Source organism: Trachypithecus francoisi, unplaced genomic scaffold, assembly GCF_009764315.1.
Source record: "Trachypithecus francoisi isolate TF-2019V2 unplaced genomic scaffold, Tfra_2.0 Contig01579, whole genome shotgun sequence".
In the NCBI taxonomy this organism is placed as follows: domain Eukaryota; kingdom Metazoa; phylum Chordata; class Mammalia; order Primates; family Cercopithecidae; genus Trachypithecus; species Trachypithecus francoisi.
The window spans coordinates 30,453,444-30,523,108 of NW_022681442.1; the positions used below are offsets into that span (position 1 = coordinate 30,453,444).

At 50.7% G+C, this 69,665-nt stretch overlaps 3 protein-coding genes across 12 annotated transcripts; 1 reads left to right on the top strand and 2 right to left on the bottom strand.

The window, feature by feature from the left end:
- Positions 1-1,023: 1,023 nt before the first annotated feature.
- LOC117068065 lies at positions 1,024-10,705 on the bottom strand. Of its 10 annotated transcripts, none has more exons than XR_004430992.1 (5): positions 3,830-4,345; positions 2,745-3,528; positions 2,106-2,297; positions 1,774-1,880; positions 1,024-1,590 (listed from the first exon to the last, which is right to left on the bottom strand). XR_004430992.1 is itself a non-coding variant. In XM_033185300.1 (5 exons), the coding sequence occupies exons 3-5, from the start codon at positions 2,466-2,468 to the stop codon at positions 1,390-1,392; spliced, it is 606 nt and encodes a 201-aa protein (XP_033041191.1). In that variant the 5' UTR covers positions 2,469-3,528; positions 3,830-3,940; positions 4,381-4,598; the 3' UTR covers positions 1,024-1,389. The 10 variants fall into 10 exon arrangements, 6 of the variants coding, with proteins under 6 accessions (XP_033041191.1, XP_033041193.1, XP_033041189.1 ...); XM_033185300.1 differs by adding an exon at positions 4,381-4,598 and having other exon boundaries at positions 2,171-3,528; positions 3,830-3,940; XR_004430988.1 differs by having other exon boundaries at positions 2,106-3,528; positions 3,830-4,346.
- Positions 10,706-10,712: 7 nt separating this feature from the next.
- LBX1 (ladybird homeobox 1) lies at positions 10,713-13,845 on the top strand. Its single transcript, XM_033185297.1, has 2 exons — positions 10,713-11,571; positions 12,273-13,845. The coding sequence occupies exons 1-2, from the start codon at positions 11,247-11,249 to the stop codon at positions 12,791-12,793; spliced, it is 846 nt and encodes a 281-aa protein (XP_033041188.1). The 5' UTR covers positions 10,713-11,246; the 3' UTR covers positions 12,794-13,845.
- A 42,240-nt stretch (positions 13,846-56,085) lies between these two features.
- Positions 56,086-56,804, bottom strand: LOC117068152 (60S ribosomal protein L19-like). The gene has a single exon (XM_033185304.1). It carries the CDS (start codon positions 56,779-56,781, stop codon positions 56,191-56,193), a length of 591 nt encoding a protein of 196 aa, XP_033041195.1. The 5' UTR covers positions 56,782-56,804; the 3' UTR covers positions 56,086-56,190.
- Between the last annotated feature and the right edge of the window lie 12,861 nt (positions 56,805-69,665).

The window sequence follows — 69,665 nt, forward strand, 5'->3', positions numbered from 1 at the left end:
AAGTAAGAATGGTGTGCCCAGATCTGGGCCCTATAAGAAGCCAGGTGGTGGGCTCTGAAACACATTGAGTCGTGGGCCTGGATATAGAAAGTAATGAGGCTGTTTCTCCTTCCCATGGGCATCTCCAGGTAGGGATATGTGTTTGTGTGTGTGTGTGTGTGTGTGTGTGTGTGTGTGTGTAGAAGGCAGAACGTAAGGTTTACAGAAAAACCCTGGAGAATGGGGGCGGGGAGGGGCATGGAGTCTGGAAGACAGTATGACCAGCTACACTACTTCCTAGTTTGGTCACCTCAAACAAGCCACGTTATCTTTGTGAGCCTCAGTTTGCTAGCTGTAAAACCAGACTTTAAAAGACTATTTTCCTACCTAGTCAGAGGATTATGAGAGGGCCAACTGTGACAGGCTGAGATCCTGACTAGGTTCAGCTGTCTTCATGGGCTGGGGTGAGGCCCAGGCATGCTGAAACCTCCTGGGCTCTGCCCAAACTGGAGTTGCACCCTGTCTGCTCACCTGGGGTCCAGCTTGCCCTGTGTTGCCTGAAACCACTCCTGCGGCCTCTCTGTTTCTCTCTGGCCCTCATCGATCCTGACTTTACAAATTCTCGATTTTTTCTTTCCTGTTTAAAAAATCCTGTCCACCTTCAAGGCGTCTTCAGCCTCTCAAGAGCCCTGAGAGGGAGGCAGCCATGGAATTCTTCCCGTTTTCATAGTTGCAAACCAAGGCCCACAGCGCGTTCCAAATGCAAGGTGTGGCAGGGGAGAGGAAGGGTGCTTGAATTCGGCTCTTCCAAGCCCCTCCTCGCAGGCTGGAGGCCTAGAGGTCACAGAGAGACGCGCTGGGATGGGCGTGTGGGCTTCGACACGCAGGCGAGAAGGGCATCCAGGGCGTTGGACCTGCGCGATGAGCGCAGCGGCCAGGGCCTGCGCTTCCCGGGACCCGCCGGCAGCAGGCGCTGTGGCAGCGGCGCCTTCAGTCCAGGAGCCTTAACTTAAGAATAGCTCACACTAATATCCCTGGCTGTGTGGAAACAGCGTTTTATTAAATGCTTCACACAGATTTGGTATAATAAAGATGAATATATTATATCCTTTGCCTCCCCCAGAGTGAGACAGTAATAAGGGAGGAGGATAAAAAACAATAAAGTGAAACATAAATACAACGTAATGGGACTTGTGGAGAGGGACCCGTGGCCTGTCAGGGCCGCCACGAGCGACCCCTCCACTGGGACTGGGGACGGGGTTGCCGGGAGCCGGACTCCAGTCCCTCCTTGCCCAACCAGATGGTCCCAAGCCCTGGCTTCCGCTCTGCTGCCCTGCAGCTAGGAGGACCCGATCTGGGTGCCGGGCTGGGGACGTCCCAGGCGTCCTCTTCCCCCAGCCCCTTCTCCCATTAGGTCCAGGACTGCGGCTGGGGACTAGGCCCCACAGGACAGACGCTTGAGGAAAAACAGATCCAAGAGCGATGGCTGGTCCCTTGGCCTGGTGAAGGCTGCCCTCGCCTCCTCGCTCCAGGGGCTCTCCCATAACATGTGGAAAGTTCCTCTTTGGGTCTTACTTCCATCCTTCTCCGGGCACTGCCAAAATCGTTTATCTGAAAATAAGAATTTCAAAGCTTTCCTAGGGCAGAAAGAAAGGAACGCCTGGAGATTCAGCCCAACTCCTCTCGGCTTAGGTCACTCCAGGCCCTGCGAGGGCTGGATTCACCCGTCTAACGTCTGACTATGTGGCTTAAACACAAGAGCCGCTCCAAACCCCATCTGCGTTTGAATCCCACCTGTGATGCTGGCCAGCGCATCGCGACCTTAACCTGTTTCTTCTTTGGCAAAATGGAGACATGGTGAGGATTGGGGGGAAGATTTCTAACGCCTGGCACCCCATCGGCTGTAAAAAAGAAAAATAAAAAGCAGTTATCAGCTGCTCCCAAAATACTCGTTAAAACAAACGGCCATTTCAAATCTAGAATTCTCGAGAACCTCACTTCCTCCTTAGGTCCCAATACAGGCGACTACCTTTCTCAAACGAATGAAAATATTTAGTCTTCCAACACCTTCTCTAAATCTCCTGCCTTTTACCAACGTCAAGACTCAGAGAGGTCGAAAGAGTTACCCAAGATCACACAGATGGCCGGTGGCAGAGCAATCTGAGGCTAGGGAATCGCCAGCGCACCTCACCTATCTCTGCGAAGACACCCGAGCTGCCTCCCGGAAGCTGCTCGACACTCACAGTCCGGGCTAAGGCCACGAGGTCGGCAAAGTTAGTCCAGGCCTCCCTAGGGGACAGGGCTGTGGCGGGTGGCACCTCACCAAAAGAAAAGAAACGAATTGAAAGAAATACGTAGAAGCAGAGGAAAGAGGAAAGGAGAAGGAAGAGGAGGAAGAAGATAGGGGAGGGCTGGTGGCCTCTCTGGAGGCTTGGGATCTGGCTATGCGGAATACCCGTGAAGATCCCTTTTGAGGCCTGGTGCATCATGCACCAGTGCGGAGGTCTTGACCCGACGAGGCTAGCCGCGTAGGTGTCGGGAGGCTGCGTGGGGACAGGAGGGGGCGGCTAAGGAAGGGAGTCGACCTAATTAATGGAAATGAAGGGGCTGGGGAGGAACTGGAGGGATTGAGCGTTGGTGGGTGTGAGATGGGATGAATACAATCCCTTAGGATCGGGAACCCAGGGACTTGTGAAAAGTCGGAAGAGCCAAAGGGGCCGGGTTTCGCTCAAACGAAATAAGGTTTCGGGTGTTACGAACTGTACCTAGGAGGCGGCGGGGAGACAGCGGAGTTTGGTGCTGCAGGAACTGCATCCGCGGGCCCAAGAAAGGCGAGGAGAGGCCCAAGTACGTGGGAGTTCAGAGAGGGCGGAGGGCCCTGCAGCTTCCCTGGAGCCTCACTTCAGGGCAAGGCAAATCCCGGCCAGGACGAAGCAGCCGGGAGGGATCCCAGCTCTGAGTACAGATTCGAGCCTGGCGTCTTCACTTTGCTTGGAGCCAAGCCGTGCACGTTCCCTTTGCGGCAGGGCACTGCAGATGCTGGGTTTTCCGCAGGTCAGACGGCCGCATCGCTTATTCTGGCTCTGTCTCGCCGCCTGTCTTCCCTTGCCCGGGGTCTTGGGACACCAGAGCGGCTTAGCTGAGGGAGCACTGCCCAGCAGGCGGCCCCCTGACCCATGGGGTCCGAGGGAATTGGCACCCGGGAGGCTCTCTGAACCCGACCTGGGTAGAATCCAGGATACTGTTGGGCGCGGGATCTTCTACCCGACTCCTCTTCAAGTGCCTTAGTTGCCTACTCCCCTCCGCGGGGACTTGGGCGCCACGCGGCGGTGGCGGCGCTAATGCAACGGGCCCCAGCGCGACTGCTGAATTATTCACGTGAAGTTTATTTACTGTGAGAAGCCTGACTCAGGCCTTTCCTGTGTCCATCTAGCCGGTGGGCGGCTCCTAGGTATCCTCTTCTGTCCCAACTGCTCCTTTCACCTTTCCACCTGGCCTAGCCCAGGCCCCATGTGCCGCCTGCGCCCGGCACCCGGGCAGTAGTAAGACCTCTGTGAGGCCGGGCGCGGTGGCTCAAGCCTGTAATCCCAGCACTTTGGGAGGCCGAGACGGGCGGATCACGAGGTCAGGAGTTCGAGACTATCCTGGCTAACACGGTGAAACCCCGTCTCTACTAAAAAATACAAAAAGCTAGCCGGGCGAGGTGGCTGGCGCCTGTAGTCCCAGCTACTCGGGAGGCTGAGGCAGGAGAATGGCGTAAACCCAGACGGCGGAGCTTGCAGTGAGCTGAGATCCGGCCACTGCAGTCCAGCCGGGAGACAGAGCGAGACTCCGTCTCAAAAAAAATGACCTCTGTGAAAGGGAGGGAGCTGACAGCTGACTACCATTAACGGTTTTTGGTCAGACTTTGTTGTTTCTGGACCGTCTGGGTAGTAAGACAGAAGGTCAGCTCTTGGAGTTTCTGGGGATGACAAGGAGAAGGGAACCCCAATTGTAGGCCCAGGAAAGCAGCCTCTCTCATCCCATCCCTACCCCTCACCCCACCCCACTCCATAAATAAATAAATAAATAGCCATCCCAGGAGTCCAGCAGCCCCTGGTTCTAGACTACAGACCTGCTGCGGGTAAACAAGGGACTAAGGGTTTACCCAGCAGCTCACCCCCAGGACAACAGAGGGAGGAGCTATGGGGGACTCTGGAACCTCTCTTAGGGTGGCATCTTTGTCCTTGTGCTTGTCTGTTCCCTTTGCCTCCAAGATGGTCCCTGTTTCTGCACCTATTTACATGCTCCTGGTTTTACAAAGTTCAACTCAAATGTCATCTCCATGGGGAACAGAACCAGACTCTTCCCCACCCCACCCCCACCTCACACACACACACAGACACATACACACACACTCACTTAGGTTCCTTTATCCTCTTCATAGACCCTGGGGCTACTGGGGTGGCATGTGGGTGTCTGTTTCCTGCCACTCCTGCCTGCCCGTCACCTCCCATCTTCTGTCCATTCTTCCTCTCTGCTTCTGGGCCCAACGAATGATGGGGGGTCAATTCTCTTTTCTTCTCTTTTGCTTTCTTTTCTTTATTTCTCTCAGAGTCTTGCTCTGTCATCCAGGCTAGAGTGCAGTGGTGCGATCTCGGCTCACTGCAACCTCCAATTCCCAGGTTCAAGTGATTCTCCTGCCTCAACTTCCGAGTGGCTGGGACTGCAGGAGCACACCATAACACCCAGCTAATTTTTGTATTTTTCATAGAAACAGAGTTTCACCTTGTTCACCAGGCTGGTCTCAAACTGCTGACCTCAAGTGATCTGCCCGCCTCGGCCTCCCAAAGTGCTGGGATTACAGGCCCAGCCACTGCACCCGGCCTCGATCCTATTAAAAAAAAAAAAAAAAATCCAGCCTGGGCGACATGGCGAAGCTCCATCTCTACAAAAAATACAAAAATTAGCCGGGCATGGTGGCATGCTCCTTTGTTCCCAGCTACTTGGGAGGCTGAGGTGGGAGGATCACTTGAGCCTAGCAGGTCCAGGCTGCAGTGAGCCCAGATTGTGCTGCTGCACTCCATCCTGGGTGACAGAGTGAGACTTCATCTCAAAAACGAACAAAAAAAGCAAATGAAGGACGTTCAATACTAAGTCAGACCACACCACCACAGCTGGGTCCACAACCCAGGAAACTCACTCCATAGCCAAAAAGCATTAGAGAATGAGGTCTCTGGGCCCCTCTGAGTATATTGGTGTGGGCAGCAGGAGTGCCAAACACATCTGCAGGCAGCTGGCAAAACCAATACACCTACCCTTCCTTTGTACCACTGGTCCTCTCTCTGAGGTACAGGCTACATTCCCCATCTGGCTCCGTTTTTGTCCCTTGATTATTTATTTAGTTTATTTACTCAACAAATGCTTGGAGCCCTTGGTGTATGCTGGGCTGGCATAGGGACATGGAGAGGTGATTCAGGTCCTTCTTTCCCAAGTTCACAACAGATGGAGAGAGAGAGGCAGGACAGACAGACAAAGCAGCACATTCCTGGCAATATGACAGTGACACCCAAGGGAATGTGCTAAGGAGTACAGAGGAGCTGAACAGGGCAGAGAAGATATCCCCCAGGAAGTGAGTTGGGCACTAGAGACAGAGCAGGAGGTGCCAGGAAAGGAAGGGACACAAACCATCCCAACCCTTGGATGGGGGGAGCAAAAGCTTGGAACCAAAAGAGAAGGCTGTTCTAGAGGCTGCAGAGTATGGGCACCTAGGACTTGAGCATCTCTGGTAACTTGTCTTTTCTCCTCCCTGCCTGTCTCTGTCACTCAGTGGTCTGTCTGTGCCCCCCAACACTTCCAAAGGGCAAGCACTCCCCCTCCTTCCATGCAGGACTGCAGTGCCTGGAGGAGGCCGGCGCATGTGGTATGGCCACCTTGTCAGGGTGCTCTGAAGGTATTCAGCTCACAAAAGAAGTAGGGAAGGGGAGAATCTGGGAGGGGACCAAAGGAGTGTCCTGCTCTCAGACCATGCCCCACCTCTTCCTGCCAGCTGAGGTCCTAAGAGCTGGGCGTGGCCAGAGAAAGCAGGGCAGGTCCAGGAGCAAGCTTGGAGCCCAGCCTGAATTTTGAAGCAGCTGCCTCCCTGCTCCCCAGGCCTGGGAGGAGGCTGCTTCCCTCCCCCTTCCCCAGTGGCTTGCCTCCCTTCCCCCAGGTGGCCCGATTCCAGCCTTTACCTTTTCTGGATCCTCACCCTCTTTGAGGATCCCAGATGTCTTATAATATTGCTCCCAGAAAAATGCGCCCACCTGGGTACACATACACAATTTCTGGGGTTTACAGAGTCCCTGAAGCCTATTCAAAGAGCCCTTGGGGGACCTCTGGTTAAGAATCCCCTGGTTCAGGAATTAAGGGGACAGACTTGAATAAGAAGCAAAACAAAACAAAAGGACAGTGTTCCAATCCTGATCACTCCCAAACAGGCTGTGTGACCCTGGATGGGTTACTTAACTTCTCTGGGCCTCATTTTCCTATTATGTAAAATCGGGTTAAGAGCGGTAGCTACCCAGAAGGATTGTGAGTCATAAATGAAATGAATAAAACTCTTAGCCTGGAGCCTGGTACAAGGTAAAGACTTATGGTATTTATTGTCATGGTTATTGTTGCTGTTACTGCTGATAGTGGCCCAGGGCAAAATGTAAAAAGTGAGTGGGCAGTCCTGGCTCAGCCTGGGTGGCAAGAGGCCGTCTATCATAGTCCACTTCTCTAGCAGAAGAAACACTCTGAATTCCACACAGAGTGTCAGAGTAGCAGGTCTTCACGGGACAACAACAACAGCAGCAGTAAATGATCTGCACTGCTGGTCAAGTTACCTTGTTTCAAGCAGTGGCAGACCCTTTTCTCTAAAGGAACTCTGGCCTGAGAGTCAATGCTGGTGCTTACACAAATAATCTGGAAATGAATGGGGGTACCAAAACAATCCAGATTGAATCCAGTGGAGCCTTTGGGGGTTTAAGTGAATTATTCTCCTGTGTTAAGGATTAACTTGTTTTGTTTGGGTCTGCAGGGTCCACTTAATGTGGCAATTCATGAAATGCTGTTTCCCTCTTCTTTGTCTGGAATATTCCCTAAACTGAGGAAAAGCAGATTTTTGGCAGAATCATCCCTTCCCTATTCACTGAGAAAGAATAAACCTGGACCCTGGCTGTTTAAGCAGCAAACAGGAATTCAGGATCAGGGTAGCATAGAGATTAGGCTCTGGAGACAGGTATTCTCGCTGTGGAGCAGACCCTGGGAATCAGCTGCTTTCAGCTCCAGGTGAGAAGATTCTGGCCCAGCTGACTGGGGGTGGGGAGACCCCCAGAGTGTCTGCCTTGCCCCAGCATGGGGGCTCAGGAGGACTGTCAGGGCAGGCTCTAGCCCCACTGACCCTGTGTTACTCATTTCTGGAATCCTCCTAATCTCTAAACTCCTCTGAGGGTCCCAAACCATCCTCCCTCCACACTGCACAATCATGTATACCCCATTTGCTCTATGGAAAGTCATTCAGCCAATATTCAGCGGGAGCCCAGTGTCTCCTAGGACTTGGAAAGTCCGAGATGGACCGGAATACCCAGAGGAAGGCTCCTGCCCTCAGGTCTGGCGGGGGAGGGAGGTAGGGGTCAGTACACAAACCCAAAATATACCTCATTGCTCTGCAAGAGGGGTACAGCAGGCAAGCAGATGGGGCTCCCAGGAGTCCAGAAGATTCCAGCCCCCCACACAATGGGGTTTTTCAGCAGTGGAGGTAGGGATAGGACCGCAGTGTTGGGAAAAGGTTGGTATGGCAGGTGGGCTGGTTTCCAAAGGTGGCCTGGATAAGGGGATCTGGGTGAATCAAAACAACAAAACACAGGGCGGTACCACAGACTTCCCCACATCCCCGCACCTCACACCACACTCCGTACCCCAGACATATGGTGTGCCCAAGTGTGTTTAACCAAGAGGCCAACCAATTAGGCCAAAAGAGCCAAGCCATAGGCTTGGACAGCAGGTACAGGTCAGTCAGGGAAGAAGAGGTTTGGCGTCGGTGGCGGAGGTAACTCAGCTGATGATTGTGAAGTGTCCTGTTCCTGTTGACACAGTGTGCTGAAGACTAGAGGTCTCAATACTAGCCAGCAGGATAAGATATTAAGAACATGCCAAGCAGAGGGATCCCTTTGCTCCCCAGTTCATATTCCCCTTCCTGTCAACCTCCCAGTAACCCTGAACTCCTCTGGTCTTGAGGGTCTGGGAGATGGGCAACAGTAGGGGCTTGGCTTGTCCTTAAAGTCCTATCCTGTGGGCTAGTACCAGATGCGATGTAGAGACTGAAGCAGACAGGAAGGGTGTGGAAGTATGGGAGGAACTCTTCCTCTCTCTCTTTTTCTCTCGATTGGGATCCGAGGGTCCTGGTTCCTGGATTTAGAGGGGCCTCCCTGCCTCCCTGCTAACCTCACTTGCCTGAAGCTCTGGGTCAGGGGATTGGGGTTATGGCAGGAAAAGGCTGAGGTGGGATCCTGAGGGCAGGAAGTGAGAGGAGAGGACAAGACCCCTCTTGGCCCCAGAGCTTCCAAGCCACCCACGTTCAGCTCCCTGATGCCCTCTCCCACTGGTCCCTCTCCACCGGTCTCTAGGCTCTGACTCTGCTGTTGCTAGGCTCAGCATCACCTGGTGGCTCCCAGGGCAGCACAGAAGCAGTAGAGACAGGTCTGCCCTGGAGTGGGTCTGCAGCTCTGAGGGAACTGTGATTCCCATTCTCACCAATCCTGCCTCTGAGAACTTGTCTTCCCCACTCTCTTACTTCCAACCCGAAAATGCAGGACAAAGACGAGTTAGAGGTTAGGGGTTCTTCCCAACACTCAGAGCACTGGGGCACCAAACAAGAACCCTTTCTACCTACACTGTCCCTTTTACTCCAGAGAGCTACCAGCCATGATTCCAAATAAACAACTGAAGGCGAGATCATGAAACCTGTCTCTGCTGTACAGAGGCCCCCTACACTGAGGCATCCAGAGAAAGAACCTGCTTCCTGCCCCAGAGCCCAGCTTAGCTCATTCCCTCTCTGCGATTAGATATGAGGGGAGAGTGGGCAAGAAATCCTAGTCTTCCCATCCCAACCCTTGGCCTGGGTCACACGTCCTCATTTTGGCCTCTCTGGGCCCTTCTCTGGTCCAAGTGGTGCTGCCCAATGCCCAACTACACAGCCCACCCAGGAGTTTACAAACAAAGCCAGGGCCTGGGCTGTGTGTGTGTGTGGGAGGGGAACAGCTCTTCCTCCCTGGACTCCAACCCCCTCTAGGTCCTCCCTTCCTCTCTCCAAGAGCAGAAATGGAAAATTAGTAAGGAGGCCAGTGGCCCCACTTAAACAGAATGGGGTAGCAAGACAGGAAGGCCTGAGGGCACAGCCCTGCTGGAGTGCCCCAGGGAAATGAAAGAAATAGCTGAGTTCAAACACACCTATATACCCACAGGTTCACACACATTTATACAAATATACACATGGAGAACCACACACAAACACACATTCAAAAACACAAACACCTTCAAGTAATAATGCACACAACATGCTCTCCCGATATTCACAGATCCCAGACCCTAAGGCGTTTAGCCCCAGTCTAACTGGAAGCCTGGCCTCCCTGCGAGTTCCTGAGAGCAAAGCCCCAGCCGCGGCCTGGCTCCCGCCGGGCCCCCGCCCCGCATCCGGAACAGCTGGAGTCGGCCTGGCCATGCACTCAAGCTGGGCGCTGGGCTAGGCGGGGCCGGCAGCGGGGCCCCGGCTGGGGCCCGGGAGGAACGCAGAAGGAGGCACCGAGCCGGCCCCGTTAGCCCCGGCACCTGGCCTGACTACCCGTCAGACGCCCATCATCAGGCGGACGGTGGCCCCAGCCAGCCTGGGGAGCGGCTGCCGGAGGAAAGTGTGCAAGATTGCCGGAGGAGGTAGGGCGGCCGCTTCGGGATCAGGCCGGGAGAGGCGTCCAGAGCCGCCAACAATTCTCCCCTCCGCCTCTCAGCATGGAGAAGGCTGAGCTCCCCGACTAGCCCCCTCCCCCAACCCCTGAGGTCCTCCACCCCCTTCCCGCGTCGCCCACCCAAGGCTGCAGAGCTTACTCTGACCTCCTGCGGGCCAGCCCAGGAGGGCTTCAGATTCCCTCTCCCCAAGTGCGTCGCCCAGGCGGTGGGGTGAGGGGCAAGAGGGTCAGGGGCAGAGGGGCTGAGCTCTTGATCTCAGCCCCGCAAAGTCGACGCTGGGTGGCAGCGGGGCCCACTCAGGCTCCTGGTCTTACCTGGCCCGCGCGGCGGCCTCTTCCCTCCTGGGCTGGGGTTCCCGCCACCCTTTCGGGCTCCACATCCCGGGTCGGAGAGACCGAGACCTCCGGGCCGGTGCTGTCATTGCAGCTAGGCCGGCGGGAGGCGGGTGCGCCAGGAGCGCGGCTCGCAGTTTGGGGTGGGGGTGGTGGCTTTTCAGTCGCCCGAGGTTCGGGTGCAATAAAGGAGCCGCTAATGTAATTTACAAACAGCTCTGGCCGAGCGCTGCGCGCCGCCCGGACTGACAGGCGCATTAGGCAGGCTAATTCCAGCCGGCTCCTCCTACCCCCGGCCCGCTAATTAATGAGCTTCCCAACTTAGAGCCGCCTGCATTGGACAGACAGAGAGTGAAAGAGAGGGCGAGGGAGAGGGAGAGAAGGAGAGAGACGGGGGGGAGCAGAGAAGAGAGAAGAGAGGGAGGGAGGGAGAGAGAGAACAGGAGGAGAGAACAGAGAGAAAGAAGAGAAGAGAAAGGGAGAAAGGAGAGAGAAAGAGAGAGAAGTGCCGCTGCAGATAATTGATTACACCCCGATCAAGGCTAACTTGTTAGCAATAGTCAATTGCCCCGTCTCTCCGCCTCCCTCGCAGTCCGGAATCTGCGCCCTTGCCTCGGCTCTTCCAACTGCGGCCGCCAGGACCCGGGGCCAGGAGCCACTGCCGAGCCACCTGACACCTTTAAATAGCACCGGGGCTGGCGAAACTGGAGCCCGGCGCAACGCGCCCCGGCTCGGGCCCCGGATTGCTGGAAGCCCCAGCAGCAGCGGCGCCCGCGTCAGCGCCCTCCTCCCGGGGCCCCGCGCTGTTCTGCCCGCCTCAGCCGCCGCGCTAATCGGCCCCGCGCCCTGCCCAGTGCGGCCTCCTTCCCACCCGCCGCCGCCTGCCCGCGCCGTCCGGCTTCCGAGTTGCCCGCGGGCTGGGTCCCCGCGGCCCGAGCCTCCCCGGCTGGGCCCCTGAACGAGGCCGAGATGACTTCCAAGGAGGACGGCAAGGCGGCGCCGGGGGAGGAGCGGCGGCGCAGTCCGCTGGACCACCTGCCTCCGCCTGCCAACTCCAACAAGCCGCTGACGCCGTTCAGCATCGAGGACATCCTCAACAAGCCGTCTGTGCGGAGAAGTTACTCGCTGTGCGGGGCGGCGCACCTGCTGGCCGCCGCGGACAAGCACGCGCCGGGCGGCTTGCCCCTGGCGGGCCGGGCGCTGCTCTCGCAGACCTCGCCGCTGTGCGCGCTGGAGGAGCTCGCCAGTAAGACGTTTAAGGGGCTGGAGGTCAGCGTTCTGCAGGCAGCCGAAGGTAGGCGCAGCTGCTGGGTTCCCCTGCACCCAGCGCCTTGCGCCCTGTGCCCTGCGCGCTTCGTCCCCTATGTCTCTGCTCGCCTCTGCCCGCTCCGGCCGCCAGGGCCTTCCAGCCTGAGCAGCTGCTTATGGGAGTGAAGATAGGTGGGACGGAACCCAATCCTTATTTCCTAGGGACCTCTGGGTAGGCCAGAGCTGGGGGGTGGCCGGAGAAGGGTGGCGGGAACCCAAGCTCTTTCCGCAGTCTGCTTGCTTTGCTGGTCTCCCTTGCGTTCCCAGTGTCCTGGGCGCTCTTAGCCCGGCTACTCGGCGTGGGGAATCGAGTCTTTTGCTGGGACCTTCTGGGTAGGGTAGAGTTGAAGTGATTGGGAAGGGATGGAGAACCAACATTCACACCGCAATTAGGGTGTCCCTGTCTGGCTTTCTCATACTCAGAGACTTTGGGTCTTTCAAACCAACTCTTAGACAGGGGGCAGAGACCAAAACAATTTTTCCTAGGGACTTCTGGGAGACCAAAGACAGGTGATGGTTTGCCAGAGCCAAAGCTTGCCCTGGTCCTGGAGGCTGAATTAAATCTGAGAAGGGAACATTGGTAGACTGCAGGCCGGACGGGCCTGGGTGGGGTAGGAGTTATGGGGGCCAGAGCCAGGGTGGGTTTCCTCTCTGGCAGCGCGAGCCTACACTGTCCTTTCCTCCCAGGCCGCGACGGGATGACCATCTTTGGGCAGCGGCAGACCCCTAAGAAGCGGCGAAAGTCGCGCACGGCCTTCACCAACCACCAGATCTATGAATTGGAAAAGCGCTTTCTATACCAGAAGTACCTGTCCCCGGCCGATCGCGACCAAATCGCGCAGCAGCTGGGCCTCACCAATGCGCAAGTCATCACCTGGTTCCAGAATCGGCGGGCTAAGCTCAAGCGGGACCTGGAGGAGATGAAGGCCGACGTAGAGTCCGCCAAGAAACTGGGCCCCAGCGGGCAGATGGACATCGTGGCGCTGGCCGAACTCGAGCAGAACTCGGAGGCCACAGCCGGCGGTGGCGGCGGCTGCGGCAGGGCCAAGTCGAGGCCCGGCTCTCCGGTCCTCTCCCCAGGCGCCCCGCAGGCCCCGGGCGCTGGCCCCCTGCAGCTCTCGCCTGCCTCTCCGCTCACGGACCAGCCGGCCAGCAGCCAGGACTGCTCGGAGGACGAGGAAGACGAAGAGATCGACGTGGACGATTGAGCGGCACCCCGGGTCTTCCGCCACCCTGGGCTCCTAGCTCTCGAAAGCCCAACACCTCCCGGACCGGACGCCGAGGGGAGCTGGGACCTCCTCTGCCAACTCCCGCCTCCTCTCCTGTTCCCGGCCCCGGACTCGGCTCCTGGCAGCCGCCTCTTCCCTCTCGAAGCAATAAACCCAGGCTGGCCGGCCGGGCCGGCCGCCGCCAGCGGTCTCCGCCGCCCCGGAAGCCCTCGCCGTGCAATTCTGTATGGCCTCTATATAAATATTTAAATCTATATAGCGGGTTCTTCCCACCGCAGCCTGATTTTTCCTTTCTTTTATTATTTTTTTTAACTCGGAGATTTCGATGTTTTCAAAACTCTGGGGCTGCCAGGTTTGCTGAGGGCGATGCAGAAACCAGGGCTGAGAACACTAACCCTGCGGTCTAGAGGAGGGGCAGCTCCGGCTGTTTTGATTTTTCTCTGCATGTGGCGAATGCACCGGCCCGCTCCTTCCTCGCCTCCCTCGGCCTTATTGCAGCTGACTTCTATTTCCTCCTGCCTTTCTTCCTCGTGTGGGAAGGGAAGAGGTGGGCAGCCGGGTCCTGACTTGCAAGTTTCAAAATCGATCTTTCCTTCCCACCCTCTGAGAGAAAAGTCTGTTTTCGATGCCATTTCTGCCTCTTAATGCCCACTAATGCTATTTTTAAGATTCCTCCCTCCCTCCCGCATTTCCTCGGACTGACTGTTGGAGTCCGGCTCTTAGGGACAATGCAAGGGGAAATCCAACCAACCAACCATCGAAAACAGAACCCAAAGCCCTATAATTATTTTGTACTCTTTTTAGAATTTTTTTGCATGTGACAGAGACAGAGAGGAGGCCAACCCAAGCCCTCACCTCACCTCCTCCACAGTTCTGGGTCTCTCTTGCCACCTCGAACACCCCACTCCTACTCCACTTGGCCAGAGGAGGGTGGCTGGATGTGCGTGGGCTGCGAGTACCCCTTCCCTGCTCCTCCCTTGCCCTCTCCTCCTCAGACTGTACCCAAGGCCTCTTTCTCCAATAAATAAAGTCTTTGCCATTTTACTAGAACCGGCGGTGACCGTGTCTGAGTGAGTGGGCCCGTTTCGGAGAAGCAGCGGCAGGCTGGGCTTCTTGCCGCTGCTTCTTGCCGGTCGCCTCAGCCTTGGAGATTTGGGGGGGATTTTCAGGACAGGCTTAAGAGTGAAGGGCGAGGAAGAAGCAGCAGGAGGAGGCGCTTCTTGCCCATAAACCTGAGGCAGCTGCTAAATTGGGAGAGAAGCGGATTTCGGGCTTCGCCAGGTCGGGGTAAAAAACAAGCCGTGAAATGCTGGGAGAAAATGCCTGTATATGTGGGGGCACACCACAGTACAACATTAATTTGTATTGAACAAAGAGTAGGTCTTGCCCTGCAATTCCTGCATCCCACCCCAGACCCAAGGGCATTCTCCCTGCACTCCCTGAAAAATGGCTGAGCCCTGGGAGCACTGCAGGTATCACTCAGTCAGATGCCGGGTTCCCAAGTTTCGATTCTAGCCCCGAAGGCCTCATCCTTGGGGACTAGGGGGCCAGAGGTCAAAGGCATCAAGGCCGGACTGAATTTAAATGTGGGTACCTGGAAATGTAAGCCCAAGCTTCTGGGAGCTAGGATGAATTTCTGACAACATTAACAAATTCTGTCCCCACTCCCTGGCACTCCGCTTGGGGCAGAAGTATGGATCTTGCAAGGACTCTCTCGGGTCTGCTGCGCCCCAGGGCCGGCTGGGGCGGGGGCTAAGGCCGCTTTCACTGTCCCGGACAGAGCGGGTTTCTCTCCGGGCTTTTGTTGTCGCTGGGCTGGCGAGTGGCCGCTGTCACCGGAGTGGGGTCCCGCCTCCGGGCCGCTGGGCTCTCTTTCTCCGCAAAATTGATGTGAGAAATGCGCATCTGGTCTCGGGCGGCGATGGGGCCCCCGGGCCCGAGCCAGGAACGTGCGTGTCCAGGAGGAAACGAAGAGACAGAGAGAAACTGGAAAAAAAAAAAATAGGAGCGCAGAAAGACACTCCAAAAGCAGAGAGAGAAAGCAGAGAGCCACAGAGATAGGGAGGAGAAAAAGAGGAAAAGAGAGAGAAACAGAGAAACGGAGAAAGGGAGACAGAGACAGAGGGAGAAAAAAAGAATAGGAGGATAGGAGGAGAGAGAAGGAGCAGAGAAGGAAGGAGACGGCAGGGCAGCGGGGCAGGCGTGCGGCCGGTTCCTCCTGGGCGACAAAAATTGCCCTCTCTTAGGATGGATGGGTCTGTAATTCGGAGCGCGGACCATGAAGGCCGGGACGAATGGGCCCGGGCGGCCGCTGACAGGCGACAATAGCCGGGCCCAGCCCCCCGCTGCTCCCGGTGCGGGCACGGCCGCGGCCCTCCGCAGCCCAGAGCGCGCCGGCGCTGGCGACCATATGGTTTTTGAATTTTCTTCACAATTTGTAGACAATTTGATGGATTAGGTCCCCGCGCGCGCCTCCCCGGCACAAAGGCGGCGCAGGGACCGCGGCGGGGCGGTCACCCGGGCATCTGCGCCCGCCGTGCGCACCCCCCCACCCGGCCCCCGCCCGGAGCCCGAAGCCCCAGGCCGCCCGCCCAACACGCTCATGAATCCCAATGAAGCGGCCCTGGCACCTCCGGCCGCTCCCTGCTTCGCGGCTCTAGGCCCGGCCCCGCTGGGTCTCTTTGGGCTGGGGGCGGCGGCCCCAGGGCTGAGCCCACCCGAGCTGCGGCGCCCGCGGGGCGCGTAGCTAAGCAGGCGCATCGGGGCTGAGGAAAAACGGGGCCATTTATCCGCCCGTCTAGTTAAAGCGGGTTATTTGTTTGCTTCTCCGGCCTCCCCCCTCCCCTCCCTTCCCCCCTCTCCTCCCCGCCCTTCCCCTTCTGCCTTTTATTCTTTTGTCTCTAAATGGATTTAATGAGCCTGAAAAACATGACAATTGAATATAACCAAGAAATAAAAAATAACGAGGGAGGAAGGAAGGAGGAAAAGAAAGAATGAAAGAAGGAAGGGGAAGGATTAATAAAACAAGGAGAAAACGCAATTCAATTCAGCAAATGTTTTTTGAGCGTCTTTTCCGCGCCAGGCCGCGCAGGGGGCTGGGAAAATTGAAACGAATCAGATCCGGTTCCTGCCCTCAAGGAGCTCCTAGTCTAGTGGGCAAGACTCGCAGCACCCCCAGCGCTAGTAGAAGCGGACCGAGGGACAGGGCCGTGCTAGTTGCAAAACACTGAGAGGCGGCTACCAGGGTGTTGGGGGCTTCACAGAGGAGGTGGCTTGGGACCCGGGCCTTGAAAGGCGAGAAATAATTCGTTGTTTCCATAGGCCAGAAAAGAGGGCCAGCAGAAGGAAGGACCAGAACTGCGGCGGAGGGAAGGGGGAACGAAGTGTACATGCGAGCCTCGGCTGAACCCGAGCTATAGAGGCCACACAAGAGCGCCCTGCGCGCTCGGCCCCGCACAATGTGGGAAGTGGATTCGAGGCGCTCCGCAATGTCCTCTGCTCCGAGGGATTCGCTGCCTCCATCAAGTCCTGGGTGGGCTTCCGGAGCCCAGCCGACAGCTCTGTTGAGGCCCTGGACTAGCACTGGACACTGCCTGGACTAGCACCTGGGCTTGGGGCTTATCTCTAGGTCCCATTGCGCAGGGAGGCGGCGAGGAAGCCCTAGGCAAAGGCTGAGGGGCTTGGCTGTAGGCGGAGGCGAGGGTCTGGGATCCAGGGAGGCCTAGGCTGTAAGCCCACTCTCTCCTTAGCTCCCCCAGTTCTGAAGAAGTCTGCTACCTGCGCGCGGCCCCGGGGCCTCGGATGGCCTTGGTCGTGCCTCGGGCGCTGCCGCTGGGACCGGCGATGTGAGAGGACCTCAAACCCCAAGTGCGGGCCGGAGGCCTCTTAGCCCACGCCTGCCGGGCCTGTCTCGGAATACTGCTGTTTGTGGCGTGTTCTCCCATGTGTAGGCTCCAAGGGAGCGGGGCTTGTGTATTGCGTGTCTGTTTCTTCTCCTGGTCTGAGTGTACGAGTGAGCGTGGCCTGGGTTGTGTGAGGGGCTGTGGGCCCTACGCCCATTATTCTGGCGTAGTTCGTTAAGGCTTGGTATCCTCTGGGCTGCCTGTCCTTCGGGCCCGAGTTCCATCACCGCCTAGAGCCCTTTGCCCATCTGTTCCAGGACTCTGGGCTCTCTACGGACCCACTTTCTGTTCCCGGCTGGCCAGGAGAGGCGGCTCGGCTTTGTCTCTCCCTTCCCCGTTGTGTCCTGGGGCTCGGCGGGGCTTGCCAAGTCCCAGGACGCGAGCAGTTTCTGCTCTCCAGTCTGGGAACCCCTCGGCTCGGGGACGGCCGATCCCGCTTCTTCGACTTCCCCTCGCTCTGCCTTTCCCGGCTTGGTGGCCTCGCGGGCGGTGCGGGGTGAGGCCGGGAGGCGCAGTTCCTTATTTTACGAGGTGTCGGGCCGGTGTCAGACGCAGCTCTGATAAGTAATACTCCAGTCTGAGGGACCAGAACGTGGTAATTAATCCCAAAGACTTAAGTGTATTTTAGTTCAGGAGAAAAAAAATCACTAATTCAATCGTCCGGAAAATTGAAGTTTGATGCATGAGTCCCCCCTGAAAGGGACGGGCTGGGGCCGCGCGCCTCCCCTCCGCCCCTACCCGTCGCCGCGGGGACCCCCCCTCCATCCCTCTGAGCCGCCAGGTCCAGGGAAGTCCACTCACCCCGCCTTGTCTTTTCCAGTCACCTGAACCAAGAGGCACCTGGGCTTGGCTCCCACGCGCAACAACTACCCCTCTTGGAGCCCAGAAAGTGATTTGTGGGGACAATACGTATGCTCCCCAAACACATCCATTTGGGAGGGCACCATAGAAAGCCCAGGAATATAGAGAGGGCAGCCAGATAAGGGGGCAGGGTAGGTAAGGTCAGGGGCTACAAAGCATGTGGAAGAAGGGACAGAGAACCTGAATGGGCTGGAGTCATGAAGGCCAGCGAGTAGGAGGCTGCTGTTGTAAAGTGACATACATGTGGCTTTGAAGTGGGTGGGAATGGAGGGGAGTAGAACTGGGTGTGCTGGGTAGTGGTGGTTAGGTTGTAGGTGTGCAAAGGGGTGTATGGGAAATGACTGCATCCCTGGGACTGTACATGTGTGGAGTGGAGGTCCCTGGCAGACACTGACAGGTATTGGGGAGCCTGGAATCTGACCTCTGGGTGTGTCCACAGGCCAAATCTCCTAGAGGATAGGCTCCTGGGACTGGAGCAAAGGAAGGTGGGGGTTCCTGGGGACCAGCATCCTGGAGGGAGGAGAATTCCCACCTTGAGTTTTCCTGGGACCCCACATCTGCACTCCCAAGTCCAGGGTTGCCATCTGCAAATCACCCTGTCTTCTCCTAACAGCTGCCAGTTCTGGGAGAGATTTGGGGCTGCGGGTGTGTGTGTGGCAGGCTGCATGGAGACTAGCAAGGGCACGTTCCTGAGTGTGTCAAGTATGTGCAACTGAGAAACTGAGCATGTGCGGCTGATTGATGGAAACCGAGCGTGGGACTGGGTGTGTGATGCTGCGTTCCTGCAACTGATTGTTGCAAACTAGTATGTGCAGCTAGGTGTGACTAAATTTGCTCAACAGAGAGGAAAAGAGTAAAGCTGTCATTGAGTGGGTGTGACCAGCAGGTGAACGACACCCAGGGTATGTGAGGTGTGCAGAAAGCTGGTGTGAGCAGATAGCTGGGAGAATGAATGTTGATGTGGAATTGAAGCTACAGGCAGACAACCAGAATCCTGGCTCCAAACATTTTGGCCAAGCTGGCTACTGAAATTTACATTTACAATGCTGGGGGCAGGGAGCGCGTAGCCTGACAGGAAGAGGACTCAGGAGAGGACTAAGCAGAAGATGGGATGGAGAACTTTCAGCTTGGGTTGAAGTCTATTCTGAGGGCAGCTGAGGCCATTGAATAGGCACTATATAGGCATGGACTCTGCTTCTTTAAAAACAGGTTGTAGGGGTAGGGCATCCTCTGTTGTGCAGCTGGGTGATGGCCAGGCTGCCCTGCCTGCCTTCTCCCATTCAAGCTGGTCACTGGACTGAACCTTTGTCTTTGGAGTGACCTGTAGACCTGCCCTTGGCTGCTCCAGTTCCAGGTAGTGCTTGAAGGTCTAGCTTCCCCCAGCTCAGTCAAAGGAAATTCTTCCTCCTTGGGGGTGCTTAGCCCTGCCCAAATTAGGGAAGGTACAAATGGCAATATGCACATGGCTGCAAGCAGAGTTGGGAGTGAATGAGTCTTGCCCACTTTGGAATCTGGTTTGTCTGTGTGCAAGTGTGTGCAAGGATTGCTGTGCGTTGGTGTGTGCATGTGGGCATGTGCAGGCTTCCCCATGGAGAGCTGGATATGGCTATTTGTCTGTGAATGGTGGTGGATGCAGTAGGGAAGGGAGCTTGGTTATCTGAGGGTATCCATGTAACCAACAGATCTGAGTGTGGGCGTGACATCTGAGCACATGGGATGGAGGCATCCCTGAGTGTCTACACCCCAACTCTTCCCAAATTCAGGGGCCCAAGGCTCTTCAGAAAGGGAGATCCAAGTTGGAAGGCTCCTCCAGCAAGAAATGAGAGCCTTCTTCTCCCCTTTCTCACACACCTCTGCCAACCCAGAGGCTGGGATAGGGACCAATGTAGGGCAGAGGTGACCCCTTCCATCTATCAGAGGCTGTTCAAGGTGAAGTGTCTGGGTCTCTATAGGGACTGTCTCCTCTCTCCTGATGTCTATAATGGGGCCTATTGATCTATCTGCCTGAGGTCTCCCTGGGACTGCATGTCCACATGCAGATAAAGGGTAAGCCCAGACAGGCCCACAGGCCCACACCCAACACAGACATACCCCAGAAACAATCCATACACACAAGGCAGGCACCCACTTACACAGACCAACACTGTAGAAACCCAATACACACCCACCCACAGTGACCCACAGACACACAGGATGCCTGGAAAACACAGTGCAGTCACATAAGACACAGCAAACCTGCCCAAATACGGGCAGCTAGTAGCACACATAAGAATTAAACAGATAAACCTTTGCCATTAAACATATACATCATCCCCACTTTACACATACAATACAGGCAAGTGACAGAGGCACAGCTCACAGTTGCTACAAGCACACAAGGCACCGGCTTCCTGACAGTTTATGCAAACACGGGAGTAGGGCAGGGACTAGCTGGTTTAGGTGACTTCCGTGGAAATGCTGCTCATATTCTGATGTTCTGAGAAGAGTCCATTTGCGGAGATGGCAGACAGTAGCAGACAAGAGTTGGTGGGGAAGGGAGGCTTCCACTGTCTGGGGAAACCCCAAACCTGTGCCCCAGTGAAAAAACAAGTCCCCAACCACCCTGAAATGCAATCAAAGCTGTGGCCGCCCACCCGCCCTGCACAATGACTCTGGCTGGAGTCGTTATCATTTTTGTTAACTTTTTATCGACTGTTTGCTAGATGGCGTGTCAGTAAAGTGTATGATTTGAGATGAAAAATTAGGCAGATTAACCTGAGGGGAGAGCCTGATTGATTACTAAATAGGATCAATTTGAAAGTTTTAGTCCTGGCGTTTCTGCAGAGCCTCTTAATACTTCAAACTTCAATTTTACGGGCGATTGAACTAAGCATGTTTCTGACAAAATTGATATATGTATTAATTTGCTTTAACTGGTGATTAATTACTCTCCACTGAAAGAATTATATGGAGCTGTTTGCCTGCGATTTGCATATTAATCAAATTCTAGTTGATAATTCCGCCAGTGGGGGGGGGGCAGGGGCAGGGCATGGGGCCCAAGGGTGTGAAGGGGTGTTTGCGCCTGTGCGGGTGTGTGCACCCGTGTATGTTGGGGGGGGCTTCCCACCCCCCCTTTGCTCGCTCCCTGCTTAGCTGCCAGTTTAGTGCATTAAAACCAAAGATGCAGAACGAGTTTGCCCGGCTATTTGGCGGGAGCAGAAATTGCCTGTCCGGTTTTATGATCTGCTCAGCCTGAGCAGCCGGGTCCTTAATGTCCCCTGTCAAAGTGTCCGCGATTTAAAGGGAAAACGGCCCCCGCTTTAGCGCCGCGCGGGGCCTGACAAGGGACGAGGCAGGGACAAGCACACCCTCAAATAACTCCCTCCCCTCCAGGACCATAGTTTCCGGGTGGCGTCCCAGCTCTGGGGAATCTCGGAACCGAGCCATGTCCTTGGAGTAGTCCAGCTCCTGGGATGCCCCAGCCATGGACTCCCACGCCACCCCACAACATTCATCTACATGGGAATATATGCGGAGACCCAGAGATGAGGTCACTGTCACTTGAGCTGATGGGCAGGAAGCCACCGTCTTAGGCACTGCAGACACAGTTACCCAGTCACATTGCTGTTCACTTAGACCCCTGCTTGGGCCTATCTATAGACACACTCAGCTACCCGTATGTACACTCAGACACGGAACTACACACAGGCAGGGAGCACACATAGACACCCAAGTCACGTCTACACGGCCTCTCAGCCACACGTGGTCACACACACTCAGATGCACGGAGGTACATACACACACACTCAGGCATGGAGACACCTCGCAAAGGGATTCTCACCGGATATACCCCAGACGCCTGCCCACACCCTCCCAGGAGCAAGCAGTCCCCATGCAGCCCCTCCCGGTCCCCTAGCCAGGCAGACCCCTTAAGCTAAAGGGGGCGGCGCCACCAAATCAACTTTTCCCATCTCCGGATTCAAAGGGTAGGAGTGTAATTAAAACCAGATAATTAATGAGACAATATTCCTCCAGCTACATCTTTAACGAACAAACCCCTTCAGGGCAGCCTCTTCTTCTAGGCTCATTAAAGAGAAGAAAGTTGGGCAGCTCCTGGACTTCCCAGCGCGTTAATAACGAACCGGTGGCGGGTGCCTCGGCCCCAGGAGAGGGAGCCACAGCGGCCCTCTCTGGCCCTGGCTCGTCCACCGCCACGTTGTCCCTTTGTCCACCCCCACCACCACTCCTCACCCCCAACCCCTTCAGCCGCGTGGCCTCATCGTCTCCGGCCGCCCCCCAGCGGCCCTGAAAGTCTCTGTTCAGTGACCCCTGGCTCTGCGCCTTCTCTGGCTGCCTCTCACCGGTACTAGGCCAGCCGAGGGCTCGGCTGCGGCCGGGCGTTGGGCCTCCCAGTTCCCCCGGTTGGGCGCTGAGTGCTCCAGGCCGTTTGGCTGGATGGAACCGGCTCTGTAGAAGGGAATTCGAGGCAAGGTAGGGGCTCGAGTCTCCCTCTGAAACTCAGTGTCCTAGCTGGGTGGCCTAGGACTGACGTTTGAGCGTCGTCCTGGGAACCGGTGGGCTGCAGGGAAGGGAAGGAATGGTGATTAGCTCGTTTTACACGCGCCCCCTCGCGCTCTCAGGAACGCGCACTAGCAACCATACTCATGTGCACTCGCGAGCACATGAGCGTGCACACACAGAAGCGCCCACTCGGTGGTGCACACACGTGAGTGGTCGCAATGCCTGGGGTCCAGACGGCGCGGCCCCAGCCAGGAGAGCCTGGTCTGGGCCTTCCCCCGCCTCACGAGGTCGCTCTGGCGTCATTCGTCTCCAGGTCTCCAGAATGGAAGCCTTTTCGTTCCATGTTCATCCTCTAGGGTCTGGAGCGGACAACTCCGGCCGGGGAGACTGGGAGCCGACAGTGTAGGAGGGCAGGGGTGCCCGGGCGGGCAGCGGCGGTAGCTGTGGCGGCGGCTCCGGCGGCGGAGCCTGCTTTCGCCTGCTCCGGCTTTTAGGGATGAGTTATGTGGCAATGAGCGAAGTAAATCTGCATGCGCAAAAGATGCTAATTACTCTTAATAGCCTACCCAGACGCCCCGAGACTGGAAACCCAGAAACGTAAATCTGCTCCCGATAAATATTTTTAATTGTGAAATTTCCTGGAAAGAAGGCTTTTGGTTCGCGGGCCCGAGGCATCTGGCTTTGGAAAGAGGAAAACGGCTCCCACCTGGGAAGCAGGGTCCGGAGTCAGGGTCCAGCTGGAGGGCGCCAGGCGCTGGCCGAGCGACCTGAGCCGGCCTCGCCTGCGCTGGGTAAAGTTAGTGATGTATCGCATTAATTACCAGTGTGAGCTGCAAATGGTTCGAGGTCCAAGGAAAATTAATGGGAATCCAAATTCTAATTATGTAGCTGTTGTTAAAGAGTTTAACTAGTCACGGAGGAAATTGGATTATGCATAGAAATATGCAGCCAGCGCACGCGGGCCGGGCGGGCGGTCAGGGGACTCGTAGGCAGGCCGCCCCTTGCCTTAGAGGACGCTCCTCCTCTTCGAGGAAGGAAAAGGCCCACCTCCACCCCAGCGTATAAATAAAGATCCTGCGTATCCCGATGGCAACGGCAGGGCGGGTCTTTGGCTGGCAGGAGAGGCCGAAGGTTTCAGAGGCGTGCGCTTGAATGCGGGGCTGGTGTGGAAGTCCAGGACTTCTGGGTCCCTTGGTCTGGGTAAGCGTTTGTGCCTGCCCATTTCTCAGACTCTAGGTCGTTGCTCGGCTAATCCATCCTGCACTCCTTTTGATAATCATATAATTACATCTGAGCGCTGTGAGTTTACATTTTTTTCCACTGTCATTTTAAGGAAATAGCCACCAAACGGAAGCCCAATTACACCGAAGCCTCGTCATTCACTTTATTAAGGACCCTGGATATGTTTCCATTTTCGCAGGAAATGAGGTCTGATCAAGCAGCACTAATACCTCCGGCCTCAGGGAAGGGGCGGGGACTCTCAGGGGCTGGCTAGATTCCGCGCGAGGCCGCGCCGCCCGCAGAGCCAAAGCTTCGAAGCGGGTGGCCCCACCTTGGGGCGGCAGATAGCCAACCCTTCACGTCTCCCAGTTCCTCCCAGGACCTCAGATTCGTTCTGTCGGGGCCACCCACTGGGCAGACCCACACTTTCCCACATCTCAGTGTGCTAGGCTCTGGGCTACCCCACGCTGGCATGAGTTGGGGGCGGATGGGAGGGCCAGGAGAGTTGAGGGGACTTTGCAGTCCCAAAGAGAGACCCAGAGTCCTTTCACGCTTCACCTACCCCCTTCCCAGGTATTTGGCAACCTTCGATGATGCTGCTAAGACCTCCGGAGCTGGGCAAGCAGGCCTGGAACGTCTGGAAGGCGTCTTCCGGGGTCCCATGCCCCGCCTCCTTCAGTCTCTGATTCCAGTCTTCCATCTCCCCCTCAGTGGGAACGCATCCTTTCCCCGCTGCCACCCTCTGATTTTGAGGGAGAAGACGGTGGGCCCAGGTCTCACCAAGGAGCTCGGGTCCGCCAGGCCTGATCCCGGCACCGGCGGCTTTTGCCCCTCCTCGGATCTGCAGTTCCTAGACGGCGGCCAGGCAGGATTCACGCCTGCGCGGTGGCAGTGCAGCCACTTGGTCTCTCCAGGTCTTCCTTTCCCTCCACACAGGCCCCCGACTGAATTCAGGGGGTGAGGAGGAGTGGCAGGGATGGGGCCTTCAGGCCAAGCCTCAGGAGAGGGGGATGAGCTGGAGGCAGGACCCCACAAGTTTGAGGCATCAGAGTCTCTAATTTGTAGGTGCTGTGGAAGCCAGGCGAGGCCCTACTGATCCGTCCAGGAAAGGCCCCAGGCAGAGAATGGCCTGCGGCGCTGGGGTGTCCGCGAGAAACTAATTGCGATCTGGGGAACGGGTCTGAGTTAGACACGTTTACAGTCCCATTCCCCTTTCCTCCTGGGCGCCGGGGGGGGGGGGGGGGGGGGGCAGTTCCTCGAAACTTGGGGGCAGATTCTTCAGGAGCAGCTGCTGTGGGTGTCCGAAGGAAGAGCGAGGAAAGGAGCCCTGGGACGCGGGGGTCCACACCCTCTGCCCTCCCAGTCGCAAGCCCAGAGCAGCTGCTCATACACAGACCCGCATATCCTGGGAGAAAAACAGATGAGCGTGCCCTTGTATGTTTGACTCCTGAACCAAATGTGACCTCTAAGACCCCGAATTCCTCTCCTAGCAGCCTCAGAACGGAATCCATAAATCCAGAGAGACAGGTGTGCCGACGACAGGCTCCCACCCCTCCAGGTCCTGGGGAAGGCCGGGGGATGCCTCCTCTCTCCCTCGCAGCGACTGCCACGCTTTTGCCCTCCCTCTTCACCTCGCCCCCTTTAAGCCTCCGGAGAACGATGGCTGCCCCATAGGCCCGGTGTACCTAGGCCATCCCGCTGTTTCGGGGAGGATCCTAGGGTCTAGGATCTTTCTTCCCGCAGCCCTCTCAGGTCTCCAAGCCGGCCCCCTCTTCTCTGTGACGCGGGCTTCGAGCGCCACCTAGCGGCACTTACGGGAGACGCTCAGCAGCAGCGCCCACCCTTCAGCCACCCCTTTCCCCACCTACCCAGAGCCCGGATAGCCACACTGACGCGGTCCCACTCCCAAACTACAAGCCCCTGCGTAAGCACGCTTCACCCCCCACTTTCATTGTTATTATTATTATTATTATTACTATTATTATTGAGCCTCTATCGCCCAGACCCCCACTTATTATTATTATTATTGAGACTCTATCGCCCAAACTGGAGTGCAGTCGCGCTATTTTGGCTCACTGCAGCCTCCACCTCCCAGGCTCAAGCGATCCTTCCACCTCAGCCTCCTAAGTAGCTGGGACTACTCAGAAGCGCGCCACTACGCTTGGCTATTTTTTTTTTTTTTTTTTTTAACTTTTAGTATAGACGAGGTCTCACTATATTGCTCAGGCTGGTCTTGAACTCCCGGGCTCAAGCGATCCTCCCACCTCGGCCTCCCAAAATTCTGGGATTACGGGCGTGAGCCACCGTGCCCGGACTTCTTTTTAAAAATAGAGACGTTGGGGTGGGGCGAGGGGTCTCTGTCTGTGCTCTGACTCAGGCTGGAGTCTAGTGACATGATCATAACTTCAGGATTACAGGCGTGAACCGCGCCCGGCCTCTCACCCTCACTTCTTGGCACGGAGCCTTTAGTAGAGGGCGGCAAGGAGTTACAGGGGTGTGGCTAGGGGACTCTCACTTGTACCCGGCAGATGTGCGGGACACTGTTTCAGGGTTTGGGTTTGGGATAGGGTTGAGGAAGGGACCACCCCATGTCTCTGCTAGTGGGGAGCAACAACAACAACAAAAAAAAGGTTCTCTGGCCGGGTGCAGTGGCTCACGCCTGTAATCCTAGGAGGCAGAGGTTGCCGTGACCCGAGATCGCGCCACACTGCATTGAAAAAAAAAAAGGGTTCTCTTGGACCTACTTATGAGAGCCTCTCATCCCTATTCCTACCCGAGCCCGGCCCGCCCCCAGCTCCATGCCCGGTACATTGCCGGCAGACATCAGAACTATCCCGCCTCTCAAACTTCCGGTCCTCGCACCCTCAGCGTCATGGGAAAGGTTAGGCAGGAGCGCCCTCTGCCGTCTGTTGTTTAGCACTGCGACGGGCTGAGGGGCTGGAGGATGCGAAATTCCTCCAATTGGCTCGCGGTCATCTCAGCTATCCGCCTGCCTTCAGAGAGGAAGTCCCTTTCCCAAAGGCGCACAAGGGCTCCTTTGATCTTCATGGGATTGCACAGGGAAGGGATGACTCAGTGTTGCTGAGTTCCCCCCGCACTGCTAGTTCTCCACGAATCTTACCCTCTTTCTCTCCTCCTATGGGGTCAGCTTCCTCCCAGCTGATAGGATACATGGGAGGTTAGAAATGTCTTCCCCTGCACCACAGTATATACATCATATTGAACAGCATAAATATATACAATGTTTACTTGCCAATTAAAAGTAACAATGCAGAAATTGCCGGGCGCTGTGGCTTACACTTGTAATCCCAGCACTTCAGGAGACCGAGGCAGGTAGATCACCTGAGGTCAGGAGTTCGAGACCAGCCTGGCCAACATGGTGAAACCCTGTCTCTACTAAAAATACAAAAATTAGCCGGACGTGGTGGGCGCCTGTAATTCCAGCTCCTCCGGAGGCTCAGGCAGGAGAATCACTTGAACCAGGAAGGCAGAGGTTGCAGTGAGCTGAGATCATGCCATCGTAGTCCAGCCTGGGTGACAAGAGCAAAACTCCGTCTCAAATAAATAAATAAATAGGCTGGGCACGGTGGCCCATGCCTGTAATCCCAGCACTTTGGGAGGCCAAGACGGGCATATCACCTGAGGTCAGGAGTTCGAGACCAGCCTGGCTAACGTGGAGAAACTGCCTCTACTAAAAATATGAAAATTAGCTGGCTGCAGTGGCACATGCCTGTAGTCCCAGCTATTTGGGAGGCTGAGGCAGAGGATCACTCAAATCTGGGAGGCAAAGGTTGCGGTGAGCCGAGATCATGCCACTGCACTCCAGCCTCGGTGACAGAGTGAGATGCTGTCTCTAAATAAATAAATAAATAAATGTAACAATGCATAAACAAAAATAAATTTATTTCTCTACAGCGTGATCACCAGGCCTGATGGACGGACCATGTTCCCCAGCTAGCACACTGCAGATGGAAAGGTCACGGGAAGAGTGAGTGCCAACCCAGGCTCAGTCCATGGGTCTTGGGCAAATTGTTCAGAGTAGATTAAAAGTGGTGAGAGGTGGCGACAGCCCTGCCTGGCACTTCTAGAAGAGTCAGAGATCCCTGAGCTTCTGGTGACATCCTGGCAGAAAACCTAATAAGTAGGGGGGTGCAGTAGGAAGTTCTGTGCCCCACGAGGCCCTCACATGCCTGACACACACACGCACTGACTCTGGTGCACCAAACACTCCCTTACACCGGCTGAGGCTGCCACCATCTCTTGACACCGAACCCCTGACCCTGCAGAGCCACACTCACCCAAGACCCACTCCTGAGACCCGCTCCCACCCAACTGCAGGACCTTCTCCAACACTGAACATTTAGGAGAAGCAAGGATCAGGGTGGGAAGAACCCCTGGGCAGGTGTGGGAGAAGGCAGTCTGTTAAGGTCACTCTAGGTCTTTGTCCTCGATTTTGAGACTATCCTTAGAGAAAGGGGAGCACTGTATCTTAATGTGTGACAGGACAGGTACTGGGCTACAAAAGTCCCTTGTGACCTGAGATCTGGTGACAGCCTTTCATTCGAGGCGATGCTCTGTGATTGTTTATGTCTCCCAGAACTCTGTCCCCGATCCCCTCTTGCCCACCTGCTATGTTCAGAGAGCGGGACTCCCCTGTAGACACAGATCAGATTAGCCACAAGTATTGGGAATTTCCACTTACTCTAAGTAGCTGGAAAATGAGAATCCTGAACCCCAAGCCTTAGGTGGGGAAAGAGGTGAAGGAGATCCTCTGTCCGCCTTCCATCCATTTCCATCCTTTTTCTCTTGGGGTCTTAAGTAGTTTTTCCCTGGCGGAGTGTCCTCCCAGGGTGGACATCTTGGGGTCCCTGGAGTCACTGCACTAGAGCCAGGATACCTCGTGTCCCTCTTCCCTTCACCCAGGAGGCAGGGCATCAGGGGAGAGCTGTTGATGGGCCTGGCTGTGTGCTAGTCTGAGCTTGAAAATATGCAGATTTCAGGTCCCCACTTCATAGCCACTAATATAGAATCAGTGGGGCCTGAAAATCTTCCCTTTGATGAAGCAGACTGCTCCTTCTTTCTCCTTCTTTCTCTTTCCCAGACTCTTCCGGGAGAACTGCAGAATCTTTCCCCTTCCTATCTACTCCTCCCCAGCATGACTTCCAAATGAGGAAATCCACCTGCCATGTAGGATCAGATATCGTGGGCTTAAGTCTGTAACTTCCTAGCTGTGGGACTTTGGCAAGTCACTTCGTCTCTCTAAGCCTCAGTTTCATCATCTGTGAGTTGGGCATAATATTCCCTGTCTCGGGAGGTGCACTCAGGGTCAGATGAGCTAATGTCTCCACAGGGTGCTTTGCAAAAGACACACTTTAGTCCAAATGCTGGTGATTATTCCAGAATTTCAGTGCCAGATGTAGAGGTGTTGGTAAGCCCAGGAAAACCTTCTCCTGGTCTGAGCAGTGAGCTCTGGAGACAGAAGGGGGATGATCCCAAGACTGGACTATAGGCAGGGCAGCCCCCTCCTTCATAGAGCTCATCCTTGTGAGCATGTGAGGGTCTCTTGTTTGCAGCTCCCCAGGGCTCCACACTGCGTGGCCTTTTGTTCGCAGCCCACCTTTCCCACCAAAGATATGTAACTGATCTCTGTGGGGGGAAGAAAGATGGAAAATATCCATGCCAATTACCTTTTTCAAAAAGAAATTGGGGGCCGGGAGTGGTGGCTCACGCCTGTAATCCCAGCACTTTGAGAGGCTGAGGCGGGTGGATCACAAGGTCAGGAGATCAAGACCATCCTGGCTAACACGGTGAAACCCTGTCTCTACTAAAAACACAAAAAATGAGCTGGGCGCAGTGGCGGGCGCCTGTAGTCCCAGCTACTTGGGAGGCTGAGGCAGGAGAATGGCATGAACCCAGGAGACAGAGCTTGCAGTGAGCCGAGAATGTATCAGTGCACTCCAGCCTAGGCGACAGAGTGAGACTCCGTCTCAAAAAAAAGAAAAAAAATTGAATTGGGGCCGGGCACGGTGGCTCAAGCCTGTTATCCCAGCACTTTGGGAGGCCAAAGCGGGTGGATCACCTGAGGTCAGGAGTTCGAGACCAGCCTGGCCAATGTGGTGAAACCCCGTCTCAACTAAAAGCACAAAAATTAGCTGGGCGTGGTGGTGGGCGCCTGTAATCCAGATACTCGGGAGGCTGAGGCAGGAGAATTGCTTGAACTTGGGAGGCAGAGGCTGCAGTGAGCTAAGATTGTGCCACTGCACTCCAGCCTGGGTGACAAGAGTGAAACTCAGTCTCAAAAAAAAAAAAAAAAAGGGCTTACTTAATACCAGTTTCAGTCACTGAGAGACTGCACATCAAGTTCTGGGGAACCTGTTAAAAATACACAGGCTGAGCTGTGGTACATTTTTGTCATGATCTCCAGCTATTGGGATTCCTTTGTCCCTGGCGGGGAGACCTACTGCCTTGGAATACCTAGTGTTACTGATAAGCAGCCAGTAAGGCCTCCCAGAATAGCCCTCCCAGAAATACCCACTCCCTTTGGCAGGGAGCAGTGAGATGGGCAGACTATGGGGACAATAAGCTACAGTGACGTGGACTTAGAATGACAGGAGATAGGTCTAATAGAAAGAGCAGGGCTTTGAGCTGTGGCGCAGGAAAGCAAGGCACGGGTCTCACTCCTTCTAGCTGCTCCTCAGCCTCGCTGAGCCAGTTTCCTCACCTGTAAAGGGGGGTGATAGATACTAAGACTGGTTCCATCTCCCACAGTGGTTATGAGCAGCCACTACTTCTACAGACAGAGCTGCATTTTTGCAAACATACAGATGTGTGCATATGTGTGTAGAAATAAGAACAGAGCAAGTGTCCTGTTCTGAAATTTACTTTTTTCACTTAATATTTCTTGGTTACTTTACCAGGCCATTGTTCCATGGCGATAGCTTATAAACAGCAAAACTGTTGAAATGTTAGTTAATTTAAATAACTCAGAGAAAACACTACCCTTTGGAAATGAAGGGCTGTTTTCTCATTGGGGTGTAGTGTGTGTGTGCCTATGTCTTTGTGTTGACAGGCTGGAGGAAAGGGAGGGCTTGTGACTGTGCATGGTACTTCAGCAGCTGGTGACCCGTGGGATGAAGCCTTTTCTGATTTTTAGGAATATAGAGCCTGGAGTGAAAACAAATTGAACCAATTAGGAAACTTCATCCCCTAGGGAGTTCTCTCAGAAGCCTCCCAGGAGCCTGCCTGCTTGGTTACTGGCCCTAGGGGGGCTCACACACAGAGTATGGAGAGGGGGAGACCTCTGTTTACCTCTGGAGTGACACAGAGGGTATGTTAAGGTATATTTAAGCTGCTGTGACAAAGAGGTCCCCCAATACATAGACTAACAGGGATAGGTGCCTATTCTTTTTCACATAACAGTTCAGTGTATAGATCTCTGTTCTATATGTTGTCATCATTAAAAGCATGGACTCTGGAACCAGGTTGCCTGGAATCAAATCTTGCCCTTGGTGACCTTATAGCCATCACTCAGCCTGTGTCTCAGGTTCCTTACCTGTAAACTTGGAATCATAGTAGTACCTACTTCATAGGATTATTGTGAGGATTAAGTGAGTTAGGGCCCTCCAAAATTATTATTATTATTATTATTATTATTATTGAGATGGAGTCTCACTCTGTCACACAGGCTGGAATGCAGTGGCGTGATCTCGGCTCACTGCAAGCGCCGCTTCCCGGGTTCATGCCATTCTCCTGCCTCAGCCTCCCGAGTAGCTGGAACTACAGGCACCTGCTACCACGCCTGGCTAATTTTTTTGTATTTTTTCTTTTTAGTGGAGACAGGGTTTCACCATGTTAGCCAGGATGATCTCGATCTCTTGACCTTGTGATCTGCCCACCTCGGCCTCCCAAAGTGCTGGGATTACAGGCGTGAGCCACTGTGCCCAGTCTCCAAAATTATTTATTGGGCACCTACTATAGTCAGTCATAGTCAGTCATTGTTTGGGGATCATGGTAACTCCCATTGGTGGGCTCAAAGTGGCTGCTCTAGCTTCTGCCATCATGTCTGCCTCCTAGCCAGTGGGAAGAAGGAAAGGGTAAGGGGAGCACACACCCATTCCTTTAAGATCATAACCCAGAAGTGGCATACATCTGACCTCGTCCTAACCATCAATCAGAATTTGGTTTTATTCACTCATTAAGCTGCAAGGGAGGTTGGGGAGTATAATCATTAGTCATGTGATCATGTGCCCAACCAAAACTTAGGCATGGTAACAAAACAAGGAAGGAATGGATATTGGTGGGAAATTAGCAGTTTCTTCTCCCTTCCTGGGGGCACCTGCATCGTTCTCACATACAATTGTTATGAACCAAAGGGGGCTGTCTGCCCATTGTGCCAGGTTTTGAGAAAAGAAAGGCTTTTATTGCAAGTTGACTCACAAGCAGACATGAGTGTGAAGCTCAAATCTGTCTCCTCATCCTGGCATCAAAGTAGTATTTTTATTAGAAAAGTTTCAGGGGGTGGATTCTGAGATGAGCAGATGATTGGTGAAAGGAAAGGGGAGGTCTGGAAAGTCCCTGGGCATACGCAGTTATCTTTTCCTGTGATCTCATGGGTTACATGTGCAAATTCAAGGGGAGTTAGTATGAAACATAGAGTGGAAATTCAGTCAGTGCCATCAGCAAGTTCATCCTGCACAGACTCCAGTTGTCCATGTTGGTTTCAACCAATGTTAGCCAGTTCTTTTGATCTCATAAGCAGAGGGAGTTTCAGTTGTTTCTTTTTTTTTTCTTCCTTCCTTCCTTCCCTCCCTCCCTCCCTTCCTCTCTCTCTCTCTCTCTTTCTTTTTTCTTTCTTTCTTCTTTCTTTCTTTCTTTCTTTCTCTCTCTCTCTCTCTCTCTCTCCTTCCTTCCTTCCTTCCTTCTTCCTTCTTCCTTCTTCCTTCCTTCCTTCCTTTCTTTCTTTCTTTCTTTCTTTCTTTCTTTCTTTCTTTCTTTCTTTTTGTTGAGATGGAGTTTCTCTCTTGTTGCCCAGGCTGGAGTGCAATGGCACGATCTCAGCTCACTGCAATCTCTGCCTCCCGGGTTCAAGCAGTTCTCCTGCCTCAGCCTCCTGACTAGCTGGGATTACAGGCGCGTGCCACCACACCTGGCTAAGTTTTGTATTTTTAGTAGAGACGGGGTTTTGCCATGTTGGCTAGGCTGGCCTTGAACTCCTGACCTCAGGTGATCCACCCACCTCAGCCCCTAAAGTGTTGGGATTACAGGTGTGGTGTGAGCCATCACGCCTGGCTGGTAGTTCTTTTTTTAACCTGCCATTTTGCAAACTCGAGAATTTCTGTTAGCCGGGCGCGGTGGCTCATGCCTGTAATCCCAGCACTTTGGGAGGCCGAGGCAGGTGGATCACCTGAGGTCAGGAATTCGAGACCAGCCTGACCAACAAAGTGAAACTCCGTGTCTACTAAAAATACAAAAAAATTAGCTGGACGTGGTAGCACACACCTGGAGTCCCAGCTACTGAGGAGGCTGAGACAAGAGAATTGCTTGAACCCAGGAGGTGGAGGTTGCAGTGAGCCGAGATCGTGCCACTGTACTCCAGCCTGGGCAACAGAGAGAGACTCCATCTCAAAAAAAAAAGAAAAGAAAAGAAAAAAAAGAAAGAAAGAAAGGAAGGAAGGAAGGAAGGAAGGAAGGAAGGAAGGAAGAGAAGAGAGAGAATTTCTGTTAGTCATTGGCTTCCTTAACTCTTTGGGGCACGGTTTTACAGCTCCCGAGGAGAGGGACAGGGGAAGGAGTGGGAGAGAGTATAAGGAAAAAAGCAGTAAAGGGCTCATTTAAGAAGGAGGGGCCTGAGACAGGGACAAGGAGGTGGGAGAGAAAAAACCAAGACCAAGGCTGCCAGCTTGTGCCAAGGATCTGGGGTCAGGGAGAGGTCCTGGGTGCAATGGACCACTTTTATGCCTTTGGATCTTCTTGGGATTTTGTTTTTTTAAAAAAATAAAGATGGGGTCTCACTATGTTGCCCAGGCTGGTCTTGAACTCCTGGCCTTAAGTGATCCTCTTGCCTCAGCCTCCAAGTAGCTAGGACTATAGCACTCCCAAAGTGCTGAGACCATAGGTGGGAGCCATAGCAGCCGTTCAGGATCTTTTTATTTCCTTCTGCTTCTTCTGAGTTCCCAGTGAAGGTCTGTGGACTTCTGTGCTGAGACAAAATGTGCATTATTTTTTTGTCCTCGCCTGAGCTCAAGAGGATGAAGACTCAGAGTAACGCTGTAGGGTGCTCAGGAAGTCCCAGGCAGTGACAGCGGACCAAGGCTGCTCTGCCTCGGCCGCAATAGCTGAGATTCCTGAGGCTCCCAGGGAAGCAGCTGACAGGGATGCCCTGGCTTGGGGAGCCTACACACAGGCGAATGGAGGGTGGTGCACAGAATGCATTCCGAGTGGCCTCTGACAGAGCTCAGGACTTGTGGGCACAGGGGCAGTGTTGCTGACACTGAGAACTGGGAACATCAACCCCACCCACCATCTTCCCCTGCTGTCTGCTTGTGTTTTCCTTGTATCTTTAAGCTTACAGGAGCCTCTAGACCTGGCATTCTCAAGCCAGTGTCCAGAATCCTCTGCAATTGGGGGCAGAGTTGTGTGACTATGTGCTTAAGTGTGTTTTCTTTTTTTTTTTTCCTTTTTTTTTTTGAAACAGAGTCTTGTTCTGTTGCTCAGGCTGGAGTGCAGTGGTGCAATCTTGGATCACTACAAATTCCACCTCCGGGTTCAAGCAATTCTCCTGCCTCAGCCTCCAGGGTAACTGGAATTACAGATACGTGCCACAAGCCTGGCTAATTTTTGTATTTTTAGTAGAGACAAGTTTCTCCATGTTGGCCAGGCTGGTCTTGAACTCCTGACCTTGGGTGATCTGCTTGCCTTAGCCTCCCAAAGTGTTGGGATTATAGGCGTGAGCCATTGCACCTGGCCTTAAGTGTGTTTTTCTGGTTGGTGGTGGCATAGCTTTTATCAGACTCCTAATGTGTCTATGAGCCACCAGAGGTCAACAGCACAGACTTCCTTCTCTTTTCCTCGCATCTGCTGTGCAGAATTTGATTTTTAAGCTCCTGCAACTGTGCTTATAGCCAGGCATGGTGGCTCGTGCCTGTAATCCCAACATTTTGGGAGGTCAAGGTGGGAGGATCTCTTGAGGCTCAAAGTTTGAGACCAGCCTGGACAACATCGTTAGACCCTATCTCTACAAAAATAAAAAAATAGCCAGGCGTGATGGTGCATGGTCGGTGGTTCCAGCTACTTGGGAGGCTGAGGCGGAGGATCACTTGAGCCCAGGAGTCTGGGGCTGCAGTGAGCTATGGTTGTGCCACTGCACTCCAGTCTGGGTGACAGAGTGAGACCTTGTTTCTTAAAAATAAATAATAATCAATAAATAATTTTGAAAGCAAAATACAATCCTTGTAAAGCGTTTGAAACTATTTTGGCCAGTGCCTCAGTCATTTCAACAAGCAGTTGCACAGTGTGCAGAGCCCCTTGCCTCTGATTCCCTCCTTCAGTCCCCAGAACAACCTGGAGACAGAGGTACTAGGAGTTTCGATGCCCATTGTACAGATGGAGGCAAGAGATTGGGGTGCGGGGTAAGGCACCTGCCTGAGTGCAGGTCTGTCAACTTCCGTGTGGAGACAAAATGTGCATCATTTTTTTTGTCCTGGTCTGAGCCCAAGAGGATGAAGTTGGAGAGAAACACTGTAGGGGCCTCAGGGAGTCCCAGACGGCAAGAGCAGACCAAGCCTTGGAGTGGACTAAGGTTTACCTTAGGCTGATCCAGCTGACAGTTGGCAGTGGGGAACCAGAATTGGGCCTGTTCTCTGAGGCTGTGGAGCCTGCGCTCTGCTCTCCTTCGGGCCACTCGCCGGGAAACGGGCAAGGTAGGACATGTGCGACCTCAGGGTGGCAGACTTTCCTTTCAGCATCTCTTCCCCTACCCCCAGGGGTGTGGTGACATCCAACTCTCCAGTTTCTTTTAACTCAGAGTGTGGTCCTGGGACCAGCAGCACCTGGCAGCCAGTTAGAAAACTGGAACTGCAACTGGGCGTGATGGCTCATGCCTATAATCCCAGGACTTTGGGAGGCCGAGGCAGGAAGATCACAAGGTCGGGAGTTCGAGACCAGCCTAACCAACATGGTGAAACCCCATCTCTACTAAAAATACAAAAATTAACTGGGCGCGGTGGCACACACCTGTAATCCCAGCTACTCATGAGGCTGAGGCAGGAGAACTGCTTGAACCTGGGAGACGAAGGTTGCAGTGAGCCTAGATTGCGCTACTTCACTCCAACCTGGGCAACAGACAGAGCGAGACTCCGTCTCAAAAAAAAAAAAAAAAAAAGAAAAGAAAAGTGGAATTGCTGGGCCCACCCAGGCATGCTGAATCAGAATCCACATGTTAATGAGATTTTCCTGAGAGCTTCTTGCGTACACTGAAGTCAGAGAAGTTCAGCGCTAGCCTCTCCTCTATCTACAGGTGTGAGTCCCATTCATAGGAGGACACTTCCTCAGGGATGCAGGGGACAGCGATGCCTGTTTTGTTCAAGACCTGCAGCCTTGAGCAGGGCTCAGTGGTTCCCTGGGCCTGTAATCACAGCTACTTGAGAGGCTGAGGTAGGAGGATGGCTTCAGCCAGGAGTTGGAAACCAGCCTGAGCAACATAGGAAGACCCTATCTCTAAAAACAGAAACAGAGATGGCTGGGTGCAGTGGCTCACGCCTGTAATCCCAGCACTTTGGGAGGCCAAGGTGGGTGGATCACCTGAGGTCAGGAGTTCAAGACCAGCCTGGCCAACATGGTGAAAACCCCATCTCTACTAAAAATACAAAAAATTAGCCGGGAGTGGTGGCAGGCTTCTGCAATCCCAGCTACTCAGGAGGCTGAGGCAGGAGAATCGCTTGAACCTGGGAGGTGGATGTTGCGGTGAGCCAAGATCACACCACTGCACCCCAGCCTGGGCGACAAGAGCGAGACTCCGTCTCAAAAAAAAGAAAAGAAAAGAAAAGAAAGAAAAGAAAAAGGAAAAGATCCGCAGTCTCTCTGGGGCTTCTGCCTTCCAAACTTCTCTCCCTTCCAGCCCAAAGCCAGCCCCTGCCTCCCCCATGCCCCTGCCTTACCTTTGCATTTGATTGTTTTTACTTTATTTTTTTTGAGATAGGGTCTTGCTCTGTCGCCCAGGCTGGAGTGCAGTGGCACCATCTCACTGCAACCTCTGCCTCCTGGGCTCAAGTGATTATCCTGCCTCAGCCTCCTGAGTACCTGGGACCACAGGCGCCTGCCACCATGCCTGGCTAATTTTTGTATTTTCAGTAGAGACAGGGTTTTGCCATGTTGGCCAGGCTGGTCTCGAACTCCTGAGCTCAAGTGATCCACCCGCCTCACTTCCCAAAGTGTTGGGATTACAGGCGTGAGCCACTGCACCCAACCTCCCTTTTTTATTTTAAGTAACCCTTTTATTTTAGAATAGTTTGAGCTTATAGCAAAGTTGCAGATGGTACAAAGAGCTGTCATGTACCCTCACTCAGGAGCCTCTGTGGTTAACATCTACGTCATCATGGTAGATTTGTTGCAACAAGCAAACAACATCAGTACATTGCTACTAACTAAACCTGCCACTTTATTTAATCAGATTTCACTAATATCCTTTCTCTAAAGGATGCTCTTCCACTAACATCCCTTTTCTGATTCAGGATGTTAGAAAAGTGGATGCCATCCAGGATGCCACATTACATTTGGTCATCACATCGTCTTAGTCTGTGTCTGTGACAGTTTCTCAGGCTTTCCCTGTTTTTTATTCCCTTAACAGTTTAGAGGAGTACAGGTCAGGGATTCGGTAGAATGTCCCTCAATCTGGAATTTTCTGCTGGTTTTCTCATGGTTATGTTACCCGAAATGGGTCCCAATCCAGACCTCAAGAGAGGGTTCTTGGATCTTGCACAAGAAAGAATTCGAGGTGAATCCAGAAAGTGAAAGCAAGTTTATTAGGAAAGTAAAAGAATAAGAGAATGATTACTCCATAGGCAGAGCAGCCCCGAGGGCTTCTGTTATTTGTGGTGATTTCTTGATTATATGCGAAACAAGGGGTAGATTATTCATGAGTTTTCCTGGAAAGGGACGGACAATTCCTGGACCTGAGGGTTCTTCTCCTTTTTAGACCATATAGGGTAAGTTCCAGACATTGCCATGGCATTTGTAAACTGTCATGGTGCTGGTGGGAGTGTCTCTTAGGATGCTAATGCATTATAATTAGCATGTAATGAGCAGTGAGGACGACCAGAGGTCACTCAGAATAATTCAGGAAACTGTATTTTACTCAAGTTGAAGGAGAACATTAGTGTTAGGTTAGAGTAATGGGAACCGGGTGTGGCAGCTCACACCTGCAATCCCAGCACTTTCTGAGGCAGAGGTGGAGGATGACTTGAGCCCAAGAGTTGGAGACTAGACTGGGCAACACGGTGAGACCTCTTCTCTACAAAAAATAAAAAATTAGCTTGGCATGATGGCACACACCTGTAGTCCCAGTTACCTGGGAGGCTGAGGTGGGAGGATGATTTGAGCTCAGGAAGTCGAGGCTGCAGTGAGCTGTGATGGTGCCACTGCACTCCACCCTGGGTAACAAAGTGACATTCTGTCTCAAAAAGAAAAAAAAATGGTGATGGGGAGCAGGGCTGTGCCAAATGTGTGAGGGAGATACTCAGGTATGAAGAAGGCCTACTGTTTGTATTTTTTTGTATTCATTTTACATTCTGAATTATCCCTTTGTGTTAGTCTGTTCTTGCATTGATATAAAGAAATACCTGAGGTTGGGTAACTTACAAAGAAAAGACATTTAATTGCTCATGGCTCTGCAGACTGTGCAAGAAGCATGGCACCAATATTTGCTCAGCTTATGGTGAGGCCTCAGGAAGCTTCTAATTGTGGTAGAAGGAGAAGGAGAAGCCAGCCTATCACAGGGTGAGACAGTCAGGGCGGGACGGAGGGGGTGCCACATCCCCCCACTTTCTTTTTCTGAGACAAGGCTGTTCCCAGGCTGGAGTACAATGGCACAATCAGACCTCACTGCAGCCTCCACCTTCCAGACTCAAGTGATCCTCCCCTGTCAGCCTCCTGAGTAGCTGGGACTACAGGCGAACACCACCATGATCGGTACTTTTTTCATTTTTTGTAGAGACAGAGTCTTGCCATGTTGCTCAGGCTGGTCTCATACTCCTAGGCTCAAGTCATCCTGCCTTGGCCTCTCAAAGTGCTGGGATTACAAATGTGAGCCACTGTTCCTGGCCACCATACCCTCTTCAACAACCAGATCTCACGTGAACTCCAAGTGAGAACTCACTCATTATTGTGAGGACAGCACCAAGCTATTCATGAAGAATCTGCCCCCATGACCCAAACACCTCTCACCAGGCCCCACCTCCAACACTGAGGATTACATTTACTTACTTACTTTTTTATTCATTTATTTTTTTGAGATGGAGTCTAGCTCTGTTGCCCAGGCTAGAGTGCAGTGGCATAATCTCGGCTCACTGCAACCTCCGCCTCCTGGGGCTCCAGCAATTCTCCTGCCTCAGCCTCCCAAGTAGCTGAGACTATAGGCGTGTGCCACCATGCCCGGCTAATTTTTATATTTTTAGTAAAGACGGGATTTCACCATGTTGGCCAGGCTGGTCTCAAACTCCTGAGCTCAAGTGATCTGCCTGCCTCGGCCTCCCAAAGTGCTGGGATTATAGGCATGAGCCACCATGCCCGGCCTGGGGATTACATTTAAACATGAGATTTGAAAGGGACAGACACCCAAACTCTAACACCTGTTCCATACAGGTAGTATATATATGTGCCTCTGCTTTAACACAAGCCAGACATCCTTTCATTTTAGCATAGCAACATTGAATGGGAAACATCCCCTGTCTTTCCCACTTTGAGCCTTCAAGCTGCCTATGCTCTGTGAGGCAGGCCCTGTCCCCACCCCAGATCTAGGGATGCCTGTTGCCAAATGCGGAAGAATGAGAACTTAGAGAGATTCCACAGGGGTTCTGCCAAGCAGACGTGATGCTCAAGAAAGAAAACTCTGGCCTCTGGGTGGACTCCATGTATGTTGAGTCCTAAGTGGAGAAGGTGAAGCAGTGCCTAAGTCTCTCACTGACCCGCCCAACTCTGCAGCACGACCTTGCAGTCCTAGAGAAATCTGTAGCACTATGTTCAACTTTCAGAATTCTGCCTTCAGTGTCAAGCGTGCAGGGTTCCAGGATTGTCCAGACCTGGTGAAATATTGGTATTTGTCCTCCTTGAAAGGGTAAGTTATGATCAACAGTCATACACATGTCAGATAGGAGTTGGCCTTTGGAACGTTACGTAGGATTCTTTGCCACCCTCCACAGAATGCATGGTGGGTCAGATACCGTGACACTGGCCAATTCTCTCTCGGGAATGGTGGCGGATAGGTGGGTGAAGACAGGACACTCGGCTGGCATCACCGTGAATTCTAGTTGTTTGCAGGGGATACAGCGTGGAAGAATGTTCTCAGCCTCTGAGAAGAATTGGCCCTTCTATCCAGCTGGACATACTCTTGAGGCGACCACCTCCAACAGAGAGAGGGGCAACAGGTGCCCCAAAGCTACTGGCAATTGCTTTAGTCAGTTCTGTTCAGTGGCAGGGAATGGGATCCTACCAAAAGTAGCTTGATATAACAGCTGCAGAGGATTCTTCTTTTTAGAAAAAGATTTTTATTTTCAATTTTTGTGGGTACCTTGTAGGTGTATATATTTACAGGGTACATGAGGTATTTTGATACAAGCATACAATGGATAATAATCACATTAGGGTAAATGAGGTATCCATCACCTCAAGCATTTATCCTTTCTATGTCTTATAAATAATCCACTTATATTCTTTTAGTTTTTTAAGTGTACAATAAATTATTGTTGACTGTAGTCACTCTGTTGTGCTATCAAATACTAGGTCTTATTCATTCTTTCTATTACAACTAATATGTTTTTGTACCCATTAATCATCTCCCCGCCCCCAACCACGACTCTTCCTAGCCTCTGGTAACCATTGTTCTACTGTCTGTCTCCATGAGTTCAGTTGTTTTAATTTTTAGCTCCCACAAATAAGTGAGAATATGAGAAGTTTGTCTCTCTTTTTTTTTTTTTTTTTTTGATATGGAGTCTCACTCTGTTGCCTAGGCCAGAGTGCAGTGGTGCAATCTCGGCTCACTGTAACTTCTGCCTCCCAGGTTCAAGTGATTTTCCTGTCTCAGTCTCCCAAGTAGCTGGGACTATAGGCACACACCACCACGCCTGGTTAATTTTTTGTATTTTTAATAGAGACAGGGTTTCACCATGTTGGCCAGGCTGGTCTTGAACTTCTGGCCTGATCTGCCCACCTTGGCCTCCTGAAGTGCTAGGAATACAGGTGTGAGCCACCCCGCCTGGCCAGAAGTTTGTCATTCTGTGCCTGGCTTTTTTCACCTAACGTAATGATCACCAGCTCCGTCCATGTTGTTGCAAATGACAGGATCTCCCTCTTTTTTTTTTTTTGAGACAGAGTGTTGCTCTGTCATTCAAGCTGAATTGCAGTGTCATGATCTCAGCTCACTGCAACCTCCATCTCCCAGGTTCAATTGATACACCTGCCTCAGCCTCCCAAGTAGCTGGGATTATAAGCGCATGTGACCATGTCTGGCTAATTTTTGTATTTTTAGTAGAGAGAGGGTTTCACCATATTGACCAGGTTGGTCTCAAACTCCTGACCTCAAGTGATCTGCCCCCCTCGCCTCCCAAAATGCTAGGATTACAGGCGTGAGTCACCGCGACCAGCCGACAGGATCTTTCTTTTTTATGGCTGAATAGCACTCCGCTGTGTATAAGTACCACATTTTCTTTATCCATTTGTCTGTTGATGGACACTTAGGTTGTTTCCAAATCCTAGCTATTGTGAATAGTGCTGCAATAAATATGGCAGTGCAGATAACTTTTTGATAAGCTGGTTTTCTTTCTTTTGGATATATACCCAGCAGTGGGATTGCTGGATCGTATGGTAGCTCTGTTTTTAGTTTTTTGAGGAACTTCCAAACTGTTCTCCATAGTGGTTGTATTAATTTACATTCCAACCAACAGCATACAAGGGTTCCCTTTTCTCCACATTCTTGTCAGCATTTGTTATTGCCTGTCTTTTGGATAAAAGCCATTTTCACTGGGGTGAGATGATATCTCATTATAGTTTTTTTATTTTTTATTTTTTTATTTTTATTTTTTATTATACTTTAAGTTCTAGGGTACATGTGCATAACGTGCAGGTTTGTTACATATGTATACTTGTGCCATGTTGGTGTGCTGCACCCATCTCTCATTATAATTTTGATTAGCATTTCTCTGATGATCAGTGACTGAGTACCTTTTCATATGCCTGTTTGCCATTTGTATGTCTTCCTTGAGGACTCCTCTTTGACCCTTCCCTGGAGGTGGGCTATAGCAGACAATGGGATCCCCACTCCACCAGACCTGGCTGGTTGGAGCAGGTAGGTACTGACCCAGACTGGGCCTGCCAGAGTCTTTCTCCTTGGCATTCGGACAAGGGCTAGAGAGTGAGCAGGACATCTTTGTGTGGCCACTTGAACTTGTATAATCTGGGGCTATTGACAGCCATGTTTAGCCTCATGCACATGGAGAATTGAAGGAAATTGGTCTCAGGTAAGATGCTTGAGACCACAGGCCCATTTAGAGAAGGGCAGCCTGGATTTTAGGTCATTCCAAGGCCCAGGTGTGCCACCTGTCCCAGGGTTCCAGGAGACACCTGCCCTCCTTATAAGGACTACCCTTCTAAGACCAGGTGCAGTGGCTCACGCCTGTAATTCCAGCACTTTGAGAGACTGAGGCGGGCGGGTCACCTGAGGTCAGGAGTTCAAGACCAGCCTGGACAACATGGTGAAACCCATCTCTACTAAAAATACAAAAATTAGCTGGGCGTGGCAGCAGGTGCCTGTAATCCCAGCTACTCGGGATGCTGAGGCAGGAGAATCTCTTGAACCTGGAAAGCAGAGGTTGTAGTGAGCCGAGATCGCACCACTGTACCCCAGTCTGGGTGACAAGAACTAAACTAGGTCTCAAAAAAAAACAAAAAACAAAAATAGACTACCCTTTTTGTGTAAGTTAGCCTGGGTGGGTTTCTGTCTGTTATACCTCCAGAAAAGCCTAAGACAGGGTATATTATACGGGTTCAGAGAACGTCACAGAAAGAAGGGCAGGAAGTACACTGGGGCTCAGGAATTGGGAAAATTCTCTCTCTCTCTCTCAATTTGCTCATATGGTTCTCTTCTCTCCTATCTATCTCAGCAGGCTAGCTTTCTTCTTTTTTTCCATCAGTGAGTCCCCAACCAAATTGTTGTCCTAGTCCTGAATCTATATAACCTTCAGTTCCAGCCATCAGACTGTAATCTCTACCTCTCAGTTTATTTATTTTTTATTTATTTATTTTTTTGAGATGGAGTCTTGCTCTGCCGCCCAGGCTGCAGTGCAGTGGCGCGATCTCAGCTCACTGTAAGCTCCACTTCCCAGGTTCACACCATTCTCCTGCCTCGGCCTCCCGAGTAGCTGGGACTACAGGCGCCCACCACCACACCTGGCTATTTTTTTTTTGTATTTTTAGTAGAAACAGGGTTTCATCGTGTTAGCAAGGATGGTCTCAATCTCCTGACCTCGTGATCAGCCTGCCTCAGCCTCCCAAAATGCTGGGATCACAGGCGTGAGCCATCGCGCCTGGCCTACCTCTCAGTTTAAATATGAGGCGGAGGCCAGGCCTGGTGGCTCATGCCTGTAATCCTAGCACTTTGGGAGGCCGAGATGGGCAGATCACCTGAGGTCAGAAGTTCGAGACCAGCCTGACCAACACGGCAAAACCCCATCTCTACTAAAAATACAAAAATTAGTTGAGTGTGGTGGCAGGCACCTGTAATCCCAGCTACTTGGGAGGCTGAGGGAGGAAAATCGCTTGAACCCAGGAGGTGGAGGTTGTAGTGAGCTGAGATCACGCCACTGCACTCCACTCTGGGTGACAGAGCAAGAATCCATCTAATAATAATAATAATAAATATGAGGGGAAGAGGGAGAGAGGTTGATTCTGCCCTATGTCTTGGTTCCCTTTGGGTCAAGTATCCACTCCTGCTCACACAGACCGTGACTGGAGGAGAAGGAGGCTCACACAGCACATTAATCACTGCCCTCCCACTGGCCTTAAAAGAAGAGATAGAAGTTGACTGGGCACGGTGGCTCAAGCCTGTAATCCCAGCACTTTGGGAAACTGAGGTGGGCAGATCACAAGGTCAGGAGATCAAGACCATCCTGGCTAATATGGTGAAACCCCATCTCTACTAAAAATACAAAAAAATTAGCCGGATGTGGTGGCGGGCACCTGTAGTCCTAGCTACTTGGGAGGCTGAGGCAGGAGAATGGCGTGAACCTGGGAGGCGGAGCTTGCAGTGAGCTGAGATCGCGCCACTGCACTCCAGCCTGGGCGACAGAGCAAGACTCTGTCTCAAAAAAAAAAAAAAAAAAAAAAAAAAAAAAGAAGAGACAGAAGTTTAACTCAAAGTAGCCCACCAAGGGGAAAGGCAGAAATGGCTTAGCTCCCATAAGTGATACAAACAGAGGAGGGAGGGCTTCTGGAACAATTGGGTCCAGAAACACCAATAATGTCACTGGGGCTCAGCTCCCTTCTCTGTGCTGGCCTCATTTCCTCATGTTGGGCCTTCGTGTGGGACATGGGAAGACTGACAACTTGAGGATTCTGTCACCTCAACTAGTGACTTCAGGGTCAAGAAAGGCCCTCCATCTGCTATGGCCTGTATGTAAAATCCCAGTTAAGGAGCTGATCAACCGGTCTGAGTCAGGCGCCTCTCCCTGGGCTGGTCTTCCCCAGGCCAGGAGTGCAAGGATACAGTGATCAGCAGCCTCTCCGTGCCCCACGTTTTGGGGGGAGAACTTTCTCAAAGAGCAGAGTTGGTCGGGAGAGTTCTGGCCGCTGTGCTTGTTCTGTAGTGTGACACCCCTGTCAGGGGCTGGGGCTGTGGCAGAGAAACTAGCAGGGAAGCCAGGTGAGGAAGGTGGCAGTTAACGGCTCTGGACACTCCTCTTCTGTGGTCCTGATCAGTTCTTACTCCCAGGCCTGGCTTTGCAGACCTGAATCATTCTGATGACAGCCCTTTGGCCTCCTTTATGTTCTTGTTCTCCCTGGAACTTTAGTGTCCTGCTAGGACCCATTCTCCCTGGCCTCAGCCAATGGGCTCTGGAGGCTGCTTCCACTCTCGGGGAGGGTTCCCGAAGCAGGGCTCTGAGCCAGAGCCTGCCACTCCCCTGTCATGGGTTGGCAATGCCCACTGGGGCTGGAGGCCTTGGCTCCCAGGGGCCACTGGAGCCGGAAGAGGTCACTGTTTGGAGTTGAAATGGTGTGCACCCACTACAGCATTACCAGCCCAGGCATTTGGCCTGGAGGATCCCAAACTGAGCTGGCTTCTGCCCCACGGAGGGAGCGTGTTACTAGCCCTTCTAGTAGCAATGATGAGCCCCTCTCTGTGTTGACTTCTGTCATCCCCAAGTCTTAAGCAAAGTTTTGTCAATTGCTAACAAGAATAGAAGGACGTTAGAGGTCAGAGGCCTGCAGGCAAAGCCTGCCTTCAAAACCGAGACATGGGGAGACGCCAGGATTACTTCACAACTCCAGCTGTCTCTCAAACAAGTCTGTTCAGACATCTTCAAATAAGCATCTAGCACTTCTCTCTGCCAGAATGTTGACACTCAGGCTGGCTTTCCCAGGGCTGAGTGATGCCTCCGTGGCTCTGGGTAGAACACCCTCCTGGGCTTGGAGGCACAGCCATCACCAAGAGGCAGGAGAGTAAAGCGGGACATTCCTGCTTCTCAATCAGTACCTCTTCTGTCCACAGGATCCCTCAGCACAAACCACCTGATACATTGGACAAATCTGTCTGGACTCTTCAAAGATTCCATTCTTGGGAGTGAGGAAAGAGGAAGGACTGTTTTTTCCTTCCCCCACCATCTCTTCCTATTCCCCACCTCTCAGCTCTGGCCAGGAGATTCCAAGAGTGGCTGAAGCTTGGAGATTTCAGTAGAGGCCTAGGATGGGGAAGGACCTTGACCCCGTCTCACTGGGCAGCCTGGGGTGTACTGCTCCCAGGACCTACAGTCCTGCAGAGGTAGGAACTGGCCTCAGTTAAGATCTAGTAAGTGACAGGATGGACGTACCTCTTGTGTGAATTCAGGAACTCCCTTTTAACAACCTTCTTATTTTGAAAAAAATTTTAACCCACTGAAAAGCTAAAAGAATAGTATAATAAACTCTCAAATACCTTTTCACTGATAATGAGTATTTTACTACATTTTATTTTCTTTTTTATAAAACCACATGCATGTTCATGCATAGATGTAATTATTTTAGTTTTCGTGTGTGAGCCATCATTTGAATATAAGTTTAAGTTTCAGACATCATAATCATAACCCTTTATCTGTAAATACTTTTTACCATATATTTAGGTTTTGTTTGTTTGTTTTGTTTTGTTTTGTTGTTGTTTTGTTTTTTGTTTGGAGGGTCTTGCTCTGTTATCCAGGCTGGAGTGCAGTGGTGCAGTCACGGCTCACTGCAGTCTTGACTTGCTGGGCTCAAGCGATCCTCCTGCCTTAGCCTGCTGTGTAGCTGAGACCACAGGCACATGCGACCACACCCAGCTAATTTTTTAATTTTTTACTTTGTGGATACGAGGTGTTACTTTGTTGCCCAGGCTGGTCTCCAACTCCTGAGTCTTGACTTCCTGAGTTCAGGCAATCCTCCCGCCTCAACCTCCCTAAATGTTGGGATTACAAGGCATCCCTGGCCGGCACATATCCCTTAAGAATAAACACATTCTCAGGCCGGGCTCGGTGGCTCAAGCCTGTAATCCCAACACTTTGGGAGGCTGAGGCAGGCGGATCACCTAAGGTCAGGAGTTCAAGACCAGCCTGGCCAACATGGTGAAACCCCATCTCTACTAAAAATACAAAAATTAGTTGGGTGTGTGATGGCGGGTGCCTGTAATCCCAGCTACTCAGGAAGCTGAGGCAGGAGAATCGCTTGAATCTGGGAGGCGGAGGTTGTAATGAGCCGAGATTGTGCCATTGCACTCCAGCCTGGGTGACAGAGCAAGACTTGGTCTCAAAATAATAATAATAATAATAATAATAATAATAATAAATATATTCTCTTACATTTCCTCAGGACAATTACCAAGTCAAGGACATATCATTGATACAACACACTATTCATCTATTACATGATCCACATTCAAATTTTACCCTTTGTCCCAATACTATCGTTTAAAGCATTTTTCTTTTGACCAGATCCAGGGTCTGGTCCAGGATTCTGTGTTGCAGTCAGTTGTCATATCTCTTTAGTTTTCTTTAACCTGGTAAAGTTCTTCTCAATCTTTGTTCCCTTTCGTTATACTGACTTTTCTGAAGAGTTTGGCTGTCTGGCAGTTTTCTCATGATTAGATTCCGTTTACGCATTTTTGACAGGGATGCTGCATGAGCAATGCTGTGCCCTTCTCGGCGCATCAGTGGGGAAGTACAGGATGTCAGTTTGCCCCATTATTGGTGATGCTACCTTTGATCACTTGGTTAACATGGTTCCTGCCAGATCTATCCAGTGTAAAGGTTATTGTTTTTCCCCCTTGAAATTAATCAGTACTCTGTGGAAAAATACTTTGAGACTGTCCTTTCCCCAGCAAATTTTTGCCCAATAGTTTAGCATCCATTGATGATTCTTTTCAGAATCAATCACTACAGTAGTGGTTGCAAAATGGAGTTGACTCAACATCTAGAATTAGCTGCTGTATATTTCACTTTCCACCTTAAGTCACTGAGGCTCAGAAAAGTTAAGAATTTGCCCAAGGCCACAAAGCAGTGAGATTCAGACTCAGGCCTGTCTGACTCCAGAGCGTGCTGCTGCGGTGACTCTCCAGCTATGGGACCTGGGATGCGATGAGATGTTCACCCACCAACATCTCCCCCACTGCACACTCCACCCCTTGCTCCCCTCCCTAAATATGAGACTGAGGCTCTGGTCACAGCTGGACGGAGAGAAATGGGCTGCAGGATCAACTTTGCAACTCCTCATCCTCCAGCCTTCCCTCTAGTCCCCGCCATGAATCTTCCAAAATCTGATATCCAGAGCAGAGGTCTCACCAAGAAGTCACCTCGATTATCCTGCCCCCTCCCACAACACACACACACACACACACACACACACCAGAGCTGAGAGGCTCTCTCTTCTCCTGACCTTGGAGAAGAGGGAGAGGGAGTATAGGGAGAGTATGTGCTTGTTATGGGTTGAGCTTTGTCAAGCAAATAAGAAGTGTGTATGATTGGAGCAGAGCCAGAAGGCAGAGTTACAGGGCAACTGCACTTGGAAGAGATCCTGAGAATGCAGTTTGCACAGGTGTGTGAGTGTATGTGTGTGTATAGTTGAGAATTCTAGAAGGGAAAAAGAGGAGAGAGGGAGGGCATATAGATAGTGCTTGAAAATACAGACTTTTGCTGGGACCGGCAGTATCAGCAGCACCTGGGAGCCAGTTCGAAAGGTGGAATTGCGGCCAGGCATGGTGGCTCATGCCTGTAATCCCAGCACTTTGGGAGGCCGAGGTGGGCGGATCACCTGAGGTCAGGAGTTTGAGACCAGCCTGGCCAACATGATGAAACCCTGTCTCTACTAAAAATACAAAAATTGGTCAGGCGTGGTTGCACACGCCTGTACTCCCAGCTGCTCGGGAGACTTAGGCAGGAGAATCACTTGAACCCAGGTGGCAGAGGTTTCAGTCATCTGAGGTCGTACCACTGTACTCCAGCCTGGGTGACAGAGTGAGACTCTGTCACACACACACACAAAAGTGCGGATTCTTGACCAGGCGTGGTAGCTCACACCTGTAATCTCAGTACTTTGGGAGGTCAAGGCAGGTGGATCACTTGAGCCCAGGAGGTCAAGACCTGGGTAACATAGTGAGACCCCATCTCTGTAATGATAAAAATAAACACAAATATTTTTAAAACCACTGACCCAGGCTGGAAGCAGTGGCTCATGCCTTGTAATTCCACCACTTTGGGAAGCCAAGGTGGGAGGATTGCTTGAGCCCAAGAGTTTGGACCAGGCTGGGCAACATGGCGAGACCTCATTTCTACAAAAAAAAAAAAAATTAAAAAATTAGCTGGGCATGTTGGTGCATGCTTGTAGTTCCAGCTACTCAGGGTGGGAGGCTGAGGTGGGAGGATTGCTTGAGCCCAGGAGGTCAAAGCTGCAGTGAGCTGTGACTGGGCCACTGCACTCCAGCCTGGGCAACAGAGCAAGACCCTGTCTCAAGAAAAGAAAAGAAAAATGGGAAGAGACGGGAGGGGAAGAGGGAGGAGAGTGATTCTAGAAACAGACTGCTGGAATTTTTTTTTTTTGAGATGGAGTCTTGCTATGTTGTCCAGGCTAGGAGTGCAATGGCACAATCCTGGCTCACTGCAACCTCTGCCTCCTGGGTTCGAGTAATTGTCCTGCCTCAGGCTCCCAAGTAGCTAGGACCACAGGCACCTGTGACCACGCCTGGCTAATTTTTGTATTTTTAGTAGAGATGGGGTTTTGCCATATTGGTCAGGCTGATCTTGGACTACTGGACTCAGGTGATCCACCTGCCTTGGCCTCCCAAAGTGCTAGGATTATAGGGATGAGCTACCATGCCTAGCCTGACTGCTAGAATTTGAACCTTGGGCCCACCACCAACCTGTGTAACCTTAGACAGGTAAGTTACTTCACCTCTCTAGGCCTTGTTTTTGTCACCTGTAAAATGGACATAACAGTACCTACCTCATCAGGTTGTTGCGAGGAGTAAATGAATGAATCTGTGTCAAGTGCTTTGTTCAGGTGAGTTACCACTTAGACAATGTTGGGGATGTGCTGAAGAGGAAGACGAGGTAGGTGATGTTGGCAGGCGGAGGAGTCCTGGAAGGCCTCGCTCCAGGAAAATCCCCACATTCGGAGAGAACCCAGGTTGGTTATTGCAGAGACTGTGGGTGACAGAGAGGCAGGATGGATGACAGAAATATCTGGGCAGGGAGGGCCGGATGACTCACTCATTCACTTGTTTACATTTTGTCTCTCACCTGCTTCCAGAAAGGCTTTGAAGTGGTTCATAATTAAAATGAAAGCCTCAGGTGCCATCAGCCTGCTGAGCTGGGAAAGCTGGAGAGTGGCTTGGGCGAGGTTGGCACAGTGCTGCAGGTCCTGGGCTCACCCGGAGGGATTGGGGAGTGCAGAGTGAGGTGCAGAAGATGCCAGGGGAGAGGCCAAGGAAAGAATGCAAACTGACCCCTGACTCTGTGACCACCTGGCCCTGGGCCAGACAGAGAGGAGGTTTCATCTAAAGATTGGACATCACCAAGCACGGTGGCTCACACCTGTAATCCCGCACTTTGGGAGGCTGAGGCGGGTGGATCACCTGAGGTCAGGAGTTCAAGACCAGCATGGCCAACCTGGTGAAATCCAGTCTCTACTAAAAATACAAAAATTAGCTGGGTGTGGTAGCGGGTGCCTGTAGTCCCAGCTAATCAGGAGGCTGAGGCAGGAGAATCACTTGAACCCTGGAGGTGGAGGTTGCAGTGAGCTGAGATTATACCACTACACTCTACCTTGGTGACAGAGCGAGACTCCGTCTCAAAAAAAAATAAATAAATAAAAATAAACAAAAAACAAAACAAAACAAAAAAACAAAGAAAAAGAATAAAGATTGGGCATGTGTAGATTAAACCAGGGCGTGTGGGAGACAGGGGCACCAAGAAGGGGCCAGGAAAGGTCTATGGACTCTGGCTGGGCCATTGCCAGTATTAGCGCCATTGACTGTCTTTGGGCACAGTTCATGCTGTTCAATATTGTCGGTGTCCAGGCCTGGGCCCTCCAGCTGCCAAAGCGCCGGTTTCCTCCTCCAGGAACCACCAACTTCTCTCCTCTGGAGGGTGAGCTTTTCCTCTCCAGGTCCGGACGCCTCTGGCTTCAGGTTGAAACACTTGTTGGAGGAAATCCTGTCCAACTTCCTCCTCCCTACTCACCGTCTACCCCCACTCCTGTTCCAACAAGAGTTGGGCCCGACCTGCCCACCCTAATGCAGTCTGGGTGTCCTGGTGGCCCATCTGCCTTTGTTTGGCAGCACAATGACGAGGAAGTCCTCGGCCCCCACCCACTGGGAACCCTTCTTCTCAGGCCACCCCGGGGGTCCAGCGCTTTGTCTGCCCTTCCCCCACACCACTTCCTGCGTCTTACCTTGAACATCCTGCCAGCCTCAGCATCGGCTCAGCTCAAGTTTCCCTAGGAGCATGTTGACAGAGTCCCCACATCACACCAAGTTTTGGCAAGTCCAGCCCCACTCTGACAGACTTTCTGTCACACTTCCTTACAGCTGCTTAAACTGCACTTTAGCATGTAATGGAATACCTTCCATTTAGGAAGGTGGAGGGGGTCTCCCCCAGGCAGGATTAAACACGATGACAGTTCCTAAAAGGAGGGGCTGGGATTTAGACTAAAAAGGTAAGGCAGTCAGACCTGAGGGAGACCATCAGGAGCTGCAGAGCCAGCCTCTGCCAGCCTGGGGAGTGGGGCTGTCCAGGCAGGAGAGGAGGAACGCAGGGTTTCTCTGCTGAGAGGACCCCTGCCGACATCCCTGCTCTGCAGAAGGGAAACCCCACCTGAGGTCAAGGAAGATGAGGTGGGAGGTAGCTGGACCAGAAGAGAAGGGAGCATCAGGGCTAGGAAGGCACTGGCCTGGGATCCTAAGCCCAGAGGCGGTCAGGCTAGGGGAGGAGAGAAAAGGGGGAAGCAGGAGGTGCCTGGACAGATAACCTTTGGGCCACAGGCTGGAAAAAGGTGTTCTTATAGTTTGAGATGCATCTATGTGGGTGCAAAGTTCCCCATTATAAGGAGGAATCATGGGCTGCAAGGAGCAGAAACTTAGACTTGCTTAACCAAAAGCAGGGTGCTTCCTGGAAGGAAACAAGGTCTTGTCACAGACTTGAAGTTGCAGAGTTAGAAGTGGATCCAGGGCCTAGATCCAGGAGGTTGACAGTGATAAACTGGAGTTACTCTCCTCAACTCTCTTTCAAGCTTTCCCAGTTGTCTGCCATTCTCCTATTTACCCTACCCCCATACTCCTGACTGGCTTCATTTGCTTCTGTCTGCATTGTGCAATAGATGTCATTTTGAAGTGACTCAGCATCTATATCCCTTCCTAACAACACCCAATTTCCCATGGAAGACTGTTGTTAACTGTACCCGGGATTCTGTTTTTATTCAGGTATAGTGAGGCTAACAGATCAAGAGATGATTGTTATTGAAAAGATAATTTGTGTCACGCACAGTGGCTCACGCCTGTAATCCCAGCACTTTGGGAGGCCAGGGTCGGCGGATCATGAGGTCAGGAGTTCAAGACCAGCCTGGCCAACATGGTGAAATCCCATCTCTACTAAAAATACAAAAATTAGCTGGGCGTGGTGGTGTATGCCTGTAATCCCAGCTACTCAGGAAGCTGAGGCAGGAGAATCGCTTGAACCCGGGAGGTGGAGGTTATGGTGAGCTGAGATCATGCCACTGCACTCCAGTCTGGATGACATAGCAAGATTCTGTCTCAAAAAAAAGAAAAAAGAAAATATAATTTGTTAGGCACATTTCCCAAGAGGAGGGGCACAGAGTGCCCTGCAGGGCCCTGTGGGGAAGCACATGGGTCAGTCTGGAGGAAGGGCAAAGAACAGGCAGGAGTTTTTCTTGTGGTTTCCATGGGAAAGGCAAGGCAAGTCAGGGTGAGCAGATTTAGATTTAGGATTGGCTAGTTTGAATAATTCTGGTGGGTTCTGGGCTACAGAGGATGTCTCTAGTTGTGTTACCAGAAAGGGGTCCCCATCCAGACCCCCAAAAGAGTGTTCTTGGATCTCAAGCAAGAAAGAATTCAGGGTGAGTCCATACAGTAAAGTGAAAGCAAGTTTATTAAGAAAATAACCTTTACTTGGCTGGGCATGGTGGCTCACGCCTATAATCCCAGCACTTTGGGAGGCCAAGACGGACAGATCACTTGATGCCAGGAGTTCAAGACCAGCCTGGCTAACACAGTGAGACCCTCTCTCTACTAAAAAAAAAAAAAAAAAAAAAAAAAAATTAGCCAGGTGTGGTGGCACATGTCTGTAATCCCAGCTACTTGGGAGGCTGAGGCAGAAGAATCACTTGAACCTGGGAGGCGGAGGTTGAAATGAGCCAAGATCACACCACTGAACTCTAACCTGAGTGACAGAATGAGACTCTATCTCAAAAATAAAATAAAATAAAATTAAATTAAAAAATAACCTTTACCTAAATGAAAGAATGGCCACTGTCAGGCCTCTGAGCCCAAGCTAACCATCATATCCCCTGTGACCTGCGTGTACACATCCAGATGGCCTGAAGCAACTGAAGATCAACAAAAGAAGTGGAAATAGCCAGTTCCTGCCTTAACTGATGACATTGCACCATTGTGATTTGTTCCTGCTTCACCCTAACCGATCAATTGACTTTGTGACAACACACTCTCCCCACCCTTGCGATAATGTACTTTGTGATATTCCCCTACCCTTGTGAATGTACTTTGTATGATACACCCTCCCCACCCTTGAGAAGGTACTTTGTAATATCCTCCCCTGCCCATAAGAAGGTACTCAATGCTTCAATATCTCCCTTCCTTAATTTCGGTTCCTTTCTCTTTCTGGTAGAGACAGAGGAGACGTGTTTTATCCATGAACTCAAAACTCTGGCGCCGGTCATGGACTGGGGTGTTTAATCACTGCGGGGATGCCTACCTGATTATTTACCCACATTCCAGAGGTGACTGATTACTGCAGGGATGACTGCCTTGATCATTCCCCTTGGTGGCAAGTACTAGCTCCCCTTGGTGGCAAGTACCACTTCCCTCCTCTGTGTCTCTACCCTCTCTTTTCTCTAAACTTACCTTTTTACTATGGGCAACCTTCCACCCTACCTTCCTGCTTCTCCCTTAGCCTGTGTTCTAAAAAACTTAAAACCTCTCTAACTCTCGCCTGACCTAAAACCTAAGCATCTTGTTTTCTTCTGCAATACCACTTAGCCCCAATACAAACTCAACAATGGTTCTAAAGAGCCAGAAAATGGCACTTTCAATTTCTCCATCCTACAATATCTAGATAATTTTTGTTGAAAAATGGGCAAATGGTCTGAGGTGCCTGACATCCAGGCATTCTTTTTCACACATTGATCCGCCCCTAGTCTCTGCTCCCAATGCGACTCATCCCAAATCTTTCTTCTTTCTCTCCTGTCTGCTCCTTCAGTTTCCACCCCAAACTCTGAGTCCTTTTGAATCCTCCTTTTCTAAGAACTCATCTGACCTCTCCCCTCCTCCCCAGGCTGCTTCTCACCAGGCCAAGTCAGGTCCCAATTCTTCTCCAGCCTCTGCTTCCCGACCCTACCATCCTTCTATCACTTCCCCTCCTCACACCCGGTCTGGCTTACAGTTTTGCTCCGTGACTAGCTCTCCCCCATCTGCCCAACAATAGAGAGGTGGCTGGAGCTGAAGGCATAGTCAAAGTTAGTGCTCCTTTTTATCTGACCTCTCCCAAATCAGTTAGAATTTAGGCTCTTTGTCATCAAATATAAAACCCCAGCCCAGTTCATGGCCCATTTGGCAACAACCCTTAGACGCTTTACTGCCCCAGACCCAGAGGGTCCAGAAGGCTGTCTTATTCTTAATGTGCATTTTATTACCCAATCTGCTCCCAACATTAGAAAAAGCTACAAAAATTAGATTCCAGCCCTCAAACCCCACAAAAGTACTTAATTAACCTTGCCTTCAAAGTACACAATAATAGAGAAGAGGCAGCCAAGCAGCAACATATTTCTGAGTTGCAATTACTTGCCTCCGCTGTAAGAGAAACCCCAGCCATATCTCCAGCACACAAGAACTTCAAAACACCTAAGCCACAGTGTCCAGGCATTCCTGCAGGACTCCATCCCCCAGGATCTTGCTTCAAGTGCTGGAAATCTGGCCACTGGGCCAAGGAATACCCACAGCCTGGGATTCCTTTTGAGCCATGTCCCATCTGTGTGGGACCCCACTGGAAATTGTACTGTCCAACTCGCCCAGCAACCTTTCCCAGAGGCCCTGGAACTCTGGCCCAAGGTTCTCTGACTGACTCCTTCCCAGATCTTCTTAGCTTAATAGGTGAAGACTGACACTGCCTGATTGCCTCAGAACCCTCCTGGACCATCACAGATGCTTTGGATAACTCTTACAGTGGAAGGTAAGTCCATTCCCTTCTTAATCAATATGGAGGCTACCCACTCCACATTACCTTCTTTTCAAGGGCCTGTTTTCCCTGCCTCCATAACTGCTGTGGGTATTGACGGCCAGGCTGCCAAACCTCTTAAAACTCTCCAACTTTGGTGCCAACTTGGATAATATTCTTTTATGCACTCCTTTTTAGTTATCCCCACCTGCCCAGTTCCTTTATTAGGCTGAGACATTTTAACCAAATTATCTGCTTCCCTGACTATTACTGGACTACAGCCACGTCTCATTGCTGCCCTTCTTCACAATCCAAAGTCTCCTTCACATCTTCCTCTTGTATCCCACCACCTTAACCCACAGGTATGGGACACCTCTACTCCCTCCCTAGCAACTGATCACATGCTCATTACTATCCCATTAAAACCTAATCACCCTTACCCTGCTCAATGCCAGTATCCCATCCCACAACAGGCTTTAAGGGGGTTGGAGCCTGTTATTACTTGCCTGCTACAGCATGGGCTACTAAAGCCTACAAACTCTCCTTACAAATCTCCCATCTTACCTGTACAAAAACTGGACAAGTCTTACATGTTGGTTCAAGATCTGCACCTTATCAACCAAATTGTTTTTCCTGTCCACCCTGTGGTGCCCAACCCGTACATTCTTTTGTCCTCAATACCTCCCTTCACAACTCATTACTCGGTTTTTTATCTTAAAGACACTTTTTTCACTATTCCCCTGCACCCCTTGTCCCAGCTTCTCTTTGCTTTTACCTGGACTGACCCTGACACCCTTCAGTCCCAGGAACTTACCTGGGCTGTACTGCCACAAAGCTTCTGGGACAGCCCTCATTACTTCAGTCAAGCCCTTTCTCATGATTTACTTTCTTTCCACCTCTCTACTTCCCACCTTATTCAATACATTGATGACCTTCTACTCTGTAGTCCCTCCTTTGAGTCTTCTCAACAAGATATCCTCCTGCTCCTTCAATATTTGTTCTCCAAAGGATATCGGGTATCCCCCTCCAAAGCTCAAATTTCTTCCCCATCCGTTACCTACCTTGGCATAATTCTTCATGAAAACATACATGATCTCCCTGCCAATTGTGTCTGGCTTGTCTCTCAAACCCCAACCCCTTCTACAGAACAGCCACTCCTTTCCTTCCTGGGCATGGTTGGATACTTTTGCCTTTGGATACCTGGTTTTGCCATCCTGACTAAACCATTATATAAACTCACAAAAGGAAACCTAGCTGACCCCATAGATCCTAAATCCTTTCCCCACTCCTCTTTCCGTTCCTTAAAAACAGCCCTAGAAGCTGCTCCCACACAAGCTTTCCCAAACTCATCCCAACCCTTTTGCATTACACACAGCCGAAGTGCAGGGCTGTGCAGTCAGAATTCTTTTTTTTTTTTTTTTTTTTTTTTTTGCAGATAAAGGCTTGTTTTATTTTAATGGCTGATCTATGTAATCACAGAGGCCAGTATGTACAGACAAAGGGGGAGCTTTTATTTCTTGGTCTCTTCCTCCTTGGACAAAGTCTTGATGATCTCCTCCTTCTTGGCCTGGAGGCGCTCTTCAGGGCGCTTGCGTGCTTCCTTGGTCTTAGACCTGCGGGCCTCAGCCTGGTCAGCCAGGAGATTCTTGCGGGCCTTGTCTGCCTTCAGCTTGTGGATGTGTTCCATGAGAATATGCTTGTTTTTGAACACATTCCCCTTCACCTTCAGGTACAGGCTGTGATACATGTGGCGATCAATCTTCTTAGACTCACGGTATCTTCTGAGCAGCCGGCGCAGAATCCTCATTCTCCTCATCCACGTGACCTTCTCTGGCATTCGGGCATTGGCTGTACCCTTCCTCTTACCTATGCCCATGTGCCTGCCCTTGCGGCGGGCCAACGTATTTTTCCGGCATCGTGCCCGGGAATGGACTGTCACAGGCTTGCGGATGATCAGCCCATCTTTGATCAGCTTTCGGATCTGCTGACGGGAGTTGGCATTGGCGATTTCATTGGTCTCATTGGGGTCTAACCAGACCTTCTTCTTGCCACAGCGGAGGACACTAGAGGCGAGCCTCTTCTGAAGCCTAAGCATACTCATGGCTGCGGCCGCAGCAGCGAAAGGTGCAGTCAGAATTCTTACACAAGAGCCAGGACCACACCCTGTAGCCTTTCTGTCCAAACAACTTGACCTTACTGTTTTAGGCTGGCCCCCACATTATTCCAGATACTACACCTGACCCCCATGACTGTGTCTCTCTGATCCACCTGACATTCACTCCACTTCCCCATATTTCCTTCTTTCCTGTTCCTCACCCTGATTACACTTAGTTTATTGATGGCAGTTCCACCAGGCCTAATCGCCACTCACCAGCAAAGGCAGGCTATGCTATAGTGTCCTCCACATCTATAATTGAGGTTACTGTTCTGCCCACCTCCACTACCTCTCAGTAAGCTGAACTCATTGCCTTAACTCGGGCCCTCACTCTTGCAAAGGGACTACATGTCAATATTTATATTGACTCTAAGATATGCTTTCCATATCTTGCACCACCATGCTGTTATGTGGGTTGAAAGAGGTTTCCTCACTACACAACGGTCGTCCCTCATTAATGCCTCTTTAACAAAAACTCTTCTCAAGGCTGCTTTACTTCCAAAGGAAGCTGGAGTCATTCACTGCAAGGGCCATCAAAAGGCATCAGATCCCATCTCTCAGCGCAATGCTTATGCTAATAAGGCAGCTAAAGAAGCAGCTAGCATTCCAACTTCTGTCCCTCACGGCCAGTTTTTCTCCTTCTCATTGGTCACTCCCACCTACTCTCCCACTGAAACTTCCACCTATCAATCTCTTCCCACACAAGGCAAATGGTTCTTGGACCAAGGAAAATATCTCCTTCCAGTCTCACAGGCCCATTCTATTCTGTCGTGATTTCATAATCTCTTCCATGTAGGTTACAAACTGCTAGCCCGTCTCTTAGAAAGTCTCACTTTCTTTCCATTGTGGAAATCTATCCTCAAGGAAATAACTTCTCAGTGTTCCATCTGCTATTCTACTACTCCTCAGGGATTGTTCAGGCCCCCTCCCTTCCCTACACAACAAGCCTGGGGATTTGCCCCTGCCCAGGACTGGCAAATTGACTTTACTAACATGCCCTGAGTCAGGAAACTAAAATACCTCTTGGTCTGGATAGACAGTTTCACTGGAAGCGTAGAGGCCATTCACACAGGGTCTGAGAAGGCCACCACCGTCATTTCTTCCCTTCTGTCAGACATAATTCCTCAGTTTGGCCTTCTGACCTCGATACAGTCTGATAACAGACTGGCCTTTGTTAGTCAAATCACCCAAGCAGTTTCTCCAGCTCTTGGTATTCAGTGGAACCTTCATACCCTTTACTGTCCTCAATCTTCAGGAAAGGTAGAATGGACTAATGGTCTTTTGAAGACACACCTCACCAAGCTCAGCCTCTAACTTAGAAAGGACTGGACAGTACGTTTACCTCTTACCCTTCTCAGAATTAGAGCCTGTCCTCCAGATGATACAGGGTACAGTCCGTTTGAACTTTTATATGGACGCACTTTCTTGCTTGGCCCCAACCTCATCCCAGACACCAGCCTTCTAGGCGACTATTTTCCTGTCCTCCAGCAGGCTAGACAGGAAATTCACCAGGTTACTAATCTTCTCTTGCCTACTCCAGATACCCAGCCATATGAAGACACCCTAGCTGGACAATCGGTTCTTGTTACGAATCTGACCCCTCAAACTCTACAACCTCGATGGACCGGACCCTACTTAGTCATCTATAGTACCCCAACTGCCGTCTGCCTGAAGAACCCTCCCCATTAGGTTCACTGATCCAGAATAAAGCTGTGTCCATTGGACAGCCAGCCTGATCTCTCCTCTTCCTCCTGGAAGTCGCAAGTACTCTCCCCTACTTCCCTTAAGCTCACTTGCATTTCTGAAGAACAGTAATGACCCTTATGAACCTAATACATCCCTTCATTCTATTAGGTCTATTCATCCTTACCCTACTTTTTGCAACAGGGCTTTACACAGTCACCCCCAATACTTGGACTGTGCCCCCAAAACTTGTCATCCCTAGTATCTTCTGTCTAGTCGTACTCCTATTCACCGTTCTCAACTACTCATAAATGCCCTGCCCCTGTTTACACTGCCGGTTTATACTTTTCCTCCAAACCATCATAATGGATATCTTCTGGAACTATCCCCGAGCTGCCACTTTAACTCCCTCTTGGAGAGGGTAGATGATCTTTGCTGGCAGAGCACCCTCCAATACTTTCACCCTGATAAAGTCCTATTCTTTACTTCTATACTCACTCTCATTCTCGTTCCCGTTCTTACACCACCCTCTACCTCTCCCCAGCTATCTCTACCACACTATCAATCTCACTCACTCTCTGCAAGCCGTTTCTAATCCTTTTTTTTTTTTTTTTTTGAGATGGAGTTTTGCTCTGTTGCCCAGGTTGGAGTGCAGTGGTGTGATCTCAGCTCACTGCAAGCTCTGCCTCCTGTGTTCATGCCATTCTCCTGCCTCAGCCTCCCGAGTAGCTGGGACTACAGGTGCCCACCACCACACCCAGCTAATATTTTGTATTTTTAGTAGAGACAGGGTTTCACTGTGTTAGCCAGGATGGTCTCAATCTCCTGACCTCGTGATCCGCCTGCCTCGGCCTCCCAAAGTTCTGGGATTACAGGCATGAGCTACCATGCCCAGCCTCTAATCCTTCTTTAACAAACAATTGCTGGCTTTGCATTTCTCTTTCCTCCAAAACCACCAAGGCCTTGACTTACTCACTGCTAAAAAAAAAAAACAAAAAACTCTATGTTTTTAAATTAAGAGTGTTGTTTTTACCTAAATCAATCTGGCCTGCTATATGACAACATAAAAAAACTCAAGGATAGAGCCCAAAAACTCACCAACCAAGCAAATAATTTTGCTGAACCCCCTTGGAAACTCTCTAATTGGATGTCCTGGGTACTCCCAATTCTTAGTCCTTTAATACCTATTTTTCTCCTTCTTTTATTCGGACCTTGTGTCTTCCATTTAGTTTCTCAATTCATACAAAACCACATCCAGGCCATCACCAGTCATTCTATACAGCAAACGCTCCTTCTAAAAACCATACAATATCACCTCTTACCCCAAAATCTTTCTTCAGTTTAATCTCTCCCACTGTAGGTTCCCATGCCACCCCTAATCCCCTCAAAGCAGCCCTGAGAACATCGCCCATTATCTCTTCATATTACCCCCAAAATTTTCGCCGCCCCAACACTTCACCACTATTTTGTTTAGTTTTTCTTATTAATATAAGAAGACAGGAGTGTCAGGCCTCTGAGCCCAAGCTGAGCTGTCCTATCCCCTGTGACCTGCGTGTACACATCCAGATGGCCTGAAGCAACTGAAGATCCACAGAAGAAGTGAAAAGAGTCAGTTCCTGCCTTAACTGATGACATTCCACCATTGTGATTTGTTCCTGCTTCACCCTAACTGATCAATTGACTTTGTGACAATACACCCTCCCTGCCCTTGTGATAGTGTACTTTGTGATATTCCCCCACCCTTGTGAATGTACTTTGTACGATACACCCTCCCGACCCTCGAGAAGGTACTTTGTAATATCCTCCCCTGCCCTTAAGAAGGTACTTTTTAATATTCTCCCCAACCTTGAGAATGTACTTTGTAAGATCCACCCCCAACTGCAAAAAATTGCTCCTAACTTCATCACCTATCCCAAACCTATAAAAACTAATGATAATCCCACCACCCTTTGCTGATTCTCTTTTCGGACTCAGCCCACTTGCACCCGAGTGAAATAAATAGCCTTGATGCTCACACAAAGCCTCTTGATGGTCTCTTCATACGGACATGCGTGACAGCCACACCATAGGCAAGATAGCAGCATGGGCTGCTCATTGGCTATTTTTATGGTTATTTCTTGATTATGTGCTAAACAAGGGGTGGATTATTCATGAATTTTCCAGGAAACGGATGGACAATTCCCAGAACTGAGGTTTCTTCTCCTTTTTATACCATACAGGGGAACTTCCTGATGTTGCTATGGCATTTGTAAACTGTCATGGTGCTGGTGGGAGTGTCTTTTAGCATGCTGATGCATAATAATTAGCATATAATGAGCAGTGAGGATGTCCAGAGGTCACTTTCATGGCCATCTTGGCTTTGGTGGGATGTGGCAGGCTGCTTTACTGCATGCTGTTTTATCAGCAAGGTCTTTGTGACCTGTATCTTGTGCCATCCTCCCATCTCATCCTGTGACTAAGAATGCTACTGGGAATGTAGCCCAAGAGGCCTCAGCCTTATTTTACCCAGCCCCCGTTCAAGATGGAGTTTCTCTGGTTCAAATATCTCTGACAGTGCCTGCTACCTGGCCCGGAATGGTTAAGGGAGAGGAATATTGCCTGATAGATTGTAAGAGTCAGACAGAAGAGGTGGTGAGCAGTATGGGCTCTGAATTGGTTCACTGGCATATGAAAGGCACACTCCTCAGCGAGGTGAGTACCTGGCTACCTCTAAGAATCAGCTAGACTGAGTAGGGGCAGTCCATCTCCAATCAGCTAGGCCTCAGATGCCTGAGTATCAAGAACACAGAAAATAAGACAGTATATTAATACAGGGAGACCTGACTCTCTTGCACTGGGTGTGACCTCTGTGGGATGGTAAATCCAGGTATTTCCCTCCTTCTACACAACCAGAGGGATGGAAACAGCCTCATGAGCTGCTTGTTGGCTATTTTTATGGTTATTTCTTGATTATATGCTAAACAAGGGATGGATTATTCATGAATTTTCCAGGAAAGGGGTGGACAATTATTCATCAATTTTCCAGGAAAGGGGTGGAGCTGTGGATGCTCTTTCTTTCCAGGGTGTTTAAGATTTTATCTTTTTCTTTTTTTGACAGAGTCTGGCTCTGTCACCCAGGCTGGAGTGCAGTGGTGTGATCATGGCTCACTGCAGCCTTGACTTCCTGGGCTCGGGTGATCCTCCCACCTCAGCCTCCTGAATAACTGGGACTACAAATGTGCTGCTGATACAGAACAGCTGGGCTCCCACCTAAACCGCACCCTCAAGCCCGGAACCTTGGCCCTAAGTGAAAACAGCTGACCCCGCTTTTCCACCCAAATGATTGCCTTTTTCGCCTGCCATGCCCCTATCCTGTGCCCATAAAAACCAGACCAGCTGGCAGAAGAAAAGAGCAACACAAGTGGCTGAGGCATGTTGTTGGGGATGCAAGCTGCTGAGCCTCGGGGATATAAGCAGCTGAGTGGCAAGCAGAGGAGCAACCAACTGAGCATCAGAGACTACAGATAGATGTGGCTAACTTCAGACAGTGCGGCTTCAGGGAAAGATCACCTTCTTCTTTTCCAGTTCCCCTTCCACCAGGAGCCACTTGCACTGCTCAATAAAGCCTTCTGCATTCGTTACCTTTCAAACAATTCATGTGACCTGATTCTTCCCGGACACCGAGCAAAAACTTGGCTGTCAAAAAGGGCAGGTGCAGGAGGCTGTCACTCTGACCCTTCACTGAGCTGTTAACACTTAGCCATCCGTGGGCTGCAGGCTAAGTGAAATGAGCCACTCCAGTTCCTGCCCATGAAGAGGGTCAAGGTCAAGGGAATGAATCCTGTCTCACTACCATGCCTGGCTAATTTTTGTATTTTTTGTAGAGATGGGGTTTCACCATCTTGTCCAGGCTTGTCTTGAACTCCTGGACTCAAGTGATCTGCCAACCTCCCTAATCAGATTTATTCTTAAGGAAATGAAAACTTAATTTTTCAAAATGTGAAAAAGACCATTTTGTGCCCTACCTCCCACCCTCACCAGCTCCTGCAGCACAAGTGTCCAGCACACCACTGTTTGTGGGACGCACTCCACACAGGCATCTCACCTACAGCTACAGGCTGGGAGGGAACCCCTGCACCAACAGCCCAGGTCATGGCATCCTCTAGTACTACTATTCCAAAACCCTCAAAGATAAGCCACTCTTATCCTACATGAGGTACAGCAGAAATGTCTGGGCCAGAGTCAAGGCTTCCAATACTGACCTGAAATTGATGGAAATTGGCAAGATTATTGGTGGAATGTGGGGAGATGTCACTGATGAAGAAAAACAAGAATATTTAAATGAATATGAGGCAACAAAGATAGAGTACAATGACTCTATGAAGGTCTATCATAATTCCCCCACACACTTTGCTTACATAAATGCAAAAAATTATGCAGAAGATATTTTATTTTATTTTATTTTATTTTTTGAAACAGTCTCACTCTGTCATTCAGGCTGGAGTGCAGTGGCAGGGTAAGGGCTCACTGCAACCTCTACCTGCTGGGTTCAAGCTTTTCTCCTGCCTCAGCCTCCTGAGTAGCTGGGATTACAGGCATGCACCTGCATGCTCAGCTAATCTTTTGTATTTTTAGTAGAGACGGGTTTTGCCATTTTGTCCAGGCTGGTCTTGAACTCCTGGCCTCAAGTGATCCACCTGCCTCAGCCTCCCAAACACTGGGATAACAGATATGGGCCACCATGTCTAGCCATAGGAGTTGCTTTAGAGGAAAGAATTTGACAGATGCAGTCTCACATGGAGAAAGGAGAACCTTTCTCCTTTATTGATAATACCAAATGCTGGCGAGGATATGGAGCAACAGGAACTCTCATTCATTGCTAGTGAGAATGCAAAATGGTTCAGCTACTTTGGAAGGCAGTTTGACAGTTTCTTGCAAAATTAAACATACTTTTACCATATAATTCAGCAATCGTACTCCTTGGTTTTTTGTTTATTTGTTTGTTTGTTTTGTAGAGCACTCAGTCTGCTGAAGATCCAGATGTTTATCACAACGACTTAATTATTTATTTAACAGATTTTTTTTTTTTTTTTTTGAGACAGAGTCTCACTCTGTCGCCCAGGCTGGAGTGCAGTGGCATGATCTCGGCTCACTGCAACCTCCACCTCCTGGGTTCAAGCGATTCTCCTGCCTCAGCCTCCCAAGTAGCTGGGATTACAGGCACGTGCCATCATACCCGGCTACTTTTTGTCTTTTTAGTAGAGACGGGGTTTTGCCATGTTGGCCAGGCTGATCTTGAACTCCTGACCTCAGGGGATCCACCCACCTTGGGCTTCCAAAGTGCTGGGATTATAGGCATGAGCCACCGCACCTGGCCTATTTAACAGACTTTTAAAGAGTAGTTTTAGGTTCTCAGCAAAATTGAGCAGAAAGTACAGAGTTCCCTCACATTCCTGTCCCCTCCAGCATTCCCACTATCAACATCCAGCACCGTGGTGGTACATTTGTTACAGTGAATGAATCTGCATTAGCACACCATTATCACTGAAAGTCTAGAATTTTCCTCAAGGTCACTCTTGGCATTGTACATTCTATGGATTTGGGCAAATGTGTAATGACCAGTATCCATCATTATAGTGTCATGCAGAGTATTTTTACTGCCTTGAACATCCTCTGTGTTCTGTCTATTCATCCCTTCATCCCTCCTAATCTCTGGTGACCACTGATCTTTTTACTGTCTTCATGGTCTTGCCTTTTCTAAAATGTCATATGGTTGGAATCATATAGTATGCAGTCCTTTCTGATCAGCTTCTCTCATTTAGTGATATGAACTTAAGTTTCCTTCATGTCTTTTCATGTCTTGATAGTGTGTTTCTTTTTACAGCCAAATAATAGTCCATTGTCTGGATGTTTATTTATCTATTTGCCTACTGAAAAACATCTTCATTACTTCCAAATTTTGGTAATTAGGAATAAAGCTGTTGTAAACATCCATGTGCAAATTTTTTGTATGGACATAAATTTTCAACTTATTTGGGTAAATACCAAGGAGTATAAGTGCTGCATTGAATGGTAAGAGTATGTTTAAATTTGCAAGAAACTGCCAAACTGTCTTCCAAAGTAGCTGAACCATTTTATATTCCCACTAGCAATGAATGAGAGTTCTTGTTGCTCCATATCCTTGACAGCATTTGGCACGATCAGTTTGGGTATGGCCATTCTAATAGGTGTGTAGTGGTATCTCATTGTTTTAATTTGCAATTCCCTACACTACATACGTTGAGCATCTTCTCTTTTTTTAAAAAATACATGAGGGCTGGGCAAGGTGGCCCTCAGCACCTTGGGAGGCTGAGGCAGACAGATCACTTGAGGTCAGGAGTTCAAGACCAGCCTGGCCAACATGGTGAAACCCCATCTCTACTAAAAATACAAAAGTTAGCCGGCCATGGTGGCAGGTGCCTGTAATCCCAGCTACTCAGGAGGCCGAGGCAGAAGAATCACTTGAAACCGGAAGGTGGAGGTTGCAGTGAACCGAGATCGTGCCACTGCATTCCAGCCTGGGTGAAAGAACGAAACTCCGTCTAAATAAATGAAAAAAATAAATAAAGAGGGAGACAAGATCTTGCTCTATTGCCCAGACTGGGGTGCAGTGGCATGATCATAGCTCATGAGACTGCAGTTGCAACCTCCTGAGATCAAGCTATCCTCCTGTCTCAGCTTCCTGAGTAACTGGGACTACAGATGTGGCCACCATGCCCAGCAGCTTTTCTTTTTTCTTTCTTTCTTTTTCTTTTCTGTAGAGACAGGGTTTCACTTTATTGTGCAGGCTGGTCTTGAATTCCTGACCTCAAGCCATCCTCCCACCTCGTCCTCCCAGTGTTGGGATTACAGGTATGAGCCACTGTGCCCGGCCTGAGCATCTTTTCATATGCTTAGTTGCCATCCATATATCTTCTTTGGTAAAGTGTCTGTTCAAGTCTTCTGTCCGTTTTTAAATCAAGTTGTTTGTTATTTATTATTAAGTTTAAAGGTTCTTTGTATATTCTGTATAAGTCCTTTATCAGATAGGTCTTTTGCAAATTTTTTTTTTCTAGTCTGTGTCTGTGGCTTGTCTTCCCTTGAAGAATTATTTCTTTCATGGATCATACGTTTGGTGTTGTGTCTAAAAAGTCCTCATCATACCCAAAGTCACCTAGATTTTCTCCTTTTTTTTTTTTTTTTCCCACTCTGTTACCCAGGTTAGAAGGTTAGAGTGTGCAGTGGCACAGTCTTGACTCACTGCAACCTCCACTTTCTGGGTTCAAGTGATTCTCCTGCCTCAGCTGGGATTATAGGTGCCTGCCACCACACCTGGTTAATTTTTTTATATTTTTAATAGAGACGGGGTTTCACCATATTGGCCAGGCTTGTCTCAAACTACTGACCTCAAATGATCCACCCACCTCAGCCTCCCAAAGTGCTGGGATTACAGGCATGAGCCACCACGCCAGGCCCTATGTTATCTTTTAATGATGGCTTTTCAGTGAAGCACAAAAATAGTATTCATTTCCAGAGAAACTACCACTTCATTGGTGAATTACTTAATAAGAGTGCATTGCCAGACAATCATCAGCTGTCACACAGCTAGAATGCGTGTTCCCAAACAACAAGATCCAGTCCTTAATGGCCCATCAGCAAAAACTAAAAGCCGAACTTTTTCAAATAGGAGAGGAACACCAAGAAAAGAAAAAGAAATTCCTGGAAAGCACAGACTTATTTCACAATAAACTTTAAAGGTTGTGTGCATTGAAAGTTGAAGTGCATATGGAGAAAATTGCATCTGACAAGGCAGAAGCAGGGGAGCAAACACACAAAAGGCAGAAAAAGGGAGAAAGAGGCAGCAGAGAAAGCTGAATGTGTCAGAGCAGGACTTTCTGAGGAAGAGCAAGTGGCTGAAAAAACCAAAGAAAAGGAAGACAACAAGGGTGTTCCAATGGAGACCACCTTGAAAAAATGACAGAAAGCCAGTAAAATGGTGAAGAAGGCACTTCTACTGAGGATAAGGTGAGTGGACAGGAAAGAGTTGATCATGAGGCAGAGGAAGGAACCAGTGGGAGTAACACTGGCTCAGACGGCAACAGTGCCACACGGGGGAAGCCACCGATAGATCCTTTACCAGAAGAGGAGAAAAAAGAGTAAAGATTGTCTAGTTGTTTTTTTGTTTTGTTTTGTTTTTGTTTTTTTGAGAAGGAGCCTCACTCTGTCAACCATGCTGGAGTGGAGTGGCATGACGTTGGCTCGCTGCAAAACCCGCCTCCCAGGTTCAAGCAATTCTCCTGCCTCAGCATCCTGAGTAGCTGGGATTACAGGCATGCGCCACCATGGCCGGCTAATTTTTGTATTTTTAGTAGAGATGGGGTTTCACCATGTTGGACAGGCTGGTCTTGAACTCCTGACCTCAGATGATCCACCAGACTCGGCCTCCCAAAGTGCTGGGATTACAGGCGTGAGCCACCATGCCTGGCTAACGTTGTCTAGTTTTATGTGTTCTAAATATTTTTATAAATGAAAATAAAGTTTTCTGAGTTAAGGGAGAAAAATACAGGTGGACTCCTCTCACCATCGCCGTATATCCAGGTTTGGGCACCTGAGTGAAGTTTGACTGGTCAGATGCTCTTGCCCAAGACTATGAGTCCTACAGGAAAGACACAGAAGAGGGAGAAATGGATGGAGGTCATTCACCCAGCAGTGGGGGCCTGACCAGACTATTCTGACTATTCTGGTATGAGGCTGTTCCATTGCTCCTCCTCATTTCTGGCCCCCTGGTCCTCTGGCTTTCAGAGACTACTTCCAATACATTCCATTTTGCTTAAGTTATCCATTTACATTAATATTGGTTTCTGTTGCTTGCAATCAGGAAACCTAACTGAAACGTGACAGCCACTATTCAACATTTTCTCCCAGTGCAGTGATGACAAGATACAGTTGCTTATCCCAACTTCAGATTCCTGGGAGAACCAATCTGATTGGCCAGCTTGAGTGGGATCTCCACTGCTGGTCCAATCAGCCTGGCTTCCGAGGAAGGCAAGGTCACACGATGCTAATAAGGCTAATGGGAGGCTGGCAGGGCAGTATCCACATTTGGTTATGCAGGCTGTGCAGTGGATAACTCCAAGGGTCCCATTCACATTACAGACACTGTAAATACCTGTATTCATAATGAAACCATTTTAGCAGATGGCAATAAAGCATGCTGAGAAAGTATACTTTTTCCTAATACTCACATAAGTGTTCCATGGGATAGTGGTGATCCCAGGCTGGGTCCACTCCTCAGCAGGAAAGTGTTTGGTAGGCAGTTCTTAAAGAAGATAGCAAAGGTTGGGTATGTCCCAATGCTGTGTTCCACATGTCACACATAATGGGGTGGGTCTGGTGGCCTTGATGTCTGGAGCACACGTACCATATCCTCTTAACATACAGTAACTGGCTGTGAGGCACCCAATGTTTAGAAAGTGGCTCAAGGCTTTAGAATGAAAGAGCAAAAGACAAGGACAAGCCAGACCCTGCTCAAGGAATTTAGAGATGCTGTACAGACCAATCTCAGCCACGCCCACAAAAAGGTTTATCTTCTCTGTAGCTACCTTAAAGAAGTTCATTCATTCAATGAGTGGTTGTGTGTCAGTTCTGTGTTATGGGCTGGGAGCAGAACAGGAATAAGAGTCAGGAGTGAGGCCGGGCACGGTGGCTCACACCTGTAATCCCAGCACTTTGGGAGGCCGAGGCGGGTGGATCCACTGAGGTCAGGTGTTCAAGACCAGCCTGGTCAACATGGTGAAATGCCGTCTCTACTAAAGTACAAAAATTAGCTTGGTGTGGTGGCGCATACCTGCAATCCCAGCTATTCTGGAGGCTGAGGCAGAAGAATCGCTTGCACCCGGGAGGCGGAAGTTGCAGTGAGCCGAGATTGTGCCACTGCACACCAGCCTGGAAGAAAGAGTGAGACTCCATCTCAAAACACAACAAACACAACACAACACAACACAACAAACAAAAAAAAATGAGTCAGGGTTGCTGGGCGCAGTGGTTCGCACCTGTAATCCCAGCACTTTGGGAGCTGAGGCGGGCGGATCACCTGAGGTCAGGAGTTAAAGACCAGCCTGGCCCACATAGCAAAACCCTGTCTGTACTAAAAATACAAAAAATAGCTGGGTGTGGTGGCTCGTGCCTGTAATCCCAGCTACTCAGGAGGCTGAGGCACGAGAATCACTTGAACCTGAGAGGTGGAGGTTGCAGTGAGCCAAGATTGTGCCACTGTATTCCAGTTTGGGTGACAGAGTGAAATTATATCTCAAAAAAAACAAAAACAAAAACAAGGAAAAAAGAATCAGGGTCTAGTCTAGTAGGGGAGACAGTCATGGAGCAAATATTTCCTAAATGATGGATGTTCTGCGAAGGGAGATGCCTAGGGTATTGGGAGAATGCTGGCACAATAAGAGGATCAGACTTATCTAGACGTCAGGAAAAACCAAAGGGTGAGTTAAATACAGCCAAGTGAAAAGTGAGGTAGAGGGGGTGGAATTTATTTAAGCTATAAGGTAAGTTCCTGTTAGAAACTAAAAAATGCAATGTGTCAGATAAGGTAGAATTTCTTTCTGTCTCCCATAATGGTGTAGAGGAGGATGGGGGTTCAAGACCAGTGGCGGCCTGGCTCCAGGAGGGCAGACCAAAATAACAGTGGATTACCTAAGGGAGAAATGTACTTTTTCTCATGTAGAGGTCCAGAGGTAGAGAGGGCAGGTTTGGTGCAGAAACTGCTCCATGAAGTTCTTAGGAACGGTATCTACCAGGGCTCAACTAGGGAAATAGAACCACTGCAAATATCATGGAATGAATGATTATTATAGGAATAAGATTTTGCACAATTGTTGGTGGAGATGTAGAAGTAAAGGTCACAAAGGGAGTTGTAGGATGGTGGGAAAATCACTTCTCAGTCCTTGGAAAGCACTGGTTGGGGGTGGAGGGGAGACAAGCTGGAACCTGCTGGAAAATGAGGAAGATAAGTTTATCTTTCTTCCTGTAGTGGAAGATAGAAAGGGAGCTACTGTAAAAAGCCAACAGAAGCTTGTTGCTTCTTCATAGATTCTACTTCTGTGAGTTCTCACCTGGTGTCTAGTTGTAGGCCTCTGCTG

What these genes read in the sequence shown, in the direction of transcription:
- LOC117068065 (XM_033185298.1), bottom strand. Translation starts at nt 10,535, where the DNA reads ATGCGCCTGTCAGTCCGGGCGGCGCGCAGCGCTCGGCCAGAGCTGTTT. An exon ending in GGGTGTCTTCGCAGAGATAG is followed by an intron (nt 1,881 to 2,170) that starts GTGAGGTGCGCT and finishes TCTTTTTTACAG; the next exon opens with CCGATGGGGTGCCAGGCGTT. An exon ending in TGCGCTGGCCAGCATCACAG is followed by an intron (nt 1,591 to 1,773) that starts GTGGGATTCAAA and finishes TCTTATTTTCAG; the next exon opens with ATAAACGATTTTGGCAGTGC.
- LBX1 (XM_033185297.1), top strand. Translation starts at nt 11,247, where the DNA reads ATGACTTCCAAGGAGGACGGCAAGGCGGCGCCGGGGGAGGAGCGGCGG. An exon ending in CGTTCTGCAGGCAGCCGAAG is followed by an intron (nt 11,572 to 12,272) that starts GTAGGCGCAGCT and finishes CTTTCCTCCCAG; the next exon opens with GCCGCGACGGGATGACCATC.
- LOC117068152 (XM_033185304.1), bottom strand. Translation starts at nt 56,781, where the DNA reads ATGAGTATGCTTAGGCTTCAGAAGAGGCTCGCCTCTAGTGTCCTCCGC.